Source organism: Pristiophorus japonicus, chromosome 3 (assembly GCF_044704955.1).
Source record: "Pristiophorus japonicus isolate sPriJap1 chromosome 3, sPriJap1.hap1, whole genome shotgun sequence".
Taxonomy (NCBI): Eukaryota; Metazoa; Chordata; class Chondrichthyes; family Pristiophoridae; genus Pristiophorus; species Pristiophorus japonicus.
This window is the reverse complement of record NC_091979.1, coordinates 146,587,316-146,659,404: the sequence shown is the minus strand read 5'-3', so window position 1 is coordinate 146,659,404 and position 72,089 is coordinate 146,587,316. Positions and strand designations below refer to the sequence as shown.

Genomic DNA, 72,089 nt, shown 5'->3' with positions numbered 1-72,089 from the left:
TGCTGCAGTTGTACAGGGCCTTGGTGAGGCCACACCTGGAGTACTGTGTACAATTTTGGTCTCCTAACTTGAGGAAGGACATTCTTGCTATTGAGGGAGTGCAGCGAAGATTCACCAGACTGATTCCGGGGATGGTGGGACTGACCTATCAAGAAAGACTGGATCAACTGGGCTTGTATTCACTGGAGTTCAGAAGAATGAGAGGGGACCTCATAGAAACGTTTAAAATTCTGACGGGGTTAGACAGGTTAGATGCAGGAAGAATGTTCCCAATGTTGGGGAAGTCCAGAACCAGAGGTCACTGTCTAAGGATAAGGGGTAAGCCATTTAGGACCGAGATGAGGAGAGACTTTTTCACCCAGAGAGTGGTGAACCTGTGGAATTCTCTGCCACAGAAAGTGGTTGGGGCCAATTCACTAAATATATTCAAAAGGGAGTTAGATGAAGTCCTTACTACTCGGGGGATCAAGGGGTATGGCGAGAAAGCAGGAATGGGGTACTGAAGTTTCATGTTCAGCCATGAACTCATTGAATGGCGGTGCAGGCTAGAAGGGCTGAATGGCCTGCTCCTGCACCTATTTTCTATGTTTCTATGTTTCTATAATGCCTCTTCAGTGAAAGGTTTCACTGGCCAGAATAAGGTGAGCCTTTTGCTCACAAGAGGTTTCTTCACTGTTAAATCGCATATGTAATCTGTTGTCCACAGGGGAGGCACTGCAATCTACGAGACTCGACATTTGAAAGCTAAAGTTATTTTTGTGATCATTTGTTTCTCAGCTTGCAGGCAGAAGAGATCTGGTCCTGGAAATATTTTGAAACAGCCCGGAGAGATTTTCAGTCGGAAAAGGTAAAAAGAGCACTATTCGATCAATGGTTCTTATGTGATAAGATTAAGAAAATGGTTCTTATATGATAAGATTAGGAAAACGGTTCTTATATGATAAGAGTTAAGGTGATAAGTTTTATTAGAATAAGTTAAGGACTCGGTCTGTAGTGGCGTACAATGCAGGCTGAGAATTGATTATTTGTTTAGATAGAGTTTAAGGTTTTGATTTGTATACTCACGTGGATGTTGTTTGTCCTAGTTGTCCTTGTTATACTGTTGTGTTCAATACCTTTGTGCGACATTGCAATTAGAGAAACGGGAAGAGTCACTAGGGAAAATTGTGATTCGGGAAAACAAGGATTGATTGAGAAAAGAAACAGTAACTGTTTGATCAACTGCGGTTGGTTCGTGCCAACATCTCTCACACACCCAGACTGAGCCTGAATTAAGAGCCTTTTCAGGCCACGTAAAGGCCAGGAGAAGTGGGCATGGAGAACTCGGTTGGCCGAAGGATTGTGAGATCAGAAACTATGAAAAATCTTTAATCATCCAGAATGGGTGCCGGAGCAAGTAAAACACCACAAAAGGGCACACCAGCCTATTTTATGCTCCAGAATTGTGGTCTGTCTTCAATTGACCACCCAAAAAAAAAATGGGTAAAGTGGACTAAGGGTGAAAACAGGCCATTTCCACCCGATGGTTCATTTAATTTAAAGAGAACAACATGTCTAGAGGAATGTCTTATAAACAGAGACCCAGGTAGAAGAGGTAAGGAAAACAAAAAGAAAAGTAATAGAAAAGGCCTGGGTTCCGATTCTTCAAGCCCACATAAAATTAACAGAGGAAGTAAATCAATATGTAAAAAAAAAGAGAACCTGATAGTGACTTATGGATCCAAAAATAGAGCTGGCCAAACAATAAGCTTTTTTGAATGAAGAGAGACTTTTGTGAATGTCTGTCTTTGAATGAGAGTGCTTGTGTGTTTTTTTTTTGACTGTGGAATTTTTCATGTGTCTGAAAGCCTGTTTGGAAAGGTGGTGAAACTGCCTGTTTGTTTTAGCTCCACCCACTTTTTCAAACAGAGTGAAGGTTTTTTAACCCTTTGTAGTGTTGTCCTGTATGTGGGAAGTTAACGACATTTTAAGATAGAAATGCAGGTGTGGATTTATTCGGATGAGAAGTTACGGAGCTAGGAAACGCACAAAGGATAGGTTTGTTGAGACATGGTAGCGGTGGTTAAAAAAAAGAGAATGTATTTGACACGCTCACTTACTTGTCGAAAGAAGACACACAATCATTGATTACATTGGGTTGAAAGACATAAATTTAGTCTAGGAGTGAGATAATGAACGGGGAAGGGAAGTTGTAATGCCTATTTTAAAAAAAGCCTTTGTAGGTCTCACGAGGCTGCAGGCTGGGGGAGTACACTCCCATTGTCCTTTGTGTAAAACCTTGACGCGAAAGCTTCCAGCTCAGTAAGAAGATTTTTTTTAAATAAAGATTGGCAGTACAATATTTGAATTGGGATTTTGAGATATTTCAGGTGATTCTCCTTGATCAACATTTTGGGTGTATTGGAAAAATCTCGGGTTTGGAAGCCTTTTAATAAAATTAGAAAACAAGTACTTTGCATTCTGTGATCTGTGAATCACTGTAAGCATAAATGACAAGTCCGTGTAACACACTGATTCTTCCGGTTCAGAAGCCCAACAATGATAAATGGAGGTTTATCCAAGATCTACGAGCTGTGAATGAATCTACTATATTCTCACAATGCTTAACGAAGGATTTGGAATGAAGTATCCCGAAATGCTTTCCAGAATCTGAAGTAGTCCCTCACTTCAGCACCAGCCTTGGGATTACCAGATTACACTGAGCCATTCAACTTATTTGTTCATCACAAGTTGGGTTTTGCACAATCTGTTTTGACTCAGTTACATGGGGACAGGCAGTGACCGGTAGCGTATTTCAGTGCTCAACTAGACCCAGTGGCACGCGGACTACCAGGATGTCTTCCTTCGTTGGCAGCAGCTTATTACGCTATACAACAGGCTCAGATAATAACTCTAAATCATCAGACCATTCTATACATCCCACACTCTGTCGAGATTTTACTTACTAAATGTGCCACCCAACACCTAACTTCTGCAAGAACCACTAAATATGAAGTTGAACTGTTACCAAATCCGAACCTTATCATTAAATGATGTACTACCTTAAATCCAGCCACTCTAATCCCCACGGAAGAAGACGGCGAACCCTTTCATGTGAAATGGTAACCGAATTAGTGACTAAACCACGTATCAATTTAACAGATGTACCAATGTGTAACCCTGATCTAGTGTACTATGTTGACGGATCAGCCTTACAAAATGATAGGGGCCAACCTAGAGTGGCTTATGCAATTGTAACCCAGTTTAATGTTGTCGAAACAGCCTCTCTTCCAGACTCCCAACAAGCCGAATTGTTTGCGTTAACTCGAGCCTGTATTCTGGCTGAAGGACAAACAGTTAATATCTACACCGACTCCAGGTATGCTTTTGGGGTATCACATGACTATGGACAAATTTGGAAAATTCACGGGTACCTGACTTCTTCAGGAACCACTATCAAAAATGCAGAACAAGTGGAAAATCTCCTGCGAGCTATTCAATGCCCCTTGAAACTTGCCATTATCAAATGCCAAGCACATACAGGTCAGTCGAATGAGGTGGCACTTGGGAACGCCAGAGCTGATAATGCAGTTAAGTCAGCAGCTCTGTCAAAAGGGGGGATGCAGGTGTCATTGTTCCCACTAAGGAAAAATAATTGCTCAGACCCGCCACCCACTATTAATGATGTGCTGGCCTTCCAGACACAGGCCAGTATGGAGGAGGTGTTGACCTGAATGAAGGATCAATGTTATAAAAAATCCAGAAGTAATATGGGTTCACCATGACGGCCGCGTGGTGGCGCCCAAATCCTTACTTCCATGGATTGCCCGGTGTGTTCATACATTCACACATGCGGGCAAAGGGGGGCTGACAGATTATATTTTGGCAACTTGGCATGCACCAGGTATTTCGGCAATTGCAAAACAAATCTGTGAAAATTATGTTACGTGTCATACAATGAATCTGGGTAAGACAGAAAAGGTAGAATCTGCCTCCCACCCAAATCCAATGGGGTCTTTTGTACATTTACAAATGGATTTTTTTGAATTACCTATACGTATGGGATTCAAGTATGTATTAGTTATTGCAGATGTGTTCTCTAGATGGATTGAAGCCTTTCCATGAAAAGAGGCCGATGCCACTACTGTTGCTAAATGTTTGTTAAAAGAAATCGTACCGCGCTTCGGAATCCCTGCTAAGCTTTTTAGTGATAACAGGTCACATTTCATGGGAACTGTTATAAGAGAAATGTGTAAAGCTTTACAGATTAACCAACGTTTTCATTGCAGTTATCATCCACAATCTGCTGGACTTGTTGAAAGATATAATGGAATGCTTAAAAATAAGCTGGCAAAATTATGTAATGACACTGGACTGAAATGGATAGAACTGCTGCCCTTAGCCTTGATGGTGATGCGATCTACAACCAACAGAACAACAGGCCTGTCACCGCATGAGATCGTTATGGGACATCCCCAACGACTACCTTTTACAGCACCATTTACTGCAAAACAAATGGACATCCACAAAATGGAGGAAAATATGTTGAATTATTGTATTGCATTAACCAAATGTATTTCCAGCTTTCATTCACAGGTAAAAGAAACTCAAGTCAAGCCAGCAGAAGGAAAGTGTCATAACCTGGAGCCCGGGGAATTCGGTTACATCAAACTTTTTAAAAGAAAAATCAGTCTACAGCCAAGATTTGAAGGACCATACCAGGTCTTGCTGGTGACTAATACTGCAATCAAGGTAAAGGAAAGACCAACATGGATCCATGTGTCCCATTGCAAAAGGGCACCCGACCAGGAAGAAGGAAAGAAGGAACCAGAGGAACAGAAAAAGGAAGACTGAATAAAGAACTGTACAGACTATGGGGACTGATGGTGCTGGGCTTGACAGGGTTTAGCTTTGCATTATTGATTATACCAGGGGTACAGACAAGCAAACGAAGGGAACTGCAGGTAAATGTATTTATGGCGCTGAGTTATAAGTATGCTCAAGAAAGAAACTTGTCTAGTTGTTGGATATGTTCCCATGTACCTGTCCACTCCGAAGAGGGTATTCCCCTAAGATCCGTCCCCTTTAACGAATCAGAAATGGTAGAATGGTTGATAGTGCAAAATAGGACAAACCTAACCAAGGTGTCAGAAACAAAGGATCTAACAGAATGGAGGTCAGCAAGGTATAAACTTACAGCCTTCCAGGGATGGTACCAGCCAAATTATAATAATAACCGTCAGCCACCCTTCCTAAGTATTACTCCCGGAATAGGAATTCCTGAAGATATAATATGCCTAGTGAGTAATGAGACTAAAGGACCAGAAATGGGATGCAGCAAGTGTTCCCAAAGGACTAAATGGCAAGCCACAACAAATCCCACTGATGGGAGAAAGATAGCAACTGTTAGCTGGACAATGGTCCATAACAAAGCCTCAGGTGAGACCACTCGAGTATGGATGGCATGAAAGGACCAGGAGCTGACGTCCTATAATTGCACCTACTTTATTTGTGGCCATAAAGCCTACCCATGGTTACCAGCCAACTGGACAAGATCCTGTTACTTAGGATATGTGGTACCCTTTATGAGATCAACAAAGACTCTAAGGGATGCTTATGGAAGTCATAGGTTTAAACGGGATTTGCCATGGCTAAATGGAATATTCAAGGTAATGATGCCACCCTATGGAATAGCATCAAACAAATGGCAGTTACGGGAACTGGCTAATTTAGTTGAACCAGTAGCCAACGCAACTTCCCAAGCCTTCGAAGGGGTGAATGATGAAATGGTAGCCATTCGAAAAGTGGCTCTCCAAAATCGTATGGCCTTAGATTATCTCCTAGCCAAAGAAGGAGGGACATGCACATTAATAGGTGGAGAATGCTGTACATATATCCCGGTTAAGTCAGAAGAAATTGGCAGTCTAGCTGAATACATTAGGAAAAAGGTAATAGAGTATAAACAGACAGTTGGCCAGGACGGTACCAACTTGTGGGATTGGGCATCGGGATGGTTGGGATCCCGAGGGAGATCTGTGGTACAGGATTTGATCATATTCCTGCTGATAGTCTTTGCCCTATATCTTTTATTTGTCTTGGTTAAGTGTTGCTGTGCCAGGTTGGGAAAAACCGTGTTACCTACCGAGACCATGGCTAGAGTTATGGTAGCGACAACTACTGAAGGCTCTTGTGTGGAAATGGAAATAGAGAGACTGTGAAAGATCAGAATGGATTAAGTTGTCCTTGTGAAGGACAAAATGTGGAAATGTATTTTTATCTAAGCTGTATCACACTGTATTTTTGAGCCCTTTTTGATATAAAACAAAATGGAGTCCTGGTCCTTCCAGAAATTTCTGCATAAACAGCTAAAGCTGGCTTGAAACAGCTGATAACGAATCAATGGCCACCAGACAACTAGGAAACAAGTCCTGCTGAGACAAGTACCACCCATGGTGCTTTCCTATTGTCCATACAACACCAGTTCCACTCCGCCCCACCCTTTTCGAGATACTCAAACCACCAGCCATTATCTCTTGTACAGACCTCATCCATTTCATGCAAAAAGATAACTGACCAGGAAACTGGACAATCCTGACACAATGCAATAGCTCATTACTACACTCTCATCGAGTAATGGCTGACTGGCCAACTAATAACCCTGACAAAAGGAAATATTTGGAAACCATGTCAGGACAAGGATGTAGTAATTAACTCTTTATCTGTATTCACTGACTGCAAGACAGAGCCAATAGACAGGAAGAGGCCATAACTTGGGTTTTTACTGTATAAATATCTCGTGAAATTGTACCATTTCGGAGGTGTTCACTTAGCCGTTGACTGAGTGAGAGTTTTCCCTTGTTAGCAAGTAATAATTAAAGAAACTTCTGCCGGAGCTGAAGGGACTGAGTCGTATATCGTGAGTTGAGATTTCGACAGGTGTGTCTCTATAGGAAGATAATGAGCACTCCATGTTACACTAAAAGAAACTCAAATGATGTGGATTTCTCAATAGCTGGGATGGGAGACTTTTAAACATAATGATGTATTTCTGAATATGTCTGAGCGCTGTCTAACTAAAAAAGAGTTTGAAACTTGAAAAAGATATAAAGGATGATTTTTCCTGGCCTTTGAACCAGGAACTGAGCATTCAGTGGGGGCAAAGACCAGGCAAAATGGGCAAAGACCCAGATTGTCAGGGCTAGGCCCCAAGATTCCAAATGCTTTCCTTTGGAGGTGGAGCATGGCATCCACATGCAGAAGGTGTAGACCAGACAGATTGACTATCAATGGCCAGCCTCCATTTTCAACACTAGCGAGTGCACAAACACAAGGGTGTCCATAAAATGCTGGCACTGTGGTCTGCCCCCACACTCCTGCTAACCACATGGCCTTGGGGGGCTTGTGGGGGAAGGCCAAAGTTATCAAAGCAATAGGTCCCACTTCTGAATCTCTTCTCCCCCTCCCAGAAGCTTGCACTTTAATCGGGACTTTGACTGGTCAGCATTATCGGTAACTATTCGGATCTGAGAGGCACTTTCAGTCTGATCATGCCTGTAGCTGCCTCTGAATTTCTTGACCCACAGCTTGCGCCAGGACTGCTGCCCTCTCCCTCACCCCGAGCCACTTGTGTGGCACAGGAGAGGAAGTTCGAGCAATTCCAGAACTGGACAGCTGCGGTCCACTTTGCGTGCATGCTTCTGTTTCGTGCCTTGTCAGAGATATTAAACAGGAAAATCAGCCATATTATCCCCATGGAAACGAATAGTCTACAAATTGGGAAGTCTTTGATTTAGAATGTACTACTTTATCACTGGAACTTTGTGACTGGTGCGCTACACCATAAATGAACAAAGTAAAAAAAGTTCCAGGGACAGCATATCCAATAATGAACATTAAAGCATAGTCCACCAGCAATAGTACAAAACAGTCCAAGCATGTAACTCAGATTAAGTTATAAGATATTGCAACTATCCCTTTAGAAACATAGAAACATAGAAAATAGGTGCAGGAGTAGGCCATTCGGCCCTTCGAGCCTGCACCACCATTTAATAAGGTCATGGCTGAGCATTCCCTCAGTAGCCCTTTCCTGCTTTCTCTCCATACCCCTTGATCTCTTTTGCCATAAGGGCCATATCTAATTCCCTCTTGAATATAACCAATGAACTGTCATCAACAACTATCTGCGGCAGGGAATTCCACAGGTTAACAACTCTCTAAGTGAAGAAATTTCTCCTCATCTTAGTATTAAATGGCCTACCCCTTATCCAAAGACTGTGTCCCCTGGTTCTGGACTTTCCCAACATGGGGAACATTCTTCCCGCATCTAACCTGTCCAGTCCCATCAGAATTTTATACATTTCTATGAGATCCCCTCTCATCCTTCTGAGCTCCAGTGTATAAAGGTCCAGTTGATCCAGTTTCTCCTCATTTGTCAGTCCAGCCATCCTGGGAATCAGTTTGGTAAACCTTCGCTGAACTCCCTCAATAGCAAGAACGTCCTTCCTCAGATTAGGAGAACAAAACTGAACACAATATTCCAGGTGAGGTCTCACCAAGGCCTTGTACAACTGCAGTAAGACCTCCCTGTTCCGATACTCAAATCCCCTAGCTATGAAGGCCAACATACCATTTGCCTTCTTCACTGCCTGCTATACCTGCATGCAAACTTTCAATGACTGATGTACCATGACACCCAAGTCTCGTTGCACCTCGCCTTTTCCTAATCTATCACCATTCAGAAAATAATCTGCCTTTGTGTTTTTGCCCCCAAAGTGGATAACCTCACATTTATCCACATTATACTGCATCTGCCATGCATTTGTCCACTCACCTAACCTGTCCAATTCATCCTGCAGCCTCTTAGCATCCTCCTCACTACTCACACTGCCACCCAGTTTAGTGTCATCTGCAAACTTGGAGATATTACACTCAATTCCTTCATCTAAATCATTAATGTATATTGTACAGAGCTGGGGTCCTAGCACTGAGCCCTGCTGCACTCCACTAGTCACTGCTTGCCATTCTGAAAAGGATCCGTTTATCCTGACTCTCTGCTTCCTGTCTGCCAGCCAGTTCTCTATCCACATTACCCCCAATACCATGTGCTTTGATTTTGCACACCAATCTCTTGTGTGAGACCTTGTCAAAAGCCTTTTGAAAGTCCAAATACACCACATCCATTGTTTCTTCCTTGTCCACTCTGCTAGTTACATCCTCAAAAAATTCCAGAAGATTTGTCAAGCATGATTTCCCTTTCATAAATCCATGCTGACTTGGACCGATCCTGTCACTGCTTTCCAAATGCATTGCTATTTCATCCTTAATGATTGATTCCAACATTTTCCCCACTACTGATGTCAGGCTAACCGGTCTATAATTACCCATTTTCTCTCTCCCTCCTTTTTTTAAAAAGTGGTGTTACATTAGCTACCTTCAGAGTCGATAGACTGTTGGAAAATTATCACCAGTGCATCCACTATTTCTAGGGCCATTTCCTTAAGTACTCTGGGATGCAGACTATCAGGCCCCAGGGATTTATCGGCCTTCAATCCCATCAATTTCCCTAACACAATTTCCCGCCTAATAAGGATATCCTTCAGTTTCTCCTTCTCACTAGACCCACTGTCCCCTAGTATATCCGGAAAGTTATTTGTGTCTTCCTTCGTGAAGACAGAACCAAAGTATTTGTTCATTTGGTTAGCCATTTATTTGTTCCGCATTATAAATTCACTTGAATCTGACTGCAAGGGACCTACGTTTGTCTTCACTAATCTTTTTCTCTTCACATATCTATAGTAACTTTTGCAGTCAGTTTTTATGTTCCCGGCAAGCTTCCTCTCGTACTCTATTTTCCACCTTTAAATTAAACCCTTCGTCCTCCTCTGCTGAATTCTAAATGTCTCCCAGTCTTCAGGTTTGCTGCTTTTTCTGGCTAATTTAAATGCCTCTTCCTTGGATTTAACACTATCCTTAATTTCCCTTGTTAGCCAAGGTTGAGCCACCTTCCCCATTTTATTTCTACTCCAGACAGGGATATACAATTGTTGAAGTTCTTTAAATGTTTGCCATTGCCTACCCACCGTCAACCCTTTAAGTATCATTTGCCAGTCTACTCTAGCTAATTCGTGCCTCATACCATCAAAGTTAACTTTCCTTAAGTTCAGGACCCTAGTTTCTGAATTAACTGTGTCACTTTCCATCTTAGTAAAGAATTCTACCATATTATGGTCACTCTTCCCCAAGGGGCCTCGCACAAGAAGATTGCTCATTAGTCCCTTCTCATTTCACATCACTCAGTCTAGGATGGCCAGCACCCTAGTTGGTTCCTCGACATATTGGTCAAGAAAACCATCCCTAATACACGCCAGGAAATCCTCCTCCACCAGTTTGGTTAGCCCAATCTATATGTAAATGAAAGTCGCCCATGATAACTGCTGTACCTTTATTGCACACATCCCTTATTTCTTGTTTGATGCTGTCCCCAACCTCACTACTACTGTTTGGTGGTCTGTACACAACTCCCACTAGCGTTTTCTGCCCTTTGGTATTCCGTAGCTCCACCCATACCGATTCCATATCATCCAAGCTAATGTCCTTCCTTACAATTTCATTAATTTCCTCTTTAACCAGCAACGCCACCCCGCCTCCTTTTCCTTTCTGTCCATCCTTCCTAAATGCTGAATACCCCTGGATGTTGAGTTCTCAGCCTTGATCACCCTGGAGCCATGTCTCCGTGATGCCAATCACATCGTATCCGTTAACTGCTATCTGTGCAGTTAATTCTCCACCTTATTGCAAATACTCCTCGCATTGAGGCACAGAGCCTTCAGGCTTGTCTTTTTAACACACTTTGACCCTTTAGAATTTTGCTGTAAAGTGGCCCTTTTTGTTTTTTGCCTTGGGTTTCTCTTCCCTCCACTTTTACTTTTCTCCTTTCTATCTTTTGCTTCTGTCTCCATTTTGTCTCCCTCTGTCTCCCTTTATAGGTTCCCATCCCCCTGCCATATTAGTTTAACTCCTCCCAAACAGCACTAGCAAACACTCCCCCTAGGACATTGGTTCCGGTCCTGCCCAGGTGCAGTCGTCCGGTTTGTACTGGTCCCACCTCCCCCAGAACCGGTTCCAATGCCCCAGGAATTTGAATCCCTCCCTGCTGCACCACTGCTCAAGCCACATTTTCAACTGAGCTATCCTGCGATTCCTACTCTGACTAGCACGTGGTACTGGTAGCAATCCTGAGATTACTACTTTTGAGGTCCTACTTTTTAATTTAACTCCTAGCTCCCTAAATTCGTCTCGTAGGACCTCATCCCGTTTTTTGCCTATGTCGTTGGTACCTATATGTATCACGACAGCTGGCTGTTCTCCCTCCCTTTTTATAATGTCCTGCACCCGCTCCGAGACATCCTTGATCTTTGCACCAGGGAGGCAACATACCATCCTGGAGACTCTGTTGCGGCCGCAGAAATGTCTATCTATTCCCCTTACAATTGAATCCCCTATTACTATCGCTCTCTCACTCTTTTTCCTGCCCTTCTGTGCAGCAGAGCCACCCATGGTGCCATGGACTTGGCTGCTGCTGCTCTCCCTGATGAGTTATCCTCCTCAACAGTACCCAAAGTGGTGTATCTGTTTTGCAGGGGGATGACCGCAGGGGACCCCTGCACTACCTTCCTTGCACTGCTCTTCCTGTTGGTCTTCCATTCCCTATCTGGCTGTGTACCCTTTTCCTGCGGTAAGACCAACTCGCTAAATGTGCTATTCACGTCATTCTCAGCATCGTGGATACTCCAGAGTGAATCCACCCGCAGCTCCAGTGCCGCAATGCGGTCTGTTAGGATCTGCAGGTGAATACACTTCCCGCACATGTAGTCATCAGGGACACCGGAAGCGTCCCTGACTTCCCACATAGTACAGGAGGAGCATGGCAAATGTCCGAGCTGTCCTGCCATTGACTTAACCCTTAGATAAACTTAATTTGGCAACAGTGCTAAAGGTTACTTACTGATAAAAGAAAAAGAAAAACTACTTACCAATCACCAGCCAATCACTTACCCCCTTGGCTGTGACATCACCTTTCAATTTCTTTCTACTTCTTTTTTGCCTCCCTGCTGCAGCTGCACCGGCTGGGCCTTTATAGGCCTCTCAATCTGCTACCGGAACTCGCGCCTCTCCGACTCCCTGAGCTCCTGGTCTCACTGGCCTTTATAGGCCTCTCGATCTGCCGCCGGAACTTCCGCCTCTCCGAAGCAGAGCAGAGTAGCCACTGCCCTAGCCTTAAACTCGCATCTTTCTCTAATTTCTTACCTATCTCCCCTCATGTCCTCTCTGAGTTCATTTTGTCCGTGCGACCCACCTTCTGCTCCCTCGACCCTAGTCCCATCAAACTGCTGACCCCCATATTAGCTGATATTGTTAACAGTTCCCTCTCCTCAGATACTGCCCATTCCCCTTCAAATCTTCCGTCATCATCCCCCCCTCAAAAAAAACACCCTTGACCCCTCTGCCCTTAGTGCAAATTACTGCCCCATCTCCAACCTCCCTTTCCTTTCTAAAGTCCGGGAATGTTTTGTCACCTCCCAAATCCATGCCCTCTTTCCTGCAACTCCATGTTTGAACCCCTTCAATCAGGTTTCTGTCCCGCCACAGCACTGAAACAGTGCCTATCAAATTCACAAATGAAATCCTATGTAACCATTATAAACTATCTCTCCTCATCTTTCTCAATCTGTCTGCATACTTTGACACAATTGAACACATCATCCTCCTCCAACGCCTCTCCTCCGTCGTCCAGCTGCGTGAGACTGCCCTCACCTACTTCCATTCTTATCTATCCAGTTGAAGCATCAGGTTCCACATGTATACTGACAACACCCAGCTTTACCTCACCAGCACCTCTCTTGATCCATCCACTGTCTCTGATTTGTCTCGCTGCTTGTCCAATATCCAGTCCTGGATGAGCAAAAATTTCCTCCAACTAAATATTGGGAAGACCGAAGCCATTATCATTGGCCACAAAATCCATTCCCTAGCCCCTGACTCCATCCCTCTCCTTGGTCACTGTCTGAGGCTGAACCAGGCTGTTTGCAGCCTTGGTGTCCTATTTTACCCCGAGATGAACTTCCGACCACCACCAACACCAAGACTGCCGACTTCCACCTCTGTAACATTGCCTGTCTCTGCCCCGTCTCAGCCCATCTGAAACCTCCATGCATGCCTTTGTTATGTCGAGACTTGACTATTCCAATGCTCTCCTTTGCCAACCTCCCATCTTCCACCAGCCATTAACTTGAACCCATCCAAAACTCTGCAACCTGTATCCTAATTTGGCCCAAACCCTGTTCATCCATCACCCCTGTGCTCACTGACCTACATTGGCTCCCGGTTAAGCATCGCCTCAATTTTAAAATTATCATCCTTGTTTTCAAAATCCTACAGCCCGCCGAGATCTTTGTGTTCCTTCAATTCTGGCCTTTTGCACATTCTTGATTTTAATCACAGTGCCTTCAGCTTCCTAGGCCTTAAGCTCTGGAATTCCCTTCCTGAGCCTCTCCACCTCTCACTTCTCCTTTGACATTCCTTAAAACCTACCTTTTTGAACAAATATTTGGTCACCTGTTCCAATATCTCCTTATGTAGCTCAGTGTCAAATTTTGTTTGATAACGGATGGAATTTTCTTGCGTCCATGCATGTAGGGTTGGAGGCAGGTCGGGAGTGAAAGTTGAAATAACTTGTAGGAGGTTTGAAACCCACCGTCATCCCACCTCCATGCGCCTTTCTCTCGGGCGTGTTTGCCAGCTCGGCAGCAACCCCATCGGCAGAGGTGACCGAGCTAATTTACATCATTATTTGGTACTTGGCAGACCCTTGTGTCTTTTTAACGCTACCTTTTAAATTCCACTGCATGACCATGAGAATCACTAAGCTCGGGAACCACGTCTGTGAACCAAAGGTAGAAGTTCAGTGTCCAGTGATCCAGTTCGTTAGTGCACAGCATGAAAAGCACAATACATACTCCCACCTGACACCTGGTTACTTTGCGAAGGCAGATGCTGTTGCTGAGTGCATTCGCAGCACAGATTTAGCACTCTAGAGGTTGCAAGTATTTTCAGCAAAATTAGGATTCACTGTCACCTCATAGGTTGTACCTATCACACCATTGACAGATTGCTTCTTTCAGCTCTACTTTAACTGCCATCTATTACATCAGCATGGGTGCCATTTATACTGTCTTACCTTGGTCCTCAGAATCGGACTACGATGAACCCCAACACCAGCAGCATCAGGTACACCAGCAGCACCAACACCAACACCACAAGCTTCTTCTCAACCACCTGATGTGCCACAGGACAGAGGGCACCGGCACGGGGCTGCAACACCCCAACACAGCGTATACAGGCAGCGAACATAAGAACATAAGAAATATGAGCAGGATAAGGCCATTTGGTCCCTCGAGTCTGCTCCACCATTCAATAAGATCATGGCTGATGTGAGGATGAGCTTCCTCAACATGATTGAGGATCAGTGCTTGAGGAGCCTCAGGCTATCGTGCCGAGTCATCACAGACATTTGCACATTGCTGCAGCAAGATCTGCAGCACAGAGGAGTGGGTGGGCACGCGTTACTAGTGGCTGTCGACGTCACCAGTGCCCTCAACTTTTTCATCTCAGGCTCCTTCCAGGGATCTGGAGCAGACATCTGTGGCATCTCGCAGTTGCCCACAGATGCATCACACAGGTCACCGATACACTGTTTGATAAGTCAACCAATTATAACAACTTTGCCACAAATTAAGCCAGTTTTACTGGCTGGCTTCCCACAGGTGAAGGGCATCATCGACTGCAGACAGGTGACCATTAGGGCACACCATCATCACCCCGGAGTCTTTGTCAACCGCATGGGCCTCCAATCCCCCAGTGTCCAGCTCGCCTGCAGCCACAGGAAGATCATCATGCATGCGGGTGCCAAATTTCCTGATCGATGTCATGACTCCTTCATCCTGCACCAATCCACCCTTCGTCAGGTCTGTGAACCTCCAAACAATCTTTCCGGCTGGCTGCTTGGAGACATGGACTATCCACAGAAGATATGCCTCATGATACCCTTGAGGAGGCCAAATACTGAGGCCAAGAAGAGACATAATGAAAGGCACATTCCCAGCAGATGTGTCATATATCAGACCACCTCACAGTCAACAAGTGGAACTAAACTACAGAACCAGTGGGAACCTGTTCAACCTTCACCGTCTCCAGGCCAGGTCCAAGATCACCCCAACCTCTGTCGTCGAGCTACAGTACGCGGACGCCTGCGTCTGCGAACATACAAAGGCTGAACTCCAGGACATAGTCGACGTATTTACTGAGGTGTACGAAAGCATGGGTCTTACGCTAAACATCCGTAAAACGAAGGTCTTCCACGAGCTTGTCCTCGCTGCACAACACTGCTCCCAGTCATCAAGATCCATGGCGTGGCCCTAGACAGCGTGGACCATTTCCCATACCTCGGGAGCCTCTTATCAACAAGAGCAGACATTGACGACGAGATTCAACATCGCCTCCAGTGCGCCAGTGCAGCCTTCGGCCACCTGAGGAAAAGAGTGTTCGAAGACCTGGCCCTCAAATCTGCCACCAAGCTCATGGTCTACAGGGCTGTAGTAATACCTGCCCTCCTTTATGGCTCAGAGACAAGGACCATGTACAGTAAATACCTCAAATCGCTGGAGAAATACCACCAACGATCTCTCCGCAAAATCCTACAAATCTCCTGGGAGGACAGACGCACCAACATAGCATCCTCAACCAGGCCAACATCCCCAGCATTGAAGCACTGACCACACTTGATCAGCTCCACTGGGAAGGCCACATTGTCCGCATGTCAGACACGAGACTCCCAACGCAAGCGCTCTACTCGGAGCTCTTTCACAGTAAACAAGCCAAAGGTGGGCAGAGGAAATACTACAAGGACACCCTCAAAGCCTCCCTGATAAAATGCAACATCCCCACTGACACCTGGGAGTCCCTGGCCAAAGACCGCCCTAAGTGCATCTGGGAGGGCACTGAGCACCTCGAGTCTCATCGTCGAGAGCTTGCAGAAAACAAGCGCAGGCAGCAGAAAGTGCGTGCGGCAAACCTGCCACACTACCTTACCCTCAATGGCTATCTGTCCCACCTGTGACAGGGACTGTGGTTGTCGTATTGGACTGTTCAGCCGCCGAAGGACTCATTTTAAGAGTGGAAGCAAGTCTTCCTTGATTCAGAGGGACTGCCTATGATGATAGGCATGCTGAAAATGCGCTTCAGATGCCTTGACAGATCTGGAGGAGCCCTTCAGTACGCACCAGCCAGGGCCTCCTGAGTCATCTTGGTCTGCTGTGGTCTGTACAACATGCACAGCAACGAGGATTAGTGCTGCCTGATGAGCAAAGCTCTGAACGCACATCCTCTTCAGAGGAGGAGCAGGAGGAGGAGCATCAGTGGAAGATGAGGAAGAGAAGCAGGAGGAACCTGCGGTCCAGATCCCACCAGCACCAGAGCACATTGCTGCTCCGAAGGCCAGGGATGGCCTCATCATGGCCAGATTTACCACTTCAGGCATTACACCCATATGGCTGCCACATGCTGCACCACCCCACAGTAACACGATAAAGCATCCCTACAATGACCAATCCATTCATTTCACACTGACCACCATTGCTGCAGCTAACATTATGTCTCACCATTCATTCCAACTCACTAAGCCACTAAGTTACAGAGAAAATTGGCCATAACCAGCAAGTGTTGAAAATAAAGATTTTAATCTGTGGCATCAGTGTAATGGAAGCTTTGCACAAACAGTTATTAAAACACCCAAGTGCTTATTTTTGTGCATCTACTTTATTTCATCTTTCTCTTACACGTGTGTCTACGAAGTGCTACACCTGTGGCTTCAGCAAAGGTAGAAGCAGCCTGCTCACTTCCCTGCTGCAACTGCATAGATACTTTTGAAAGGTGTCCTCTGGGTTTTGGAACCTGTGAGGGCCCCACCAAAGTCTGCTCCTCCTGCGACTGTGCAGGGGCAGTCTCAGCCATTGCAATCCCAGGAGGCATGTGGGGCTCTGACTGAGGGGGAAGCAATGGGGGAGAAGTGTGAATGCTTTGAGAGGAGCTCCCACTCTCACTGTCATCCCTCTCATGTGCCACCCACACTTCCCTGCTAGCAATGAGCTGGAGAAAACTTTGATGCACAGCGGTGGGGCCATGAGGACCCAAATCTACATTAACATCCCTCCCAGAGAGGAGGTCTATGAGCATCTGCCATCTACTCTCCATAGATAGCATGTACTCATGTGAGTGGCATATTAGCTATTCCATGCAGGTGGCCATCCTTTTCATGGAAGAGCATACAGTCGCCATCATCTACGACATGATGCTGCTCATGTTAGAGATGGACTGCTCCATTCTCTGGCCATTTTCAGACATTGCGGTCGCGAAACCTGTCAAACCCTCTTGCACTTCTTGCAGCACCTCCAGGATCGCCTTCTTTCTGCATTGTCCCCCAGGCTCAGCGGCTGCATGCAGCTGAGCAGAACTGGAAGCATCCTGTGCCCTCTGGTGAGGAGTTTCCACTACTGTCTCTGTTTCCACCATCTGCTCTTGCTCACTTGTTACTTGTGACACACCAGATGACGATACTACTCTATCTCGAGTGGGACCCACCAAGGTGTACGTATCTGCACTGGTGCAGGGTGCACTTATGTCTGTTGACAATGCACCCACAGAGGCTGGAGGCTCCTCTGAGGAGTTGTCTTTCTCTTCCTCCTGGACAGTGGGAGGGTGGTGGGAGGAGGATCTAGATAGACATGTGGGAGAGTAAAGAGATGAGTTGTAAATGTCATGTCAAGAATGGGTAACAATACCATTATGCACATGATGACCATTCAGTGACTGATGACATTAGTCTCCATATGAGTGACTGCTGTACATCATATGACTGTATGATATGCAATTCCGTCACCAGGTTGCTGAGATGTCTCCCTCTCTCCGTCTCCCACCACCAGCTGCTCTGTGACTCCTGATACATCCAGGGCTACTTCCTCTGCTGCAGTTAAGTTGGCCAATGATGGAGGTTCACCTGCAGTTCTCTCCTCCTCCCTCTTAATGTGGGCTCTCTTCTCCTGCAAGGAGCAAAAGAAGATAAGGTTGAGTGACATTGATGGACGAATGTAAAGAATGGATGGGTTAGATCTTTAGAGAGTGACTATGAAGGAGTGGGGTACCAATGCCAAATTAGTTGGTATGATTGCTTAAGGATGAGAATGAGTTTGAGGGGTGGTTATTCAGATGGGGATGTGACAATGTAGAAAGAGAGAGGGATGGGTGGGTGTGCAAGGTATGTTGGTATGAATAATGACATGCAGGAGTAGGGTAGGGAAGTCAGAGTGATGGGGGTGTGCTGAGAGGCACAGCAGGATAAACTTGAGTGTGGCTTTGCACTCAGCTTTCCTCATCTAATGAGATCATTAAAGCCTTTCCGGCACTGCACCCAAGTCCTCCTGACAACATCGCTCCTCTGCTATCCCCAGCCAGGCTAGTTGGTCTCCTCTGGTGGTCTCTTCTGCCCATCCGAAGAAAAGAGGACCTCCATGCTTGCCCTCACTCCTTCCACAATCATTTAATAGGCCGGGTAATGCACAGAGCTGCATTATTAGGCGCCATTAAAGGAAAACCGATCTCAGGAGTGGAATGGAATGCGAAATGGGGTCTGGCCCGCCATGGCGACCGCTTGCACCCACCCGCCTAGGTACAGAAAATTCCAGCCAACGTTTCTATGAAGCACCTTAGGATGTTTTACTATGTTAAAGGAGCTATATAAATGCAACTTATTGTTCTGTTGTTTTTGCTGTGTGTTCAAAATTGTGTTCCACAAATGACAATGACCTGGATGATATATGAAATGGAATCCTATTGATATTTATGCTTCAAGTTGTTGTGTATCTGTAAAGCATGCACTCCCATGTTCCGCCACCAGGGAGTGCATCACCTGAATTCCTAAGGGATCCCTGCATCACTTGGGAGCACTATATATAAGCCGACCAAAAGGCCTGTTCCTCACTCTGGAGTGTCTTAATAAAGACGAGGTCACTGTTACTTTAACCTCCCTGTGTGCAGCCACATCTGTGTTAGGAACACAATAACTGGCGACGATTATACGAATCCAATGCAAAGATGCAGCAAACTGTGGGCATCATAAAAACATAGAAACATAGAAAATAGGTGCAGGTGTATGCCATTCGGTCTTCCAGCCTGCACCGCCATTCAATGAGTTCATGGCTGAACATGAAACTTCAGTACCCCATTCCTGCTTTCTCACCATACCCATTGATCCCCTTAGTAGTAAGGACTACATCTAACTCCTTTTTTGAATATATTTAGTTAATTGGCCTCAACAACTTTCTGTGGTAGAGAATTCCACAGGTTCACCACTCTCTGGGTGAAGAAGTTTCTCCTCATCTCAGTCCTAAATGGCTTACTCCTTATCCTTAGACTGTGATCCCTGGTTCTGGACTTCCCCAACATTGGGAACATTCTTCCTGCATCTAACCTGTCTAAACCCATCAGAATTTTAAACATTTCTATGAGATCCCCTCTCATTCTTCTGAACTCCAGTGAATACAAGCCTAGTTGATATGTCAGTCCCGCCATCCCGGGAATCAGTCTGCACTCCCTCAATAGCAAGAATGTCCTTCCTCAAGATAGAAGACAAAAACTGTACACAATACTCCAGGTGTGGCCTCACCAAGGCCCTGTACAACTGTAGTAACACCTCCTTGCCCCTGTACTCAAATCCCCTCGCTATGAAGGCCAACATGCTTTTTGCTTTCTTAACCGCCTGCTGTACCTGCATGCCAACCTTCAATGACTGATTTACCATGACACCCAAGTCTCGTTACACCTCCCCTTTTCCTAATATGTCACTGTTCAGATAATAGTCTGTCTCTCTGTTTTTACCATCAAAGTGGATAACCTCACATTTATCCGCATTATACTTCATCTGCCATGCATTTGACCATTCACCTAACCTATCCAAGTCACTCTACAGCCTCATAGCATCCTCCTCGCAGCTCACACTGCCATGCAACTTAGCGTCATCTGCAAATTTGGAGATACTACATTTAATCCCCTCATCTAAAGCATTAATGTACAATGTAAAAGCTGGGGCCCCAGCACAGAACCTTGCGGTACCCCACTAGTCACTGCCTGCCATTCTGAAAAGTACCCATTTACTCCTACTCTTTGCTTCCTGTCTGACAACCAGTTCTCAGCACACTACCCCCAATCCCATGTGCTTTAACTTTTGCACATTAATCTCTTGTGTGGGACCTTGTCGAAAGCCTTTGAAAATCCAAATACACTACATCAACTGGTTCTCCCTTGTCCACTCTACTGGAAACATCCTCAAAAAATTCCAGAAGATTTGTCAAGCATGATTTCCCTTTCACAAATCCATGCTGACTTGCACCTATCATGTCACCTCTTTCCAAATGCGCTGCTATGACATCCTTAATAATTGATTCCATCATTTTACCCACTACCGATGTCAGGCTGACCGGTCTGTTTTCTCTCTCCCTCCTTTTTTAAAAAGTGGGGTTACATTGGCTACCCTCCACTCCATAGGAACTGATCCAGAGTCTATGGAATGTTGGAAAATGATTGTCAATGCATCCGCTATTTCCAAGGCCACCTCCTTAAGTACTCTGGGATGCAGACCATCAGGCCCTGCGGATTTATCGGCCTTCAATCCCATCAATTTCAACACAATTTCCTGACTAATAAGGATTTCCCTCAGTTCCTCCTTCTTACTAGACCCTCTGACTCCTTTTATATCCGGAAGGTTGTTTGTGTCCTCCTTAGTGAATACCGAACCAAAGTACTTGTTCAATTGGCCTGCCATTTCTTTGTTACCCGTTATGACTTCCCCTGATTCTGACTGCAGGGGACCTGGAGAAGTTCTCGGAGGGTGAGGACTGGGAAGCCTATGTCGAATGGCTAGACCAGTACTTTGTAGCCAACGAGCTGGACGGAGAAAGAAGCACCGCAAAAAGGAGCGCGATCCTCCTCACGGTCTGCGGGGCACCGACCTACAACCTCATGAAGATTCTTCTGGCTCCGGTGAAACCCATAGATAAGTCGTATGAGGAGCTGGGTACACTTGTTCGAGGGCATCCTAACCCAAGGGAGAGTGTGCTGATGGTGAGGTATCGGTTCTACATGTGCCAGCGATCTGAAGGTCAAGAAGTGGCGATCTATGTTGCCGAGCTAAGGCGACTTGCAGGGCAATGTGAGTTTGATGGCTACCTGGAACAAATGCTCAGAGACTTTTTTGTACTGGGCATTGGTCACGAGACCATCCTACAAAAATTTTTGACTGTAGAGACGCCAACTCTCAGTAAGGCCATTGTGATTGCACTGCCGTTTATGTCCACCAGTGATAACACCAAACAAATCTCTCAGCACACAAGTGCTAGCAATGTTCATGAATTAACTGGAACTGTGTTGACGAGCAGAAATGTACAGGACAGAAGCCACGAGTCTGCAACTGCCAGCAGGCCTCATGTGACCTAGGTGACTCAGAGTCCATAACAAAGGATGAATGCAAGGCAATTCACACCTTGTTGGCGTTGTGGAGACTTCCATTCAGCGTATTCATGCCACTTCAAAGGGTATGTTTGCAAGAGCTGTGGAACAATGGGGCACCTCCAACGAGCTTGCAGACGACCTGCAAGCTCTGCAATGCCTGCTAACCACCACGTGGCAGAGGAAAATTGATCCATGGTGGATCAAAGCAATTTCGAGCCTCAGAGAGAGGAGGCAGATGCTGAAGTACACAGGATGCATACATTTTCGACGAAATGTCCACCTATAATGCTAAATGTAAAATTTAATGGCTTAACCGTAGCCATGCAACTGGACATTGGTGCTAGCTAATCCATCATGAGTAAAAAGATATTTGAGAGACTGTGGTGCAACAAGGCACTCAGACCAGCCCTGAGTCCCATCCACACGAAACTGAGAACAAACACCAAAGAGCTTATCATTGTCGTGGGCAGCGCCATGATCAAGGTCACCTACGAGGCCATATTACATTTGCATCAAAAATGGCTTTTCTTCATTATGTTGCACATATTAACAGATATGTAAGGTTTCAACAGCATGACCACCACTACCGCAATTAAGTGATTCTATGCAGAAAATGCACCTTTGTATCATTTGAATGTGATTGGGAGAATTTGGAGAACCTTTTGTTCACTAGGCTTTGGGCTGACATATATGCTGAGTTTCTGCTATAATTGTTCTGTATTTGCTGATTGACACTTCGACTCTGTGGTGGACTGGAACATGAGCTCACCAACATGCAAACATTGTATCAGGAAGTCTATGCAGGATTGTGACCTGTGAAAGCCTTGCAAATGATTGGATTGTGTAATAACACATTTCTCATATTCTAAAGGGCATTCAAAGAGGCTCATTGTCTCAGACACACACCAGGCACTGAATTAACTCCCAGTACAGGATTACAGAAAGGGTCTCACTGTCTCACACGGAAGGGGGAGGGGGTTGTGCCCACGCAATGGGGCCTCATCCAAGTCACTGTGTGTACGCAACAACCAGAGGGGGGGAGGGAGAAGGGAGTCAGTCAGTGGATATACAAGGAGACCTGAAGGGGAGGGGGAGAAGAGAGTCAGTCACTGGGTGTAATAAGAAAATAAGAAATATTAACAGGAGTAGGCCATACGGCCCCTCGAACCTGCTCCGCAATTCAATAAGATCATGGCTGATCTGATCATGGACTCAGCTCCACTTCCATGCCCGCTGCCCATAACCCCTTATCCCTGGTAAGTCTTAAATAAAGAGTCAGACCAGATACAGCAAGCTCAAAGTAAGGTGTGACCGTAGTCCTTTATTACAGATCTCAGAATGTCTCGCCAGCAGGTGAGGCCTCCTTATATACAGGTGCTCCCAAGGGATTGTGGGATCCCTTGGGACTCCAAGGGATAAGCCATCTGGTGGTTAGACATGGTATTTACAGGTTTACATCCAGGGAATTTTGGTAAATTACAATCAGTGCATCCACAATCCCTGCTGCTACTTCTCTTAAGACCCTATGATGCAAGCCATCAGGTCCAGGGGATTTATCTAACTTTAGTCCCATTATCTTACTGAGTACCACCTCCTTAGTGATTGTGATTGTGATTCCTCCCACTCTATAGCCCCTAGACTATCCACGGTTGGAATATTGTTTGTGTCCTCTACTATAAAGACTGATACAAAAGAGTTTCTGCCATCTCCATGTTCCCCATTACTTGTTCCCCGCACTTGTCCTCTAAGGGACCAACATTTACATCGCCATTCTTTTCCTTTTTATATACCGATAGAAACTCTTGCTACCTGGTTTTATATTTTGTGCTAGTTTACTTTCATAGTCTATCTTCCCTTTCTTAATCATTTTTTAATCGTTTTTTGCTGGTTTTTAAAAGCTTCCCAGTCTTCTGTCCTCCCAGTAGTTTTGGCCACTTTGTATGCCCTTGTACAAGGAGACCTGAGGGGGTCAGGGGGAGAAGGAAGTCACTCACTGGGTGCACAAGGAGACCTGAGGGCGGGGGGTGGGGCCGGAGAAAGGAGTCATTCACATGGCTTAACAGTGTGGTTGTGGAGCTATTCAACTGTACAGGCATCACAATTGTAATGTATGCACCTGTGAGGATGCTCACAGGTTGGTAGAACTGTTGCATTGTAAGTGGCCTACCCAGTAACGTGATGTTCACAAGACTCAAAAAAAAACCCAGTCAGTTGTATCTAGGTCATCGAAGATAAGGTATGAGTTTAGAAGTGACACCGCCAGTCATACATTTAAAGTTGACTTTCCTCAAAGTTGTCAAATGGGAGACATTTTCCCCTTCCCAGAAGTGAGTGAGGCACAGTAAATTATAGTTTACTTGAATAAAATATGATATAAAAGTAGTAATTTTTTAAAACGTTAACAATGTAATAAAACAACATTTTTTATGAATAAAACTGTTCACAACAACAAACATTATAAGGAACAAACAGCAACAACACAACAACATCAACAACAGTATAAACAGCACTGAAAAGACCCTGCACCCTCCCACAATCTACCTGCGGCCACCTTTCCCAAAGCCTTTACTCCTCAATCCCCCTCTGACCCTTGGCCCTGACCCTTTGCTCCTCCTCCCGCTAACAAGACCCCTGGCCCTGCCCACGTCGGTACCAGAACGTTCTGCACCAGCCACAGCACATCGAGCGTGACTGCTGAGGGGGGGGAGGCGGGCGCGGGGGAGAGAATGGCAGCGCAATGCTTGGGGGTTCTGGAGAAGATGGAGGTGCTGAGGACCCATCTTCAAAGTTGGAAGAAACTTAGTTCCACCTAACGATCAGGTGCTGTAACCATTGGTGGTATGGCACCTTGGGGTGCAGTGCCATATCCCACAACCATCGATTGCCGCATTGCATTGGCATTGGCGGTCTGGGTGTTCTCCCTCACCACAGCAATCAGCTCCGCCATGGCGGGTTGTTAAATCTGTGATATTTTCAGACAACCCAGCAAAGGACTGGAGGAGCAATTGATTGGAGCAAAGGGGTAAGTGATTGGCTGGTGACTGGTGAGTAGTTTTTCTTTTTCTTTTTTATATCAGTAAGTAACCTGTTAACATTGTTGTCACCAAATTAAGTGTATCTAAGGGCAGGAGAGCTCGGTCACGTGATATGCTCCTTGTGTACCATGTGGGAACTCAAGGACACTTCCGGTGTCCTGACGACGACATGTGCGGGAATTGTATCCGCCTCCAGCTCCTGACGGACCGCTTTGCGGAATTGGAGCTGAGGGTGGATTCACTCTGGAGCATCCACGATGCTGAGAATGACGTGAGTAGCACGTGTAGCGAGTTGGTCTTACCGCAGGTGAAGGGTCCACAGCCAGCGAGGGAATGGAAGACCAGCAGGAAGAGCAGTGCAAGGAAGGTAGTGCAGGCGTCCCCTCCGGTCATCCCTCTGCAAAACAGATACACTGCTTTGAGTACTGTTGAGGAGGATGACTCATTAGGGGAGGGCAGCAGCAGCCAAGTTCATGGCACCATGGCTGGCTCTGTTGCACAGGAGGGCAGGAAAAAGAGTGGGAGAGCGACAGTGATAGGAGATTCAATTGTAAGGGGAATAGATAGGCGTTTCTGCGGCCGCAACCAAAACTCCAGGATGGTATGTTGCCTCCCTGGTGCAAGGGTCAAGGATGTCTCGGAGCGTGTGCAGGACATTCTGAAATGGGAGGGAGAACAGCCAGTTGTCGTGGTGCACATTGGTACCAACGACATAGGTAAAAAAAGGGATGAGGTCCGACGAGACGAATTTCAGGAGCTAGGAGCTAAATTAAAAAGTAGGACCTCAAAAGTAGTAATCTCGGGATTGCTACCAGTGCCACATGCAAGTCAGAGTAGGAATCGCAGGATAGCGCAGATGAATACGTGGCTTGAGCAGTGGTGCAGCAGGGAGGGATTCAAATTCCTGGGGCATTGGAACCGGTTCTGGGGGAGGTGGGACCAGTATAAACCGGACGGTCTGCACCTGGGCAGGACCGGAACCAATGTCCTAGGGGGAGTGTTTGTTAGTGCTGTTGGGAGGAGTTAAACTAATATGGCAGGGGAATGAGAATCAATGCAGGGAGACAGAGGGAAACAAAAAGGAGACAGAAGCAAAAGACAGAAAGGAGATGAGTAAAAGTGGAGGGCAGAGAAACCCAAGGCAAAAACAAAAAGGGCCACTGTACAGCAAAATTCTAAAGGGTCAAAGTGTAATAAAAAGGCAAGCCTGAAAGCTTGGTGCCTCAATGCGACGAGTATTCGGAACCCAGGAGAGGGCTCTGAGCTAGTTAGAGTGGGTGAGAGCGCAGATGAACAGGACCCCAAGAAAGAATGCAAAAGGCAGGAGGCAACAGAGCAGAGTAGCACTGGGGTAAGTGTAAACCACAAGGTGATAGGAAGGGACAATACGTATGAATATAAAGGGGCTGCAGGAGGGGTCAAAACTAAAAATCATGGTTTAAAAACTAGTATTAAAACACTCTACCGAAACGCACGCAGCATTCGAAATAAAGTAAATGAGTTAACGGCACAAATCATTACAAATGGGTATGATTTGGTGGCCATTACAAAAACGTGGTTGCAGGGTGGCCAAGACTGGGAATTAAATATACAGGGGTATCTGAGAATTCGGAAGGATAGACAAGAAGGGAAAGGAGGTGGGGTAGCTCTGTTAATAAAGGATGATATCAGGGCAGTTGTGAGAGATGATATTGGCTTGAATGAACAAAATGTTGAATCATTGTGAGTGGAGATTAGAGATAGTAAGGGGAAAAAGTCACTGGTGGGCGTAGTTTATAGGCCCTCAAATAATAACTTCACGGTGGGGCGGACAATAATCAAGGGAATAATGGAGGCATGTGAAAAAGGAACGGCAGTAATCATGGGGGATTTTAACCTACATATCGATTGGTCAAATCAAATCGAACGGGGTAGTCTGGAGGAGGAATTCATAGAATGTATACGGGATTGTTTCTTGGAACAGTATGTTACAGAACCTACAAGGGAGCAAGCTATCTTAGATCTGGTCCTGTGTAATGAGACAGGAATAATAAACGATCTCCAAGTAAAAGATCCTCTCGGAATGAGTGGTCACAGTATGGTTGAATTTGTAAGACAGATTGAGGGTGAGGAAGTAGTGTCTCAAACGAGCGTACTATGCTTAAACAAAGGGGACTACAGTGGGATGAGGGCAGAGTTAGCAAAAGTAGACTGGGAACCCAGACTCAATGGTGGCACAATTGAGGAATAGTGGAGAACTTTTAAGGAGCTCTTTCATAGTGCTCAACAAAAATATACTCCAGTGAAAAAGAAGGGCGGTAAGAGAAGGGATAACCAGCTGTGGATAACCAAGGAAATAAAGTAGAGTATCAAATTAAAAACCAATGCGTATAAGGTGGCCAAGATTAGTGGGAAACTAGAAGATTGGGAAAATTTTAAACGACAGCAAAGAATGACTAAGAAAGCAATAAAGAAAGGAAAGATAGATTACGAAAGTAAACTTGCGCAAAACATAAAAACAGATAGTAAAAACTTTTATCGATATATAAAACGGGAGAGTGACTAAAGTAAATGTTGGTCCCTTAGAAGATGAGAAGGGGGATTTAATAATGGGAAATGTGGAAATGGCTGAGACCTTAAACAATTATTTTGCTTCGGTCTTCACAGTGGAAGACACAAAAACCATGCCAAAAATTGCTGGTCATGGGAATGTGAGAAGGGAGGACCTTGAGACAATCATTATCACTGGGGAGGTAGTGCTGGACAGGCTAATGGGACTCAAGGTAGACAAGTCCCCTCGTCCTGATGAAATGCATCCCAGGGTATTAAAAGAGATGGCGGAAGTTATAGCAGATGCATTCGTTATAATCTACCAAAAGTCTCTGGACTCTGGGGAGGTACCAGCGTATTGGAAAGCAGCTAATGTAACGCCGCTGTTTAAAAAAGGGGGCAGAAAAAAGGCAGGTAACTATAGGCCGGTTAGTTTAACACCTGTAGTGGGGAAAATGCTTGAAGCTATCATTAAGGAAGAAATAGCGGGACATCTAGATAGGAATAGTGCAATCAAGCAGACGCAACATGGATTCATGAAGGGGAAATCATGTTCAACTAATTTACTGGAATTTTTTGAGGATATAACAAGCATGGTGGATAAAGGTGTACCGATGGATGTGGTGTATTTAGATTTCCAAAAGGCATTCGATAAGGTGCCACACAAAAGGTTACTGCAGAAGATAGAGGTACGCGGAGTCAGAGGAAACGTATTAGCATGGATCGAGAATTGGCTGGCTAACAGAAAGCAGAGAGTTGGGATAAATGGGTCCTTTTCGGGTTGGAAATCGGTGGTTAGTGGTGTGCCACAGGGATCGGTGCTGGGACCACAACTATTTACAATATACATACATGACCTGGAAGAGGGGACAGAGTGTAGTGTAACAAAATTTGCAGATGACACAAAGATTAGTGGGAAAGCGGGTTGTGTAGAGGACACAGAGCGGTTGCAAAGAGATTTAGATAGGTTAAGCGAATGGGCTAAGGTTTGGCAGATGGAATACAATGTCGGAAAATGTGAGGTCATCCACCTTGGAAAAAAAAACAGTAAAAGGGAATATTATTTGAATGGGGAGAAATTACAACATGCTGCGGTGCAGAGGGACCTGGGAGTCCTTGTACATGAATCCCAAAAAGTTAGTTTGCAGGTGCAGCAGGTAATCAGGAAGGCAAATGGAATGTTTGCCTTCATTGCGGGAGGGATGGATTACAAAAGCAGGAATGTCCTGCTGCAACTGTACAGGGTATTGGTGAGGCCGCACCTGGAGTACTGCGTGCAATTTTAGTCACCTTACTTAAAGAAGGATATACTAGCCTTGGAGCGGGTGCAGAGATGATTCACTAGGCTGATTCCGGAGATGAGGGGGTTACCTTATGATGATAGATTGAGTAGACTGGGTCTTTACTCGTTGGAGTTCAGAAGGATGAGGGGTGATCTTATAGAAACATTTAAAATAATGAAAGGGATAGACAAGATAGAGGCAGAGAGGTTGTTTCCACTGGTCGGGGAGACTAGAACTAGGGGGCACAGCCTCAAAATACGGGGGAGCCAATTTAAAACCGAGTTGAGAAGGAATTTCTTCTCCCAGAGGGTTGTGAATCTGTGGAATTCTCTGCCCAAGGAAGCAGTTGAGGCTAGCTCATTGAATGTATTCAAATCACAGATAGCTAGTGATACGTCCTTACTATACAGTATAAATGCACATGAGGCCCATGCTTGAGAGAAGGTCAGTCTGTGACCTGTCCTTTATTCCATAGCACTCAAGGGATGGAAGTGGGTGGAGCTTGCTCTTTTATATCTGAAGGTCCACGTTAGGAGTGTCTCCCACACGTTCACCACCTAGTCGTCATTGTTCTCACAGTATACAACTTAGGTCAGATTATACATGGGTACAATGCTGGTTGAATACATGACATCACCTCCCCCCCCAAAGTCTTATTGGGATCACAGGTTGAGTCTCTCTGGTGGTTTACGCTCTCTCGTACTGCGCCTGATTTGGGCCTCCGGTTGTTGGGTGCTGGCTTGTGTGTGTGCTGTTTGCGGTGCCTCAGGCCTCCTCCCTTTGGTTCCTGTGTTCGGTCACCTATGGAGGAGTGAACTCTATATCGTGTTCTTCCTCTGCTTCTTCTATGGGGTCGCTGAACCTCCTTTTTGTTTGATCCACATTTTTGCGGCAGATTTTTCCATTGGTAAGTTTAACTACCAGAATCCTATTTCCCTCTTTGGCAACCACAGTGCCTGCGAGCCATTTGGGCCCTGCAGCATAGCTGAGGACAAAAACAGGGTCATTTACATCAATACATCGCGCCCTCGCATTCTTGTCATGGTAGTCATATTGTGACTGGCGCCTGCTCTCGACAATTTCTTTCATGTTGGGGTGTATTAGGGATAACCGGGTTTTGAGCGTCCTTTTCATTAGCAGCTCTGCGGGTGGAACCCCTGTGAGCGAGTGTGGTCGGGATCGGTAGGCCAACAGGAGGCGTGGTAAGCGGCGTTGTAGGGAACCCCCTTGGATTCTGAGCATCCCCTGTTTGATTATCTGCACTGCTCGTTCTGCCTGGCCGTTTGAGGCCGGCTTGAACGGTGCCGTTCTGACATGGTTAATTCCACTGCCTGCCATGAAGTCCTGGAATTCAGTGCTTGTGAAGCACGGGCCATTGTCGCTGACCAAGACATCCTGTAGACCGTGGGCGACGAACATTGCCCGTCGACTTTCTACCGTGGCAGAGGATGTGCTTGAATTTAAAATGTCATACTCGATCCAATTTGAGTAGGCGTCTACTACAACCAAAAACATTTTCCCCATGAAAGGACCTGCATAGTCCACATGGATGCGTGACATGGCCAGGGGCTAAGGGGGGCTTCCCTGGGCGCAATACCCAGCTGAACACACGTGTTGCACCTGCGAACACAAAGTTCCCGATCTGCGTCTATACCTGGCCACCAAACATGTGACCTGGCAATTGCCTTCATCGTGACAATGCCCGGGTGCTCTTTGTGGAGTTCTCTGATGAACACCTCTCTGCCCATCTGAGGCATGACTACGAGGTTTCCCCACAGTAGGCTATCGGCCTGAATCGAGAGTTCATCCCTGCGCCTGTGAAATGGTTTAAATTTCTCAGGGTATGCCCTGTACGTGGCTGCCAGTCCCCATTCAGGACACATTTCGTGACAAGAGACAATAGCGGGTCTCTATTTGTCCAGACTTTAATCTGACGGGCTGTCACGGGTGAGCCTTCGCTTCCGAAAGCTTCAACAGCCATGACCATCTCAGCACCATGCTCAGTAGCCCCCTCAGTGGTGGCTAGTGGGAGCCTGCTGAGTGCATCGGCGCAGTTTTCGGTGCCCGGTCTATGCCGAATTGTGTAGTCATAGGCGGCTAGCATGAGTGCCCACCTCTGTATGCGGGCCGATGCGTTTGCAGTTATGGCCTTGTTGAAGGCCAAAAGGGACGTTAGGGGTTTGTGATCTGTCTCCAGCTCAAATTTCCTGCCAAACAGATACTGGTGCATTTTCTTTACCGCATATACACATGCGAGCGTCTCCTTTTCTACCATCTCGTAGCCCCTTTCTGCCTGGGACAGACTTCTGGAGGCATAAGCTACCGGCTGTAACTGACCCTTGGCATTAACATGCTGCAATACACACCTGACACCATAGGACGACGCATCGCACGTTAACACAAGTTTCTTACATGGGTCATAGAGCGTTAACAGATTGTTGGAACATAACAAATTGCGTGCTCTATTAAAAGCCCTTTCCTGGCTGTCCCCCCAGACCCATTCGCGACCTTTGCGTAGGAGCACTTGTAGCGGCTCAAGCAGCATGCTCAATTTGGGAAGAAATTAAGCAAAATAGTTCAGGAGCCCCAGGAATGAATGCAGCTCCGTCGTGTTACGGGGTCTGGGTGCTCTCTGGATCGCTTCCGTCTTGAACGCAGTAGGGCTGATCCCATCTGCTGCTACCCTCATCCCCAGGAATTCTACCTCTGGAGCTAGGAAGACGCACTTCGCCTTTTTCAGTCGCAGCCCTACCCGGTCCAGTCTGCGTAGCACCTCCTCCAGGTTGTGGAGGTGTTCTTCAGTATTGTAACCCGTGATGAGGATGTCGTCCTGAAAAACCACCGTCCCTAGAATCGACTTGAGGAGGCTTTCCATATTTCATTGGAAGATCACGGTGGCCGAGCGAATCCCGAACGGACATCTGTTGTACTCAAACAACCCCTTGTGTGTCGTGATGGTGGTCAGCTTCTTCGACTCACTCGCCAGCTCCTGGGTCACGTAAGCTGAGGTCAGGTCCAATTTTGAAAAAGGTTTTCCACCGGATAGCGTCGCAAAGAGGTCCTCTGCTCTCGGTAGCGGGCACTGGTCTTGGAGTGACACCCGATTGATGGTGGCCTTGTAATCACCACATATCCTGACCGACCCATCCACCTTGAGCACCTTCACACTCGGGCTCGCCCAGTCACTGAATTCGACTGGCGAGATGATGCCTTCCTTCAGCAGGCGGTCCAATTCACCTTCTATCTTTTCCCGCATCACGTACGGCACCGCTCTGGCCTTGTGTTGTACTGGCCTGGCATCCGGGTTTCTGTGAATCACTACCTTGGCCCCCATGAAAGTGCCAATGCCGGGTTGAAATAATGAGTCAAATTTGTCCAGGAACTGTGAGCATGATACTCGCTCCACAGAAGAAATTGCATTGACATCGCCCCATTTCCAGTTCATGACAGCAAGCCAACTCCTCCCCAGTAGTGCGCGACCGTCCCCCGGTACAACCCAGAGTGGCAACCTGTTCTCCGAATCTTTGTGGGTCACGACTACCGTGGCGCTGCCTCGCACCGGAATGATCTCCTTTGTGTATGTCCGTAGCTGTGCGTCAATCGCCGATAATTTTGGCCTCCTGGCCTTGGACGCCCACAACTTTTCGAACTGATTGATACCCATCAGGGACTGGCTGGCCCCCGTGTCTAGATCCATTGATACTGGGATGCCATTGAGGAGCACTTTCATCATTATCGGTGGCATCCTGGTGTATGAACTGTATACGTGCTCCACATGAACTCGCTGAACTTCAGCTTCCAGCGATTTCCCCCAGCGTTCATTTCTGCAATTTCTGCAGGTATTTTGCTCATCTCTGCAAACTCTGGCTGAGTTTGTGCCTCCACGCCTCCCACATGAGCTGCTGTTTGAAACAAAAGGTCCCTTGCCAGTTGATCGTCCCTGACTGCCCGTTATTGTCCTTGAGTGTACCATTAACAGGTGTTGATGGCCCCATTACTGGCCGCATTGTCCCTTCATTAACAGGTGTTGATGACCCCATTACTGGCCGCATTGTCGCTTGCAATGGCGTGAATCGCCGTTCAGCTTGCCATTGTCTCTGTCGAACGCCGCCTCTGGGTTCGACTACATGTTGGGGCATGCCCGACTGCCCTTGTTTGCCTGGAGACCTGTGTGCTGCTTTAACAATGTTGAATCTCTGTCCCAACCATTCCTTAACACAGTACCTCTCGTCTGTTCTGCACGTGGCCATGCTCGCGTGGATTAAATCCCAGTTTCTCGTCGCCATTGATACGTCCTTACTATGCAGTATAAATGCACACGAGGCCCATGCTTGAGAGAAGGTCAGTCTGTGACCTGTCCTTTATTTCATAGCACTCAAGTGATGGAAGTGGGTGAAGCTTGCTCTTTTATATCTGAAGGTCCAGATTAGGAGTGTCTCCCACAAGTTCACCACCTAGTGGTCATTGTTCTCACAGTGTACAACTTAGGTCAGATTATACATGGGTTACAATGCTGGTTGAATACACAACAGATAGATTTTTAACCAATAAGGGAATTAAGGGTTATGGGGAGCGGGTGTGTAAGTGGAGCTGCATCCACGGCCAGATCAGCCAAGTTCTTTTGAATGGCAGAGCAGGCTCGAGGGGCTAGATGGCCTACTCCTGTTCCTAATTCTTATGTTCTTATGTTCTTATGTTCTTATGTTCGTATGTTCGAATCAATTGGATGCTCATCCTGGAAAGTGCCACCATGTCCAAGCTAGCATCTGCCTGTCGCGCCATGTTCCCACCTTGGTTGATCAGTCGTCGCGGATTCATCAAGAGGTCGGTGTGCGCGGTTGCAGTTCGCTTATCCCGTTTCCTCGGACCGGAATCCAAGAAAGTTGGATTCCGACGAAGAACCAGTAGCCGTAGGTAGAAACAACCCTTCAAGTCCCGCCACCCCTCCCTCCTCAGGCAACAGCAACATTACAATGCTTTGAGGAATGTTCTCCTCTAGCTCCTCCAGCACCATCTCCTCTGTCCCCTCCACTACCATCTCTTCATTTTGTCTCCTCTCTGGGAGCGGTAGCCGGCTCCATCTGTGGAACTGTAAAAACATAACATTAATAGTTGGCGACAGGAGAGGGGAGGTGTCAGAGGTAACATCAGAGCAATTCACGTTGTGCAGGCTTATGTGGAGAACAAAATTTTTTGACTGAGAATCATTACATCAAAGTATCATTCGTAAAGGATAGAGAAAATACATGACATAACAAAACTTGAGTCCCAAACAGTTTGGTTTCCAAGTGGCACAGTGTGATCAAACAAAAAATCATGTCAGAACTAACAACATTTCTTGGTCCCACCATTACATTACATTCTACATTATATTGCCATAACATTGAATCACATGACCACAGTACAGTCCAGGGATTATGCAGATTTACCCTCCGGGACAACCGGTTTGGTACCAACACACGTGGCGCTGCGATTATATGGCCCCGTCAGGGCTACAGCGCGTTCCTCCAGGTCCATGAGAGGAATAGTGTTGTGCGGAACACCGTCTGTTTTGCGGAGCTCCGCCCTATTGCCGGCTAGTTTTTTCTGCAAAGGTGACAAAAAATACGTGTGAACTAATTTGACAGCAATAATACCAAGCACACACACACATATATATATACACAATATATTGGTACTCATCCCCAATTAACCGTCCCCCAGTCTTTTTGTCAACGACTGCGCGATTTAAGTTTTGTTAACACGCAAATGTTGCATGATGAACACATTAAAATACAGAGCACTAACACAATGAGATCGATGATGGGAAATAAAAATGACACCAAGCTTGACAGCATCATAAAACGTGTCACTATTCAAGAGTAAATTGTCAATGCATGACAAAAGTTAATACTTACTCTCACAGATCCAACAATGTCATTCCACCGTTTGCGGCACTGGTTCAGCCCCCGTATCATGGCCTCAGCGATCTCTCGCCATAACCCCCGATACACGAACGGTGACTGTTTCCCTCGCCCACCCGCTGTGAGCTCATTCAAACGGGCCTCCATTTCGCCCACCAATGCCTCCTGGGCTTCCTCCGAGAAACAAATAGCCCTTTTCCTCCCACCTAACTCCCTCTCCACTTGCATGGCTTGATTCTCCAATCTTTGCATATTGATTTATAACGATGTCTCCGCAAGTTCCTACAAATCCCCTGAGAGGACAGGTGCAACAATATTAGCGTCCTCGTCCAGGCCAACATACCCAGTATTGAAGCACTGACCACAGCGCCGCTGGGCAGGCCACATTGTTTGCATGCCTGACAAGAGACTCGCAAAGCATGCGCTCTACTCGGAACTCCTTCACGTCAAACGAGCCAATGGTGGGCAGCGGAAATGTTACAAGGATACCCTCAAAGCCTCCCTGATAAAGTGTGACATCCCCACTGATACCTGGGAGTCCCTGGTCAAAGACTGCTCTAAGTGGAGTAAATGCGTCCAGGAGGGCGCTGATCACCTCGAGTCTCGTAACGGAGAGCGTAGAAATCAAGCGCAGGCAGTGGAAAGAGCGTGCGGCAAACCAATCCCATCCATCCCTTCCCTAACGACTATTTGCCCCACCTGTGACAGATTCTGTGGCTCTCGTATTGGACTGTTCCACCACCAAAGAACTCACTTTAAGAGCGGAAGTAAGTCTTCCCCGACCCCGAGGGACTGCCTATGATCATGATGATGATGATATATATTAATTTAAATATGTATTTATTTATTTATTATTATTATTTTTCACATTTATTATTATTATAATAATTATTACTTATATTATTAATTATATTCTTTTATAATATTATATAATTGTGAAAATAGTAAAGAATCCTCAAAAAACCAAACAAATGCTCAAAGCTCCTCTCCCACTGACATGAACGAACCTCTGCAGCTTCAATATGTTGAGTGCTGTCCTTCTCTTCTCTACGCATGTGCGGGGTTACCTTTGACCCTGAAATCGCGGGAGAATGGCCACACATGCGCAGAGAAGTGTTTCAGGCCCTTTTGGACAGTGGTTCAGCTTTCCTTTATACAGGTGAGTTGATCGCCGACTTTGGTCCCGCTTTGACCGCCCGCTGCACTCCATCCTGCATCGCTTCGTCACCGCCGACATGGACCACCCTAAAACCTCGGGAGCGCGCACCAATGTTAATCCGGCAGTTGAAAAGCCGCTAAGGATCGGGCGGGGGCGATCTGCATGTAAATTCTGGCCCAATTGAACTTTAACCATTTATAAACAATCAAAATAGAAAAATTACAGAATTCTTATTAATTAATATCCTCGACAAATGGGCCACAATACAAGGTAAAAACAAAATTAAATTATAAATAATTAAATTATCATGTAATAAGAACAAAAAGGTTATAAATCAGCAACTTCTAATATTCCAATTTTATTCTGTTGTAAAAGTTAATTTCTTAATCCAAACAGGTTTCATTAGCGGCTTTAAAAAACAAAACTATATCCATCTCTACAGCCCAGAATCATAGAATCGCCATGCCTGGAAATAATGCGAACTGATAACAAATAACAAGAATATATCTTTGAAACTGTAACAAACTTACGATTATAAGGTGTCAAAAGCATGAATATTCAAGACATTAGAGTTTCTGGGCCGGAAATTCAGTACCGCTGGAAAGCTGCTGCTCCCCCCACCTTTTTGTGGCCATTAACACCAACATTTTTTCCTGGCTGCGCCATCCCATATTTAGCTCCAAAAGTGAACAAATGGGTTCCGGCGATAATGAACCCTTCCAAAGTGGATTTTTCAGCAGTGTGGCTGTCTTAATTTGAGCGTTATCACCACTGAGAAATTCAGCATGCAGGTAAGGGTTTCTAACCAGCCAGTTGCACCAGAGTTTGCAGCTCGGCCCTGGGGGGGAAGGAGTTTGGAAGGAGTCTGGAAGGATGGTTGGAAGGATGGCTGGTGTCAGAGGTGCAAGGAGAGCCAACAGGTTCACTTATATGGAGTTGGAGACACTGATGGATGGTGTGGAGGACAGAAGAAGAATACTGTTTCCTGACATGGGGAGACCTGACAGACCGTCAGTAGATAATGCCTGGAGGGAGATTGCAGGGGAGGTGTCAGGCACCTCCATATATGTGAGGACGCACCCTCGGGTGCTGACCAGTTTGCATCAGGCCCTTCCAGGCCCGCCAATTAGTCGACGCCTCCTAGCTCTGGGGTGACGGGAATCCTCCTCCTCCTCCTGCGCACTCTCCTCCTCCTCCTGCGCACCTTCCTCCTCCTCCTCCTCAGGTGGTACTGCTGGCTTGACCTCCAGCGGCTGTAGCATGCAGCAGACAACGATGATGATGGAGACCCATTGAAGAGAGTACTGCAAGGTGCTACCAGAGCAATCCAGGCACCGGAACCTTTGCTTAAGGATGCCTATGCACTCCTCGATGATACATCTGGTGGCACAATGATAGTCATTGTATACATGCTCTGGCACTGTACCAGGTGTTGCCCTCCCAACACTCCTCCCATCCTCAGGGTGAACCCTGCCATGCAGGTCTCTGCAGCCCACAGGACTCCACTAAAGAATCAGACCTGAACGTTGTACAAAAGTATGTAAAAACCTCTGAGCAGTACTCAGCAGGTTTAATGGAACCAAAACAATTAATAAAACTATTTAAAAAGCTAAATACTGTGGATGATTGAATCTGGCAAAAAAACACTAATAATTAATAAAACTTTATGAAAATATAAATACTGTGCAAGCTTTCCAGCGGTACTGAATTTCGGGCTCCTAGACGCCACAGCTCTCTGGGGCAGAGAATTCCACAGATTTACAACCCTCTGAGAGAAGATATTCCTCCTCATCTCAGTTTTAAATGTGCAACCCTTTATTCTGAAACAATGCACCCTAGCTCTAGATTCCCCCGTGAGGAGAACCATCCTCTCTGCATCTACCTTGTCAAGCCCCCTCAGTATCTTATATGTTTCAATAAGATCACCTCTCATTCTTCTAAACTCCTATGAGTATCTGCCCAACCTACTCAACCTTCCTAATAAGTCAACCCCTTCATCTCAGGAATCAACCTTGTGAACCTTCTCTGAACTGCCTCCAATGCAAGTATATCCTTCCTTAAATAAGGAGCCCAAAACTGTACACAATACTCTAGGTGTGGCCTCACCAATACCCTGTACATTTGTAGCAGGACTTCTCTGCTTTTATATTCCATCCACTTTGCAATAAAGGCCAACATTCCATTTGCCTTCCTGATTACCTGCTGTATCTGCTTACTAACGTTTTGTGTTTCATGCACATGGGCCCCCAGCTCCCTCTGTAATGCAGCATTTTTTAAATTTCTCTGCATTTAAATAATAATTTGCTTTTGTATTTTTCCTGCCAAAGTGGATAACCTCACATTTTTCCGCTTTATACTCCAGCTGCTAAATGATTGCTCACTCACTTAGCCTGTCTATATCCTTTTGAAGATTTGGTGTGTCCTCCTTACGACTTGTTTTCCCACCCATCTTTTTATCAGTAGCAAACTTGGCTACATTACACTCGGTCCCTTCATCCAAGTCATTAATATAAATTGTAAATAGTTGAGGCCCCTGCACCGATCCCTGTGGCACCTGCAGGATCCGTTCCTCCCTCCCAACGTAAAAATTGGATGATTAAAGATAAAAACTCAGAACTGCATTACAGCCCATAAAAAGAGCTGGGCAGGAAAGGGTTGATTCAAACATTGCAGCCAGATCATCAGAGCACCAGAAGAGAGACATCCACACCTTCAATGGTTTTCTGTCTGGCCAGGGAGTGGTGGCCAGATACAATCAACACAGACAATGCCATTCACACATCCGATGGTCCCGAACATTGCAGCGAAACTATGACTCATTGAGAGGTTGGACATCACCAGAGCACCAGAAGAGAGACATTCACACCTTTAATGGTTTCTGTCTGAAACGATACAAGAACCTTCACATATTCATTTACCTTAAGGGGTTACATTGTTAAAGCATAGCTTGGACCATAGCTCCAGAAAGACTGATACCAGTGTAGGCCTAGACAATGAACTGGACCCTGAGCCATTTGAATATGAATGCTACTAGAAACCAGCAATTAAGTCACCTTGGGAAGGTTACAGTGTAAAGGACCTCACCCGACAGACAGGCGGTGGCCAAAGTAATCATGGACAATGACCCTAAATGAGGGACAATTAGCCATCAAGTGTTCACATTTGATGCTGCCATTGTGTTAAATCTGTTTCAAGATTACAAGTTGGTTTTTGGTATAAAGAAGATCCATTTTTGAAGGCAAGGAAGCAGTACAGGAACAGAATCGAAACAGCAACAGAAGCCAGTGGTGTGTCTTCGGGGCACAAGCTACAACCAAGAAAAGGGCCTAAAATCAACCTCAGAAGTTAGCCGAGGAATTGGAAATTATATGTTTGTTCCAGCCAAATCATAGAAGGGTTTTGTGATTGGGCCTGGGTAACTTTATGTGTAGCAGTCAAATCGCGGACAGGTTTAACTGTGTCATATTGGGCAATGCAAATGACACTTTCGTAGGGGTTTGTATTCTGGGGTTTGTTAGTTCCACATAGATCGTAATGATTTATACAGGGGAGGTCACTGCGATGCAAATGACCCTTTCATCGGGGTTTGTATTCTGGGGTTTGTTCATCCCATATAAATCCTGAAATATTTATACAGGGGAGGTAATTGAGTGTAAGTTCAATAAGCAAACAAATCTTGGTTGAGCCAAAACCCTATGCCATGTGTATTTTGTTCTTATAAATCCTGACGTCAAAGAACTGTGTGTAACGGGGACTAGGTAATTAGAAACCCTTACACATCCCACTAGTTACCGTTTGTCAACCAGAAAATGACATTTATCCCGACATTCTGTTTTCTGTTAGTTAGCTAATCCGTTATCCATGCTAATATATTACATCCAACCCCATGAGCTTTTATCTTGTGCAGTAACCTTTTATGTGGTACCTTATTGAATGCCTTCTGGAAATCCAACAACACCACATCCACCGGTTCCCCTTTATTCACCCTGCTTGGTTATATCCTCAAAAAACTCCAGCAATTAGTGAGGCTTCATCAGACATGCATGAATTTCAAAATGCTGTATCCTTTTAATTGAAGATTTACATGCACGGGTGTCACCTCAGATCATTTAGTGCATAGACTGATACTTTCCAGGCTGCAAATCTGTAACTTTCTTCTCCCAAAAAATTGTTGAGGCTAGGTCAATTGAAACTTTCAAAACTGAGTTTGATAGAGTTTTCTATTAGGCTTACGAAACCAAGGTGGGAAGATGCGGGGAGTTAAGATACAGATCAGCCATGATCAAATTGAATGATGGAACAGGCTCGAGGGGCTGAATGACCTACTCCTATTCTTATGTTTTCAGATTTATCAATGCAATTTTAGGGTAAGAATAGGTCTACTCTCTGAAATGTACAAAATACACATTAACATCAGCTCACACATTTCCTGTGGTGACCGGTGAGGTCATCAATCCTCTGGGGTTGGGAAGTTGACACTCACTACCTGTGTCTCTTCCTTCCACATGGTCCAGATTGCTGTATTGAGGGTTTTTTCCTCCCAATTCCTGCTATTCTGCCCCTGTGCCCATGCCTAATATCATTCAGAATCATATTTCTGACATTCTTTTGAGAAGTTTCAAACTTTCTTCCTGGTTCCTTTTGCTACATGGTGGCATTTGTCTAACAGCAGCCGAGATTTAAGTGCAGCATTTCTGCGTTCACAACTGCTTCCTCAACGCCTGCCCCACCACTTCTGTGAGTTTTCCAGGTTTTCCGAAACAAGCACTTTTCTCCTGCCCGGCAATATATGCGTGTTGACCCTAAAATTTAGGACTGGGTCACCATGGGCCAATTGGGGAGGCTGGAGCCTGAACCCCGGCACTTATAGTGGCTGATTGCAGCGCTCTGAGGCCATACTGTTTTCCACCAAAGATCATAAAATTGCACTGTAAAATTAGCCCACGTTCATTCCAGTTAAGCCTTTTACCCTCCTTCTTATTCCCTCATGTTTTGTTTTTACTTGGCTGCCACATTTCATGATATCAGGAGCTGATTAATTGAACTATACATGCAGTACAAGACAGATGTTAAAAAAGGCAAAGCTGCTTCAGCGTTTACACAGCAAAACCTGTTATTCCCAGATGTTGCAGAGACATGCAAATTAGAAGAATGACTGTGATGTAGCAAATAAAAGAGTTAGTTAAATAAGAATATGGTAATGTGTAACACGCGTAAAGGCCACCACGTTCAATTTTTCCAGGTCATGATCAACTTGCCCTTTCGCAGGCAATACCCACCCTATTTCTTTCCAGAGTGAGATGGATAGCCATAAGTAAATCTTCCAAAATGAAAAAGCTTTGTGAAATTTCTCAATGACCGCAAAGATAATCAATTTCTCTCCAGGATATTAATCTAACATTACAATCTACATTATTCAACCTTAGCCACATGCACATCCAGCCTTTTAAAAGAAGATACTTTCAGTGAATGGTCGATAATTATACCCAATTCCTTTTCCACTTTGTCAATGGATACTGATTCTCTTTGCACTCATTTTGTTGTTGTTTTGAACCTTGACACAGTACCTTTTCATTATTCACATGAAAATCAATCTGCTATTCCTTAGCCAATTGACCTACTGTCAGCAGATCTTATTCAATGCCATCCACCTCACCCAAGAAGCAAATGGATACTTATCATTGTGTCATCATCAAATTTATAATATTTCTTTTAGTGACCTCCTATACATTGTTTGTAAATAATGCAGCATGAAACCTAGCTCAGACCCCTGTGGAATAATACTTGGTGCTGCCCCAGACAGAGTCTATTCCTTTCATCATTACCTTTTGCCTGCTATTGCCAATTTTCAATCTAACTAGTTAATTTACAATAACATCCTTTTCATGTCAAGACATGTTTTCCAAATTGAATTACTATTTTTGGTGCAATAACTGTTGTTATGTTGGCAAACTTTCCATTAATCCCCTGCAAATTTATTTTCTGTAATTTTGTTACTGACCGAACCTTAATGTTTACTGAAAAATCAAGTAAATTATATCCAGTTGGCCCTTGTCCATTAAATTAGTTGGCCATTCGATTGATTTCAGCAGCTTCCTCAAGCACAGCTTTTCTTGTCTCTGAAGCCATGTTTTGACGCTCTTTGATCTCTTCAGTGAACAATGGCAGCATTCTGGGAAATTGCTCAAGATTTCTCCTCTATCGACTATGTTATGGGCCCAAGTTTCCGCCCTCTGTAAAAATGGCTCATCTCCATAAGGTGCGCCGACTTTCTGGAATAAAAAGAGCGCCGAAAACTTACCTTGTGATTCTCCGAGCTCCTCAGGGTGTCTTCGGCCTCGGCGTGGCACAGCACAAGGGGTCGGGGGCGGAGCCAGGTCCCGGTGCTGAAAACAGTGCCGGGACCTCTGCACATGCGCGCTAGAGTGTGCGCGCATGTGCAGTAGCTCCTCACAGCCCGAATCTCTGCGATGTTGCATGGGAGGGGCCCAAAGCACGCCGCTCCTAGCCCTGACCGAATGGGCTCACCGGGCATTGAAGATTGGGACTCAGGCTTCCCTCCCATTCAGCTCCCCGCCACCACCCTCCCATTCAGCCTTCCCCCTCCCTCCCTCCCATTCAGCCTCACCCTGCCCCTCCCATTCAGTCTCCATCTGTCCCGTTCAGCCTTCCCCCCCACTCCCTCATATTCAGCCTCCCTCCCTCCCATTCAACCTCTTCCCCCCTCACTCCCATTCAGCCTCACTCCCTCCCATTCAGCCTCCCCCACTCCCTCCCGTTCAGCCTCCCTCCCTCCCGTTTAGCCTCCCCCCCTCCTGTTCAGCCTCTCCCTCCCATTCAGCCTCCCCCCTTCTCTCCCTTTCCTTCCTTACTTAAGGAAGGATATACTAGCTTTGGAAGGGGTACAGAGACGATTCACTAGGGTGATTCGAGAAATGAGGGGGTTACCTTATGATGATAGATTGTGTAGACTGGGTCTTTACTCCTTGGAGTTCAGAAGGATGAGGGGTGATCTTATAGAAACATTTAAAATCATGAAAGGGATAGACAAGATAGAGGCAGAGAGGTTGTTTCCATTGGTGGGGGAGACTAGAACTCGGGGGCACAGCCTCAAAATACGGAGGAGCCAATTTAAAACCGAGTTGAGAAAGAATTTCTTCTCCCAGAGGGTTGTGAATCTGTGGAATTCTCTGCCCAAGGAAGCAGTTGAGGCTGGCTCATTGAATGGTTTCAAGTCAAAGATAGATAGATTTTTAAGCAATAAGGGAATTAAGGGTTACGGGGAGAGGGCGGGTAAGTGGAGCTGAGTCCACGACCAGATCAGCCATGATCTTATTGAATGGCGGAGCAGGCTCGAGGGGCTAGATGGCCTACTCCTGTTCCTAATTCTTATGTTCTTATGTTCTCCCATTCAGCCTCCCTCCCTCCCATTCAGCCTCCCCCTTCTCTCCCTCCCATTCAGCCTCCCTCCCTCCCATTCAGCCCCCCTCCCATTCAGCCCTTCCCCCTCCTCCCCCACCTCTCCCCCCCACCCTCCTCTCCCACCTCCCCCTCCCTCCTCCTCTTCCCCCTCCCTCCTCCCTTCTTCCCTCCCCGTCCTTTCCCCCCTTCCTCCCCCCTTTCTTCCCCCACCCCTCGCTATCAGAAACACAGAGAGAGACAGAGAGAGAGTGGGAGACACTGGGCGGGCGAGGCCCATCCCAGGGCCCATCCCAGCACACTGTTGGAGGGCTCCCGGTGCTGCAGTAGGTGAGTAGAAACTTAATTTTTTATTTATTGATTGATTTTTAATTATTTTTTTTATTTTAATTTTTTTTTGGTTGACTTATTGGTTGATTTATTGATTCATTTATCATTTATTATTGATGATGGCTCTTTATTTGTAAAAGTGAAGTGTTTAATGTTTGTAAACTTCCCTCCCCGCTATCTCTAGTTCCCTATGCCTGATTTAAAAGTATAGGCAAGGTTTTTCTGAGCGTACAAAAATCTACACTTACTCCATTCTAAGTTAGTTTGGAGTAATTTTTTGCTGCCTAAACTTGCAAAGCAGGCGTAAGTGGCTGGTAACGCCCCCTTTTGAAAAAAAAAACTGTTCTAAAACAAAACTATTCTAACTCACTAGAATTGGAGCAAACTAAGTGGTGAGAATTGCAATGTCTAAGATACTCCATTCTAAACTAGTTGCTCCATAAAAATAGGAGCAACTCAGGCTGAAACTTGAGCCCTAAGTTTCTGAAACAATCAGAAACAAAGAAGTTACAGGAACTCATGAAAAATAGCATAAGAAAATAAAATGACAATTTTGAAATGATTAATATCTATGATACAGTACAGCAAAACCCAAATCAGTTATTTTTTCACACATGAATATGCTCTTTCCAGATTTAGCACCTGTGTCAGCTGACTATCGCATGTTGCATTTAGGAGATATCCAATTTACTTAACACTTATCTTTAGAGTTAGAGCATTAGGATTTTGAATAGTCTCAAAAAGTGTCCAAGGTAACTGTGATATTTTTAAAACTCATTTTTATTTCATACATGCTTCCAGTTTTGCAAAATTAGCTTTAGTTTGCCACACTGAAATGATTGAAAAGTGAAATTAACAGCAAGAACTCTGTAATTACTCCTTTGATTTGTATTGAACAACAATAGTTTATGATTACATTCTCTAAAGAATAGCTCAAGAAATATGTTGCAATGTTTGAAGTATAGGAATCACGGGTAATGTTAAAGAAGGGTATAATTATATCATCCTGAGTCAGATGAATGTGTGTTGCCAATAATCACCCTTGATGATACCGGGAGAGCAGGCGCTGTTTACTGATGCCTATTTCAGATTTCCTGATTACATCCTGTGACATAATTTCCTAACATTCAAGCCGCGTCCAATGATTTAAGTCAGGCTGCACATCTGGAGCGATACCTGTTGCCATTTCTTTATACATGCAGATGTCTCTGATAATTCAGCTCATTGGCATAACAGAGACCTCCATTAAGAAAGGTGGATAGTTCCATTAATGGTTTGACAAAGACCGCAAGCAGAGCTCCCATTCCACTTTATTTGGAAGGCTTTCACCTTGAAAGTAGTATTTTCTTCTGGTGTCTCTGGGTTCACTATTGCATTACTGATCTCCGACAAACAGCTGGAACCTCTCATATCATCAGAGTCCTCTTGTTTAGGGAGAGCTGATATTTTATAATATTTTCTTGTCCAGAAACACAATTGATTTCCACCCCTAAAGAAGGATGTGAAGGTGCTATACCTGCAACATGTTGCAAAAGCAATGATACATTTTGAGGTTTTTACCCTAGATAAACTGCTTGGGTTCAGAGTCAACAGACCTCATGTCCCACACAAACCAGAGTGTTAAGAAAGCAGTTAAAAAAGCTTATGGGATTCTGGGCTTCATAAATAGAGGTATAGAGTACAAAAGTACGGAAATCATGATGAACCGGTATAAAACACTGGTTCAGCCCCAGCTGGAGTTTTGTGTCCAATTCTGGGCACTGCACTTTCGGAAAGATGCGAAGGCCTTAGACAAGGTGCAGAAAAGATTTACGAGAATTATTCCAGGAATGAGGGACTTCAGTTATGTTGATAGACTGTAGAAGCTGGGGTTGTTCTCCTTGGAGCAGAGAAGATTGAGAGGAGATTTGATAGAGGAGTTCAAAGTCATGATAGGATAGATAGAGAGAAACTGTTCCCATTGGCAGAAGGGTTGAGAGCCAGAGGACACAGATTTAAGGTGATTGGCAAAAGAACCAAAGGCGAAGTAAGAAAAAACTTTTTTACGCAGCGAATGGTTAAGATCTGGAATGCACAACCTGAAAGGGTGATGGAGGCAGTCTCAATTTAATCTTTCAAAAGGGAATGGGATAGGTATCTGAAGGAAAAAGATTTGCAGTGTTACAGGGAAAGGATAGGGGAGTGGAACTAGCTGAAGTCGCCATGGGCTCAACGGGCCGAATGACCTTCTGTGCTGTAACCATTCTATGATTCTGATTCTACCCTTAACTGTTCAATATCCAGGTAAATGTAGCAAGATGCAGGATCAAACAAACAATATTACCATTTTATTCTGGGCTGCTGAAAAATAACACAGGCTGCCAGGTGAGCCTCTTACCTTCGTAGGTGGATAAATATAAACTATTAGACAAGCTCAGGCTAGAAATCCACAGACAAATTTATTGAATATTAAATAGATAAATCTACACTATTCAGTACAGAGAGTATATTTACAGTAGCTATGCTATTCTCCTCAAAATGTCAAACAATTGAAGACACTTCTATGCTATCTCTGAACAAAGCATTGATCTTTTAAACCAGGCCATTCACTTCTTGTGTGGCAAAATGCTATTGCAGAGCCTGATTTCACTGATTCTTTCTGCTGGCTTGAGACTGACACCCAACTTGCATAAAATCAGATGAAGATTATCATTCAAAATCCTTTTGAAATATACTGAAATAAAAAAAACATTAGACAACTGCATATATCATAATTACAGTAGGTTATTAGCCATTCGCAGGTTATCTAGGGTTACCCACGATGTTTGTTTGCACAAATATACCTGCCATTTACAGTAAAGGATAAGACATCGGGCAGAATTTTAATGTGGAAGAGCGTAGAGGTTTGGGTGCATGTAAGTGTGTTAAAGCCAGCAAAATTGACAACATGCCAGAAACCGACTTCAACCTTCTGCACTTGACTGGAGCGTGTTAGGCTGCCTGCATGCAACACCCTCGGGAGAGGCGGGCTGTCAATTTCCGTATGCTAATCGCTCAATTGACACACTGTTATTACTTTAACCTTGGATCCATGGATTTCCCGGGGTTCCTGAAACTCATCAGTGAAACCAAGGCAATTGATAGGGCTGAAGTAATCTTAGGCAAAGATGCCAATAAATACTTTGCACACAGGTGTTTTCTTATCTGCTTGTGGGGAATGGTTTGTTCACAGTACATTTGCTGAGAGGTTGGTATCCAGCGTCTGTATGGTGGTGTTGAAGGCGTGCATGGACTAGTTTGATTGGAACATTTGGCAGTCCATGGCACTGGCCACTCTGTCCATGGCCTGTGACATCACCCCCATCATGCTTGAGGTGGATTCCTACAATCCCTCTGCCATCGTGGTGATTCCACTTTGAAGGCCTGGCAGTGCATCGCACATTGTCTGCTGCTCAATGATTCTCCTCTTCATCGACATCCTCCGAAGTAATGCATCTGCATCCAGCTGAGCAGAGCTTAGAGAGGACTGCGCCCTCCGATGTGGACTCTCCATTGCTGTCTCTGTCACCTCCATCTGCTCTTGCTCACTTGAGATGTGTGAGTCACCAGGTAAAAACCCAACTACCTGTCTTACTGGTCCCACCAAAGTGTGAGTATCTGATCTTGTGCATGGTCTGAATGAGTGCCGTGACGATGCATCCTCAGAAGGACTCAGCTCCTCTGAGGACTCGTCGTTCGGCATGTCCACCAACTCCTGCTTCATATGTGAAGGCACTGTGGGCGACAAAAGACGTTGGACTAGATTCTCACTGACTTTGTGACCGGGCCGCGATTTGACCCTCTGTGGCGAAAACCCGGTCGGCGGGATCGTCGGGCATCTTTTTGCGGTGGCGCTTCCACGTACCGCCAGGGAGAGGTGCGCGACGTGAAACAACGTGCAATGCCACGGATTGCGTTACTGTCATGCTTTCGGCACTCTTTGCCTCGCCCAGAATACCAACAGGCAAACCTGTCAGTGCAGCCCTGCCAGCAGCGGTAAGTATAACGACCTGCAAAAAAGGTAAGTTTAAAGTTTTTATTTTGTAATTTTTTGTCAGCGATTTAGTAGGTAAAGGTTTTGTGAATGTTTTGTGAAATTTGTTGAATGTTCTTTGCTATTTTTTTGTTTTTGTTTCTCCCCCCTCCCAAGGCCTCTCTCGTAGCGCTACCAGCCTCGGACTAAAATTGCTGAAACTTGCGGTTTACGCTGTCAACCCTCATGCAACGTCAACTTTACCGCAAACGTAAAGGCCAAAATGTATGCCTAAAAATAGTAGCGCAGACAACTGAAAATCTAGCCCCACTGAATTAATTCTGGCAAGGTAAGAATATGCTGCAAGTTATTATTATGAAGCTGATCATATTTTACTCACTGTTCAGCTCAAGTCAACATGACTGAGTGCAGTATGATATGTGGGTGCTTTTATTTATTTGGGTCACCAGATAGCTGTGAGCACCCCATCTCCAATGGCCAAGCACACCAAAACTCCACAGATCTCCAGTGCCTCCTCCTCTGCTTGTCAGCTGCAAGATGTTTGGAGGGGCCTATCTGGTTTGGTCTCTCTCCCTGGTGTTCTGTGCATTCTTCTCTTGCAAGGAGGGAAAGAAGAGTGTAATGGTATGTGTTCATCCAAATAATGGAGTGCATTTGGTGAGGGAGAGGCATGCCATTGCATAAGGATGAGGATGAGTGGGAGTGGTGGATGGATAGATGAAAATGTGAGGAAGTGCATAAAAAGAGAAGAATGGTGAACCGCCAAGGTAAGAGGGTACAAGGATTGACATGTTGGAGTAGGCTTGACAAGGCAGAGTGAGGGGGTGGGGTGATTATGCACAGCAGGATGTAGGGGAATGTGCCACTGTACTCCCCTTTCCTGACCTGCTTAGGTCATTAAACTGCTTTCTGCATTGAATCCAGGAGCCTGGCACCACACTCCTGCTGTTGACCTCCTCTGCTACCTCCAATTGCACCTTCTTGGTCTCAGCGCCAGGCTTCTTCCCCCATTGCTATCCCCCATTCCCCCACAGCACATCCAGGGAGGCGTCACTAAAACAAATCGCAGCCTTTGCCCAACTGGACGCCATATTGGCACTTACTTCTCTTTGGTTTCCAACTCCAAACTTCTTCAAATTGCATGTTTGGAGTTTGCCTTTAAATACTGAAGTTAATGATCTCATCCTGCGGGTCCACATCACACCCGTTGCCGCTGATTGGATGGGAAATCCAGAAATGATAATGAGGCGATTGAGTTAAAAAGCCACTGACAGACGCGCTCTGCAGACCTTCAGATTTCTTGCACGCTATCAGACCCCTCTCGCTCTCCCAGCGCATTGTGAAATTAAAATCGGAGCATTCCCTCTGCCTCTATGCCTGTATCTGATCAAGAAATCAAACTGGCTGAATTTAATAGACTTGATTTATTGATCTGTGATAAATGCTTCGAATGACTTGTGAGGTGGGTTCCTATGTAAGTACAATAACAACAATGAAACCATCAAATCAAGGCCTTCCTGAACTAGTCACATTCCTGTCTTTTTCTGAGGTGTGAAAGTTAGTCAGCCTGTAATTTATATTCCATATGACTAACCTGAACCTTGTGCGTGCCATCAAAATGGAATCCAAAAAAGTTATCTGCCATACAAAACTTCTTAATTTCTATCAGCAAGAACAGCTCAAGATTATTCACCAGACTTGGGTCATATAACAATTAGGCTCCTTTCATGGAATATAGCTGTTTTGTAGGAGACTGGTCTGATGTTTTGTAACCAGTTATTTTTTATCTTATAACACTCCATGGGATATTTTATTACATTAAAGATGCTATATAAATACAAGTTGTTGTTGTTATTGATTGATTGCTGTCTCGGTTTGCTCAGCATCTCCAAAGAAATGCCACTAGTCATGCTAGGTTGGTTGGATCTTCTACTTTATAATAGCAGTTAGCAGATGGCACCAACTGGATTGTTTTTGAGCTGGCACAGACCTGCAGGTTTTGGCAATGTCTCAGTTGCAGCGAAACCATCTTTTCTGACTGAAGGTCTTGAATGTGTGATAACATTCTTTTTAAAAATTCTGAACAGACAGTTGGATTTTGATTCCATTCAAACGGAACCTCTGAAGATGACCAATCTAATATAAATGCAGCCTGAGGCCCAATATTGAGTGTGCCTTGGGCCTACCTGGTCCTGAGCATGAACCTTTCCCTGTGCCCACTTCATGCCACCGGACTGCACCATCCTATTTCACCCCTAATACATCCACACTGCAGCCTTGCGTATCTGCAAGTTTGCATTACAATTTCTCCTTGCATACAGTCACCCAGTATGGTAATAGCTGTGATGTATGTAGGCACCTTTAGCAATGACTCCATGAGGCAGGGTATGATACTTAAACTGTGTAGACTGTAGTCCTTTATTTGCAGCTCCTTGAGTGAGGACATCAAGTTGTGAGCTCCCTTTTATCCTGGGTTACCTGCAGTGTGTAGGTAACCCTTCGGTCTCACAGGTAAGGTATGTACAGTGTAAGGGTACATTCAGTGTTACATAACAGTGTTACAGACTTCACACAACAAACAAGCATGCATATATAACAACACTCCCCGCTAAGCATTTTTAATATCCTTATTGTCATGACTTGGGGAGGAGATCAGTAGTGAGCAATGGGAGGTTGTGGTGAGGGTTGTGTGGATGCCAGGTGTGATCCCTGTGCTTGAGGCTGGCCTCATACCATTCCCCTCCCTCACACACAGACCATGTGGGTGTCACTGTTGTGGGATCCCTCAGTGGGGTAGCCACAGCAGCAGTAGGTAGGGTGCATACTCTGTGATATGGATAGTTGTGTGTTGGTGGGCAGGGCCACAGGACTGGGTGGGCCCCTTGTCCACCAATTGGGATGAGGGTCAGGTCATCCCAGGGTTTGCCAGGGAAGCTGGAGAGTATTGGTCTCTCACTCCTGGTGTTGGCCCTGGTGGCCAGGGGTTGTAGGGCTGATCTGGTGCAGGTTGCCATTGGTGGTGGCTGTGCTGCCCATTGACCACTGTCCCTGTAGTGGGTCTGCTCCAACTGGGTGTGTGTGTATGTCCTGCAAGGGGCATCACATTTGTTTCAAAGGTACAGACTACATGGTCAGGTAGCCTGCTGGACCTGGGTGTCTCCCACAAGGGGATTCCTCCAGCATCAGCATGGTCCCTGTGGGACCCAATGTCCTTGAGCAGTGTCCTACCAGTATACATGACACCTTGGATCTGAACACACAGAGTCGAGCCTGCATTATACATTACAAAATTTGCATCACTTTTGGGTGTCATGGTCTCACCAGACATGATTATATTAGGCATTTCAAACTCTCTGTCATAATTATCAAACATAACAAGCTCGTTCTTAACCTTACTCACACAAGCATTCATCTCATTAGTCACATTTGTTACACCAGCATCACAATTCATGGTTACATTGCATACATTTTCATACTTGCACCCTTTTATTGCATCTTTAGCTTTAAAGTCCTTGGCCTCATTTAGTTGAAACTGTCCTTTTTAATTTATTTGGTTACCAGCCTCCTTTAAGGGGGCTTTCCAATCCAATTGGCCGCTCGGTGCCACGTGTCGCTCCTCCAACGCTGCCCCTCGTGGTATTGCCGTGGCCATTTTGCTTGCAGGTTCATCTCCTCGTCGTGTGACTGCCATCTTCTGGCTCTCCTTCAGGTAGACTGTGGTGGTCTTTTCTTCCACAGGTTCGGCCCTGGATGTCGGGACTCCATTTCTTTTGACGATGTTCACCTCTTGGAGTCCTGCCCCAGCCTGGAAGGTGGAGTTTGGATTTTCGGTCCTGGAGATTTCGCCGTGGTGTTGTGGAGTCGTCGCCACGGAGTTGAGCTGGACAGTGGGATCTCTGGATGCAGCGATGGATCCATGTTCGATGTCGATTGCTGAAGCCCAGAGGCCGTTGCCACTTAGACTGATTTGGACTGGGTTCATCCAATTCCTTTCCAGCAGCGTGGGACCATCGCCGGCAACGATCCACAGAGGGAGTTTGTTCAACATGCCACCCTGGGAGACCTGGCTGTCCACGCTGCCAACGATTTGGATTTTACCTTTGTTGTAGGTGAGTAGCTGTGCTTGGACCGAAGACAGTTTTGGTCGAGTGCCAGGATTTATCCAAAGTTTCTCAAAGGTCGTTTGGCTCATTACAGATTGGCTCGCCCCTGTGTCGATCTCCATGGAAACTAGGACCCCGTCGATGTCTACTTCCATCGGCCACGGAGAACTTTCAGTGGAGCAGGTATAAATTCCATACTCTTCTTCCAGGATTTGAGCAGCTTCACCTTCATCTGTGTCGGAGCCCCGGTGATCAGCCAACTCATCAGAGACGCGGTGAGTACAGCCTTTTCTGCGCATTCTCTGAAGGTGCCCTTTCTCTTTGCAGCCTTTGCATGCATAGTCTTTGTAGCGGCACTGGTGGGCCCTGTGGTTTCCTCCACAGCGCCAGCACGGGACCATCCGGTTTGCCACATGTGGCGAACTCAGGGTTGCTGTAGTTGGGGCAGCATTCCTGCCTTTCGAAGTATCCATGCGGTGCACTGCGCTCACTGGTTTAAAGTCCTGGGTCAGTATTCGCCTGGAGTCGCCGGCCGAAACCATGTAGGCCTGGCTCACTTGAGTTGCTTTCTGCAGGATAACTGTGATGTTGGCAGAGAGCAATTTGTGCAGGAGGTCCTCGTGGCCGATTCCAATGACGAATATGTCCTTTAGTGCTTTGTTAAGGTGGTCTCCAAAATTACACGGTATATCTAGTCTTCTTAAGTGTGCAGCATATTTAATAATTTCTTGGCCCTCAGGTCGCCGGTAAGTGTAGAACCGGTGCCTCGCTGTGAGGATGCTTTCTTTCAGTTTTAGTTGTTCCTATATGAGTGTTACCAGTTCTTCATAGCTTTTGGTGGTTGTCTTCGCTGGGGCTAGCAAGTCCCTGACGAGACAATGGATGGTGGGCCCACAACAGCTAAGCAGGATGGCCCTGCGCTTGTTCGGTCATGTCACTGGTGTGTCCCCATCCAGGTCATTGGCTATAAAGAAATGTTCCAATCTTTCTACAAAAGCATCTCAATCTACCCTCTCAGTAAATTGCTGAAAGTTGCTGTGATTAGACATGCTAAGCATGTAGTTCGTGACCTTGTATCCTCGTCGCCAGTTGTGATGTATGTAGGCACTTTTAGCAATGACTCCACGAGGCAGGGTATGACACTTAAACTGTGTAGACTGTAGTCCTTCATTTGCAATCCTCGAGTGAGCTCCCTTTTATACTGGGTTACCTGCAATGTGCAGATAACCCTTAGGTCTCCAGCAGTAGCACCCTCTGGTGTATAGGTAAGGTATGTACAGTGTAAGGGTACATTCAGTGTTACATAACAGTTTTACAGACTTCACACAACAAACAAGCATGCATAAAAATCAGTAGCAATGAATAGTTGGTAAAGCTCTTTGTCAATATATCGCTTAAGTCGCATGCCAGGAACAGTCTTTAAAGTCTCTGCCATAAATTCAAGAAGTTTGTTATAAAATAGTCTGTAGTTGTACTTTCTACATTTCTTACAAAATGTTATAAGTAGTTGTTTCTCCCCCTGAGTACTCAGAAGTAATTTTCACGCTGTCCTGCTTAACTCCTTGGAGTTGGTGTCTTTTTCTAGCCTCATTCCATGCCTGAAGAGTCCATTTTAAGACACTGAAATGGCATCGAAGAATGAGAGTCCTCTGGTGAGCAGGAATCATCTGCTAACGGTAAATAGTATCCAACCAAGAAGAGGTAGACATATTTAGAGGTTGCAGATGATGATTCATTCTGAAGCTGATTGGTGAAAACATAACATCAGTCACCACGTCCTCCACAGAAACTGCATGAGATTACCTCGAACTTTCAAGAGATTATTCACTGGCAGATATAGTGACTGATTCAGCCACAAAAGCTGTGATTATTCCCCACCCCGCCACTACCACCACCATCATATCCCAGAGCTTCGTGCAGCAAGCCACAGATTATACCTACACTGGCATACATACTGGCAACATGCAGATACAGACTGACATGGTCACCTTTATAATATTAAGCAGTTAGACAAGGTACAGTTGGTGTTCCTGCCAATCTGCCCATAACAACACGATATACCTAGAAACCTTCTTCCATGTTTCTCCAGGACATGGCTCAATCCTAGTTCAAATTTACATTATAGTTTTTTCTCGCATGATAGTTTTTGATAATCCAACATGTTTGCAATAAACTGCTATCTGAAGGGAAGTCTTTTGACTTTACATGTGGGGCCTTAATTATTGTCTATAGATTTGGACATTTGGTAAAGCAAAATTCGGTCAGGCAGATTGGATTTATGAAGCGGAAGTCATGTTTGACAAATTTGCTGGAATTCTTTGAGGATGTAATGAACATCGTGGATGAAGGGGAACCAGTGGATGTGGTGTATTTGGACTTCCAGAAGGCATTTGACAAGGTGCCACATATAAGGTTACTGCACAAGATAAAAGTTCACTGGGTTGGGGTAATATATTAGCATGGATAGAGGATTGGCTAACTACCAGAAAACAGAGAGTAGGAATAAATGGTTCATTCTTGGGTTGGCAATCAGTAACCAGTGGGGTGCCGCAGGGATCAGTGCTGGGACCCCAACTATTTACAATCTATATTAATAACTTGGAGGAAGGGACCGAGTGTAACGTAGCCAAGTTTGCTGACGATACAAAGATGGGAGGAAAAGTAATGTGTGAGGAGGACACAAAAATCTGTAAAAGGACACAGACAGGCTAAATGAGTGGGCAAAAATTTGGCAGATGGAGTATAATGTTGGGAAGTGTGAGGTCATGCACTTTGGTAGAAAAAAAATCAAAGAGCAAGTTATTATTTAAATGGAGAAAGATTGCAAAGTGCTGCAGTACAGCAAGTCCTGGAGGTACTTGTGCATAAAAAACAAAAGGTTAGTATGCAGGTACAGCAAGTGATCAGGAAGGCCAATGGAATCTTGGCCTTTATTGCAAAGGGGATGGAGTACAAAAGCAGGGAAGTCTTGCCACAGTTATATAAGGTATTGGTGAGGCCACACCTGGAATACTGCGTGCAGTTTTGGTTTCCATATTTTCGAAAGGATATACTTGCTTTGGAGGCATTTCAGAGAAGGTTCACAAAGTTGATTCCGGAGATGAGGGGGTTGACTTATGAGAAAAGTTTGAGTAAGTTATGCCTCTATGTATTGGAATTCAGAAGAATGAGAGGTGATCTTATCAAAACGTATAAGATTATGAGAGGGCTTGACAAGGTGGATGCAGAGAGGATGTTTCCACTGATAGGGGAGACTCGAACTAGAGGGCATAATCTTAGAATAAGGGACCACCCATTTAAAACTGAGATGAAGGGAAATTTCTTCTCTCAGAGGGTTGTGAATCTGTGGAATTGTTCTTATTGAATGGCGGAGCAGGCTCGAGGGGCCATATGAGGAGAAATTTCTTCTCTCAGCGGGTTGTGGATCTGTGGAATTTGCTGCCTCAGAGAGCTGTGGAAGCTGGGACATTGAATAAATGTAAGGCAGAAATAGACAGTTTCTTAAATGATAAGGGAATAAGAGGTTATGGAGATGATCGTATCAGCCATGATCGTATTAAATGGCGGAGCGGACTTGAGGGGCTGTATGGCCTACTCCTTCTCCTATTTCTTATGTTCTTATGTTCTTATTAAATGCAAGTCTTTCTTTCTTTGAGATATATGAACATTTCTTTGGGGACTTTGTAGTCAGCCACACTCCCAGAAGGAAGTTAATTAGATGTTAATTACATCAGGGATTCTTTTCTGGCTTTGAAATATTGGATGCTGGTTGCCCTTCTTTTATTGCCCTCAGGATGCAATTTCTGGGCCTGAATTTGTTGTCGGAGGCTTCCTGCGGGCAAACGCCTCCGAACCGCAAGAAAAGTATGACCCTACCTGATGGTCACAGCAGTTCGGAGACTCACGCTCCTGGGCCTGCAGGCATATGCATGCATAAAGGCCCACATATCCCAGGTGCGCACGTGGTTCGCAAGCGTTCCTGGGATCACGTTGGTCAGCCCAACCAATCAAAAAAGGGATCGACATTCATCATCATCATCATCATCATAGGCAGTCCCTCGGAATTGAGGAAGACTTGCTTCCATTCCCAAAGTGAGTTCTTTGATGGCTGAACAGTCCGATACAAGAGCCACAGACACTGTTACAGGTGGGACAGACATTCGTCAGGGGAAGGGGTCGGTAGAATTTGTTTGCCGCGCGCTCCTTCCGCTGCCTGCGCCTGGCCTCTTCATGCTCCTCGCGTCGAGATTCAAAGAGCTCAACGCCCTTCCGGATGGACTTTCTCCACCTCGGGGGGGGGGTCTGCGGCCAGGGTCTCCCAGGTGTCAGTGGTGATGTCGCACTTTACCAGGGAGGCTTTTAGGGTATCCTTATAACGTTTCCACTGTCCTCCTTTGGCTTGTTTACCATGAAGGAGCTCCGCGTAAAGCATTTGCTTAGGGAGTCTCGTATCTGGCATGCATACTATGTAGCCTGCCCAGCGAAGCTGATCGAGTGTGGTCAGTGCTTCAATACTGGGGATGTTAGCCTGGTCGAGGACACTGATGTTGGTGCATCTGTCTTCCCAGGAGATTTGCAGGATCTGGCAGAGACATGTTTATGCTTATGGGAATACCATTTACATACAGAATCCCCATAAGCATGAATAGGAATCCCCTAAAAAAACACAATTATGCACCAGTTAAAAAATAATAATTTATTATATGTTCAAAATTAATTAAAATACAATTAAATTAAACACTTAAAACAAAAAAGTCAATTTTTGAAAAATAAATTTAAACATTTTAAAGGGGTTAAAATAACCTGTAACTAATTTAAAAGTTTTACTATGTTTAAATAATGTTTTTAAAATTATTTTAATATTTATTTAAACTCGTACGTTGATAAAAGAAGGCCTGCTTTTACCAGGCGTAAGAGATTCACGGGCATTCGTTGCGCAAAAAACCCAAATCTCCGACAGCGAAAGTCCACTTCCCGGGGATGTGGATGATCTGCCAAGCTGAAACTTGAGAGATCGCAAGTTCTGGGTCTTCGCACATGCGCAGCGCATGCGGAAACTCAAAGCTTGCAGGGCATTTACAGCCACATACACACGGCGTAGATGGACATAGGTCCCGGAAAGTCCAAGCGTATTTTCTTTGACCTAAAATGGAAAGTGGATTTTGAACAAGCACCTGCCGAGGAGGAAGATCTTATTTGATCGTAAGTGTTGTGTTTTGTCTTGGGGACCAAGAGGAATTGTACATTAGGTTATTCTCAGGACCAAATTATTTGGTGTCAAAAGCAAACACAAAACCAATCAAGGTTGAAAGGCTGCAATTCTTCAAGTGGAAGCTTCCTCTGTTTCTTCCTCTGTTCCAGCACCGTGGCACTGAACCTTTCTGAGACAGAGATGAAGACAAATTACAACAACCAGCGCTATCTATACAACACCTCTCTTCACTCCTCTACTGTCTCTGTGTTATCAGACTTATTTTCCGACATCTAATCTTTTGTGAGATGTAATTTCCTCCAATTAAACATTGGGACGATCAAAACTATCTTCTTTGACCCTCGTCCTAAACTCTATGGGCCCAAGTTTCGAGCCGTGCCTAGAACGGCGCTGTCCCGACCTGGACACCCGTTTTTCGCGCCACAAAGTGCGCCTAAAAAAACCCTCCAGATTCTCCACCTCCCTGCAGGTCCTCTGGCCCTCAGCACAGCGCAGCAGGAGCTGTAGGGGGCGGAGCCAGGTCCCTGCGCCGAAAACAGTGCCAGGACCTCTGCACATGCACGCTACAGTGGGCGCGCAAGTGTAGTAGCTCCAGGCGCCCGAAACTGTGTGGGAGGGGCCCGAAGCACGCAGCCCCTAGCCCTGGCCGAATGGCCTCATTGGGGCTGCGTGAATAAGTCTCCTCCCACGGCCAGCTCCTGCTTCCTCCCGACCCGACTCGACTCCCGCTTCCCGCCTCCGGACCGGACCCGACACCCGCTCCCCCTGCCCCCGCCCCCGGACCGGACCCGGGACCCGACACCCGCTCCCCCCCCACCCACCCCCGGACTGGATCCGACCTGACCTCCCTCCCCCCGACCTGACCTCCCTCTCCCTTCCTCCCCCCGACCCGAACCGAACCGACCTCCCTCCCACCACCCCCCCGACCCGACCCAACGCCACCTACCTATAAATCTGGTGCTGGGAACAGGCCCTGCCCGAAGTCTCGGGCCCGGCCCGTTCAGCCTCCCTCCCCCTTCTCCTTCCCCCCCCCAATCTCCTTCCCCCCCCCCCAATCTCCTTCCCCCCCCCCCAATCTCCTTCCCCCCCATCTCCTTCCCCCCCAATCTCCTTTCCCCCATCTCTTTATCCCCTTCTCCCCCCCTTCTCCCCCATCCCCCCTTCTCCCCCCTCCTCCCTTCTCCCCCCTCCTCCCTTCTCCCCCATCCCTCCCCCTTCTCCCCATCCCTCCCCCTTCTCCCCCTTCCCTCCCTCTGCTTCCCCTCTCTCTCCCTCTACCCCACTCCTCACCCTCCCCTCGCTGTCAGAAACACAGACACTGACAGACAGAGAATGAGAGACACACAGACAGACAGAGAGATAGAGACACTGACAGAGACACACTGAGAGGGGCATGCCAGCATGCTGTTGGAGGGCTCCCGGTGCTGCAGTCGATAAGTAGAAAATGTTTTATTTATTGATTTTTTAAAAATTATTTCATATTAATTTTTTTTGATTGATTTATTGGTTGATTTATTGATGTATTTATCATTTATTATTGATGATGGCTCTTTATTTGTAAAACTGAAGTGTTTAATGTTTGTAAACTTCCCTTTAAACACCCCCCCCACCATTCCCTACGCTTGATTTGTAACCTACGCCTGATTTTCTAAAGTGTAGACAAGGTATTTTCGAGCGTACAAAAATCTTCACTTACTCCATTCTAAGTTAGTTTGAAGTAAGTTTTCACTCACGAAACTTTGAAATCAGGCGTAAGTGGCCGGACACGCCCCCTTTTGAAAAGAAAATTCTGTTCCAAAGTGAAACTGTTCTAACTGACTAGAACTGGAGCAAACTAAATGACGAGAATTCCAATTTCTAAGATAGTCCGTTCTACACCAGTTGCTCCCAAAAATCAGGAGCAAATCATGTGGAAACTTGGAGCCCATATCCTTGCACAAAGACCACCTACATCCACCTTTGTAACTTTGCCCATCCATGCCTCAGTCCATCTGCTGTTGAAACATTTATCCATGTCTTTGTCACCTCTAGATTGAACTATTCCAATCCTCTCCTAACCAATCTCCCAAACTCTACCCTCCATAAACTTTAAGTCATCCAAAACCCTGCTGTCTGTATTCTATTCTGTACCAAGTTCTGCTCTCTCTCATCACCCCAGTCTTCACTGACCTACATTGGTTCCCAATCCACCAATGCCTCAGCTTTAAAACTCTCATCCTCTTGTTTATATCCCTTCATGGCCTTGCCCCACCCAATCTCTGTAACCTCCACCATGCCTGAACACTCCTTTGCGCCAGCATTGGTCGTCATGTCTTTGCGCCATGCTCCAGAACTCTCTACTTAAGCCCCCAACATCTCTATCTCCCTCTCATCTCTTAAGCATATCTTTGATGACGTTTTTGATCACCCCATCTAATATCTCCTGCTTTGGCTCGAACTCTTATTTTATTTGATTAGTCTCTGTGACGCACCTTGGGACAATTTTCTGTGTTAAAGTCACTTTATAAATGCAAGTTGTTGCCGTTCAAATACTCATGATTCTGAAAAAAAAACGCTTAAAAGTTCAGTCACCTTTTTTATTATTGTGCAAGTTTTTTTTATTTGTTTTCGGATTTGGGTGACACTGGCAGGGCCACATGTGCTGTTCACCCTTATTTGCTCAGACTCATAGCAAACATTTGTACAACTGAGTGGCTTACTGAGTCATTTCAGAGGGCATTAAAGCTTCAAGCACTAACTGTGGAGACACAAGTAAGACAGATCACAGGTAGGGGCACCAGGCTCCCTTCTCTGAAAGATATTAATGAACCATTAGTTGAGTTTTAATAACAGTCTGGTAGGTTTGATGGTCACTTTTCTGATGCTATCCCACAAATTAGCAGATTAATTGAATTCAGTTTTAAAACTTGCCATAGTAAAAATTAAATTCCTCTAACTGGTAATTTCCTGGATTCTGGTCCGCCATCATACAGTTGCCAGAAGTGGCAGAAACACTACTTCAGTGTTTTCACTGAACTTCCGGTAAAGTTATGGTGGCGATGCGGGAGCAGCTCCGAGGAAATGCCTGCCCATGATCTCTGAGTTGCTTGTCCAGTACCGTGAGCACTACACTACTGTAACCATTAAGCATTTGCATTACAGAGGTGCCGTAATCATGACCATCTTTAAAAAAGGGAACAAGTCCAACTGCAGCAACTACAGAGTAATTTCCCTGCTGTTGGCCACTGGGAAAGTCATCACAAGAATCCTCCTCAACTGACTTCTCCCAGTGGCTGAAGAGCTCCTCCCAGAGTTATAATGCGAATTTCGTCCACTAAGGGGTACGAAGGACATGATCTTCACTGCATGACAACTATAACAGAAATGCAGGGAACAGCACCAATCCTTGTACATGGCCTTCTTTGACCTCACAAAGGCCTTTGACACTGTCAACCACCGTGAAGGACTATGGAGCGTCCTCCTCCGTTTCGGATGCCCCAAAAAGTACGTCACCATACTCCGCCTGCTCCACGACGACATGCAAGCCATGATCCTGACCAACGGATCCATCACAGACCCAACTCGTGTCCGGACCGGGGTCAAGCAGGGCTGCGTCATCGCCCCAACCCTCTTCTCAATTTTCTCGCTGCCATGCTCCACCTCACAGTTGATAAGCTCCCTGCTGGAGTAGAGCTAAACTACAGAACCAGTGGCAAGCTGTTCAACCTTCGCCGTCTCCAGGCCAGGTCCAAGACCACTCCAACCTCTGTCGTCGAGCTACAGTATGCGGATGATGCCTGCGTCTGTGCATACACAGAGGCCGAACTCCAGGACATAGTCGACATATTTACCGAGACGTATGAAAGCATGGGCCTTACGCTAAACATTAGAAAGACAAAGGTCCGACACCAGCCTGTCTTCGCTGCACTGCACTGTGCCCCAAACATCAAGATCCATGACGTGGCCCTGGGCAACGTGGACCACTTCCCCTATCTCAGGAGCCTCCTATCAACAAGAGCAGGCATTGATGATGAGATCCAACATTGCCTCCAGCGCGCCAGTGCAGCCTTTGGCCGCCTGAGGAAAAGAGTGTTTGAAGACCAGGCCCTCAAAACAGTCACCAAGCTCATGGGCTACAGGGCCGTGGTAATACCCGCCCTCCTGTATGGCTCAGAGACGTGGACATGTACAGTAGACACCTCAAATCGCTGGAGAAATATCACCAGCGATGTCTCCGCGAGATCCTGCAAATCCCCTGGGACGACAGACGCACAAACATTAGTGTCCTCGTCCAGGCCAACATCGCCAACACTGAAGCACTGACCACACTTGATCAGCTCCGCTGGGCAGGCCACATAGTTCTCATGCCAAACACGAGACTCCCAAAGCAAGCGCTCTAATTGGAACTCACCCACGGCAGGCCAAAGGCGGGCAGAGAAATGTTACAAGGACACCCTCAAAGCCTCCCTGATAAAGTGCGACATCCCCACTGACACCTGGGAGTCCTTAGCCATAGACCACCCTAAATGGAGGAAGTGCATCTGGGAGGGCGCTGAGTTCCTCGAGTATTGTTGCTGAGAGCATGCAGAAATCAAGTGCAGGCAGCGGAAGGAGCGTGAGGCAAACCAGGCTCCCTGCCCACCCTTTCCGTCAACGACTGTCTGTCCCACCTGTGACAGAAACTGTGGTTCTCATATTGGAATGTACAGCCATCTAAGAACTCCTGCTAAGAGTGGAAGCAAGTCTTCCTCGATCCCGAGGGACTGCCTATGATCACAGGTAAGGTATGAAGAGATCGCAAAGTTGCTGTTTAAAGAATGGACTCAGTCGAGAATATTTCATGGACTTTATGGGTGTTTCTGTGGGTATTTTCCCTGTGATGGGATCACCCTGTGCAGAGAAGTGAAAAAAACTGTTTTGTTAAAACTCCAGAGGCCACATGGCAGTTAGCTGTGACAAAAGGACTGTCAGACATCCAGAACGGGTTTGCCCATCAGTCACAGCTAAAGAAAGGAGCCACGAATATTGACAAAAGAGCTGTCGGCCAGGAAGGGGGACCATTGACAAAGCCACTCTAATATGCAAAAGCACTTCTCACCTCCATCTCAGAAGGAGAAACAGAACAATGAACCCAGTAGCCTGGCCAGCCATATAGGAGCCGAGTCTTTCCCAACACAAAGGCTCAGAGAGATGCCCAGATTAAGTGCTATCAGCCCAATGCATATGGGTTGGATGACCCATCACTGACTAAGTACCCGTGCTTAGAAACAAAGGGGTTTTAAAGATTGGCGGGAAAGATAGAGATTGCAAAACTCCCATAAAGACAGGGTCTTTTCCACTTTATTTTTCGCCTGCAGTTTGTAGCTTGAAGGTGGGTGTGAAGCTTGGAGCTTGCAGCTTGTAACTGGAGAGAGCTCTCTCTCCCTCTCGCTCTCGCTCCAACAAGATCGATGTACCAGGAGGAAGCCGCAGTTCCGCAGAAGAAGCTGCCGAGACTGAAAACCAGGCAGTGACTTCCAATGGCTGAGCTGAGCGAGGAAACCAACTGTGTGTGTAGTGGTGAGCATGATCGCGAGTGTCCCAAGCTGGGTGAGACTAAGGGCTCAGAGTTTTCTCAGAAGTAAAGCTTTTCAGGGCTATTCTGGGGAGGGAGCTTCGACTGGGTAATTCATGGGTAGGGGTGAAGTTAGAATCCACCAGGGAATTACTGCGTGTTACTAGGTCTCAATTCTGTACTGTATGTATGCTGTTTGTAAACTGGATTTTATTCTCCACAGAGACAGTGATTGCGTTTAGTAGTGCATGTTTTAGCCAGTGTATGTTAGACCAAATAAATATAAGTACGATTTTTCACCGAAGCATTCCTGTGCGTGACTCATTTCATTTACACCCTGAGTAATAATTCCCGGGTCTAGAACTTTTGTAAGGTAGGGGCGATTTGAACCAATTGGGCTAGGATCAAAACCAGTTACATCTCTTGGTGACCGCAGCAGGAGCCGGGTAAATGGAGTGTAAATCAGTCATTGACAGCGCTTCTGGCGAAAGATCCCAAATGGAGGAAGGGATTTTTTCACATGTATTTAAGAAGGTTAACATCACTAAGTAGTAGGTGCGAGGCTTATTCGTGCTGAGCGTCCAGTGGACGCAGCGACAAAATGGACGGAGGGCAAGGAGCACAGGCGCAGCATTGAAAAGGCGATATGGCTCATCTGTCTACAAAGACAAGTCCAAATGCTAGATGAGCAGGTTGGTAAGTTAGAGGCAGAGCTCAGGGAGTCCGAGGCACAGTCAGACGCAAGGGCTGTAGTAGGAAGCAGGTTATGCACGCAGCGAAGGGATGAGAAGAGGGGAAGAATACGCCAGGAGGTAACCTTCCGTAACCATAAGGAGTTCCTGTAATGCCAGGTAACTGAGGCAGAGGGGAACGAGAGGGTGGTTAGGGAGGAGAAAGCTCATTTGTTGAGTGAGGTAAAGGCGCTGGAAGAGCAGTTGAAGGATATTCAGGTGGCATACAGAGTCACCAGCAGTTGAGGTTTTGATACGGGTGATCATGGTCCTTGCCAGGAGCAGATCCGGAATTTAACTGATGCTCTATCTAAGGCCAAAGGGATTATCTGCTTGGAAGCTCCGGGAATGGCCCGGGTAGATGAGGAAGAGCAAGGGAAAGATAAGAAGGACTGTGAGGCAGAGGAGGACGCTCGACCGCCGCCTGAAGTGCCGGGACCAGGACCCATGTGCCCTGTCCGGCAGCGGAAATACGGTGCTCGCGTAGGCGGCCAAGAGCAAGGACCACTGCAAAGTGACTTCGTGGTCCGGTATACAACCTCCCAGCTGTAGACAGTGGTCTCTAACCTGACCAAACTGACTAGCAAAGGGGACCCATCTGTCCATTTTACGGATGTGAAGCAGGTAGGGGGATCAATAATTGTAGCGAAGCTGAGTCAGCCAAATTACTTTTGTTTTCCCTGGATAGTAGGTTGTACCAGTTGCTCAGCGGGTAGCAAGAGGGGGCAGGGTACGTTAGAGAGGATAAAGGATGACATCCTAGAGGCTATGAGCCTCAATGATGGAAGTCCCTTCTCCCGAGTGGAAAGGACGCTGCAGTTAGCTGGGGAGGCACCGCAGGCTTTCGCGGACAGGCTTTGGCCCATCTACTGGAGTGCCTGTGTGGGGTTGTCCGACCGGGCGCAGCTGCAGGGGGAGCCTCGGGCTCATTGGCTGAGGACCTTGGTGGTGAACAGCCTGCCCAGGCTCAAGACCAAAGAAGAGGGGTGGTTCGATTCCAGGGATCCCCAGACCACTGAAGAGTGGGTGATCTGGCAGTTAGCTCTCTCTCTTAAGAATGGTAGTGGTGAGGATGACAAACCAAAGCGCAGAGTGCACGAGGTAAAGCCTAATGGAGGCAACGTTGGAAAAGAGTGGCGCCAGGTAGGGGGTAGCTCAGAGAAGAAACAGGGTTGTTATGGTTGTGAAGGTAAAGAGCATTGGAGAAAAGACTGCCCAGTCCCTGACAAAAGGAGCGGGAAAGGGGATCCTCCAGCACCAGCGCGGAAAGCCGCAGCTGTAGCGGGAAGGGGCACTGATCCCTTTGCGGTATTAGTGGCTGCTCTCCGCACAATCTTTCCGGCAGGGCAGGGTAGGGTGAATGTGGCAGCATACTCCCATCCGCCCCGAACAATCCCGACCCATGACTAGGGGCTTCTCAGCCCATTTACCTGTGCCCACTAAGTTATGATGCTTGGAAAAGACCGTGTGTGAAGATGGGGATGGAGAAGGTGCAAGATGCTGGACATTGGAGCTTCAAATACTATTGTCTATGTGAATAACCCGGCCACATTACCTCTATCGAACGAGGTCCCATATAACTTAGTAGGGTTCATCGGGAACGAACGAACGGGATCTTTCTCCATCCCGCTAGCCATCGATCTGGGGACACGCCATACAGAATGGTAATGTGTCCTGATGCAGTGGGAGCGGGAGGGAATAGGCATTTTGTGGGAAAACTTCATACTGGCCCACAAGATATTGGTGGATTTCCAGAATCGCTGTCTTTGGGGAGCAGTGTGCATGGGAAAGGAGAAGGAGGTGGTAGTTATACCAGGGAAGCAAGGCAAGGGAACCGCGTGTACGATGAAGCCCAAGGGTAGTTATGACTTTGAACGTTTGGTCACTTCTACCCCGGCGGATTACAGGGCGGATGTGCGAGACAACCTCGCAGTATTCACTACACACAAGCACGACTGCAGGAGGGTAGCAGGGGTGGAGATCAGAGTAGAAGCAGACCCCACGGCCCGACCACAGAAACAGTACAACTTCCCCAGAGAGACAGAGGCGGATTTAGAGACGGCATTGGTATCACTGGTTGAGCAGGGTGTGTTCAGACCCATAGCGACCCATGTGAACTCTCCGATTTGGCTGGTTAAGAAACCGGACAATTCATGGCAAGCCACTGGGGACTATTGGGTTCTTAACAAGAACATCCCAGCCTGTGCCCCCACCGTCGCAGCTGTAGCCAACCTGATTGGGAGTATCCCAGCATCCGCGAAAACATTCACAGTGCTGGACATTTCGAACGGATTCTGGTCTATCCCTCTCAGAAGGGAGGACCAGTATAAATTGGCATTCACTTTCAAGGGTCAGCAGCACACTTGGACGTCTTCCCTAAGGGTTTCATAACAGTCCTTCTATTTTCCACCAATGTATGGTCAACTGTTTTAAAAAGGTTCAGCAGACCGCAGTAGCTTGTGCAGTACGTGGACGACCTGCTTATGCTCTCCAACAAGGGGGAGGAGTATGGCTCACGGCTGGCTGAGCTGCTGAGTCTGTTAAAGGAAGCTGGGTTCAAGGTCAATCCCAGGAAAGCACAGATCGGCCAGCAGGAAGTAAAATTCCTCGGGCTGACCGTGCGGGCTGGGGAGAGGGCCATCGATGAGGCGAGGAGGAAGGCGGTACAGAAGTTACCTATCCCGACCACGGTAACGGGGGTAAGATCCTACCTGGGACTCACAGGGTACTGCAGGGATTTCAGAGAGGACTAGGCCGCTATGGCAGCCCCTCTACTCCGGCTCCTCCACAAGGGAGTGGGCTGGGAGTGGGATGAGGACTGCATGGCAGCTTTTAGTCATCTGAAGAGAGATTTGCAGACCGCACCGGCTTTAAGAGCAATTGATGGGGGAGAGGAGCTCTTTTTGGAGGTAGCTGCCACAGAGGACAGTTTGAGCTCAGTGCTGCTCCAGGAGCGGTGTGGCAAGCTGAGGCCTGTGGTCTACTCATCAAGAATCCTCACAGATGTAGAGAGGGGGTACTCCAATTGTGAGAGGCACCTGCTGAGCCGTGAAGAGATCACAAATCTTCACGGGGGCATCCCCGATAACTCTCCTAACCCATCATACGCCCACTCAGATGCTTCAGGATGGGAGGATAAAGGACGGCACGGTAAGCAGTGCACTCATTGCTCGCTGGACTTTATTGCTCTCGCAGATGAATTTGAGTGTGAAAGGCCTCTGTGAGCCCAAGTTCGCCACAAATTTAATCTACCCAGGGGTGGCTCACAAATGTTCTGTTGAAGGAGTATGGGTCGTAGACACAGGGTTTCGGGCTGGGATCCATCCCACGGGCCACGAGATCTATGTAGATGGGTCTAGTACAGTGGTGGCAGGGGAGTGACTCACTGGATGCTGGATTTTTGACCCAAAGACGGGCATTGCCACGGCCATTAAACTCCCGAGCACCATGAACGCCCAGCACGCTGAACTGTCGGCGGTGGTGTATGTGGTTACCAACCCCGAAGAGTTCCCGACACCCTACACGATTTGCTCGGACAGCATGTTCACTTGCAATTCATATACAGAATATTTAGCCATTTGGTCTCGTCGCGGGTTCACATCTGCAGACAGGAAACCCCTAGCAACCAAGCCATTGTTGTAACAGATCATAACATCGATAGGAACCCAGGGGGATTTCTAGATCCACAAAGTCAAGGCTCATTCTAAGACAGAACCTCATGCGGAAGGCAATCAGCAGGCCGATGTACTGGCCAAGGAAGGTGCTCGAACGGGCACGTTTTGGGATCCTTATGGGTCAAGTCTGGTAGCCGCGATCAGGGACAGAGGTGGGACACAAGGGAGTGCAGGGGTAGCATTGGCCCCAGACCTAAAGATGGTCCAGACACAGGATCCCATCCTAAAGACTGTTCTGGAGATGCTGGCTAAGGGAATTAAGGTAGAGGGTCCATACGGAGTGGCAGGTATTACAGTAAAGGAAGGGATAGTTTTCAGAGGGGAACAGTGGGTAGTTCCGCAGCAGCACCGGAGAGAATTCCTTCAGTTGGCCCACGAGGGTCCAGGAGCGGGGCACCCCGGCCGGAGACCACCTGGCAACAGGTGGAACAGGCAGGGTGGTAGCCGCAACTGAGGGAGGACGTCCGTGACTTCTGCGCGGATTGCTTGGTGTGTGCTGCAAGCAACCCTGACACCCCCAGAAAAGGAAGGTATCCATGGGACACACTAGGAGAGTGGAGGGACCATGGCAGTCCATACAGGTTGATATATCGGACCATTGCCCACTGCGCAGGGTGGGTTACAAGTACTGCCTGATCCTGGTAATGTGTTCTCTAAATGGGTAGAAGCCTTCCCTTGCCGAACAGCCACAGCTTTGGGGACTGCAAGGATTCTAGTGAGAGACGTGTTCTCTAGGTGGAGGCTACCACAGTATGTGGAATCTGATCAGGGGAGTCACTTCACAGGGGCAGTCATGCAGGCGACTCTGAAGATGCTAGGTGTAGAGGGTAAATGGCACGTCGCCCACAACCCGCAGTCATCAGGGATTGTGGAGCGAATGAATAGGACCATCAAGGAAACGTTATGAAAGGAAATGGGAGACTCACTTAGAAAATGGGTGGAGGTCTTGCCGTTAGTTCTGATGGGGGTCTGAGCCAGCCCGTCTAAAAGCACAGGGTATTTCCCGCATGAGCTCGTGACTGGCAGGGTCATGAGAACAGCCAGCCATGTACTGGCACCGGTTCTCACGGAAGGTCAGTTGAGCGAGGTGAACCGGGAAAGGTTTGTTAAGAATCTGTTTGAGCATCTCAAACAGATCCATTGGCAGGCTGCCAGTAACATGGGGAAGCAACATCGCAGAAATCGTTTATTGCTTGAGCCTCAGAAGCATCACGAGTGGAAGGTCGGAGATCAAGTAATGGTCAGAAACTTCGCCAGGGTAGAGACTTTTGAACCGCTATACATGAGACTGTACAGTATTGTGAATAAGGCAAGCCTGATGGTATATGTGGTCAAAATGCCCCGACGTACTAAGTGGTTCTATATCAATCAGTGCAAGCTTTTCAACCCTGGGGAAAGAGCTGACAAGAGGAAACAGCATGGAGTGGTGAGCTGCGCTACAGGTGTGGGTCTCCAGCCATAATCTGGGGCTGTGAGGGGCCCACAGAGGGACCAATCGTTTGCATATGGGGAAGGAGTGCCAGGATCCCACGGCCCAGGGCACTGTGGACGCCTCCTTACACACCGGTGAACGAAGGAAGCCGAGGTCATAAGAGGCCCAGGGTCAAGGAGACCTAGTGTGGCCACTCGGAGACGGGTGGCGCTGTACATAACGTCTTTCTCTCCTATCTGTTGCCTTAGCTTGTCTGTACAATTTGTGTTTTACTTATTCTGATTACCAAAGGAAATCGTGTGTAGCTGCGTCTGGAAAGGTGGTTCATCACCCCTTGGACAACGTTGCATTCTGTGTGTTTTTCAGGGAACACCTAAGAATAAGATGAAGTCAGCCATAGTAATCCTGATCGCCATGATTGAAGCCAGCACAAGTCACAGGGGCGACACCGAGGAATCGGTTGTTTTCGGCTGCACTGGCGGAGACGGACCGACCGTGACACTGGAGGTGGCTCGAAGGATGGGGCAAGCGTCTATCTCCACAAGAGAAGATGGCCTGAATGGCTGGGGTTGAATTCCACCCAGTATTCCAGCCATGACAAGTTCACCTATGGTGAAGTTCACAAATTCCATGCCCGAGAATAGGGGTTACCACCTCCCAGATTAGGGTAACGGAGAGTAAGCGGGTGTTCCTTAGCTGTAGGGGACACATTCCACTGGGAAGGTGGTGGTGGCTCAGGAAACTAAGCGTGGACACAGGGGACCAGACAGCTGATTGGGAAAGACTAAGTAATGACACGTACCAGACGATCACAGGTTCTCAGGGAGGAGTGAATGTGTGTTGGGATAAATGGTGGGACTCCGAGGAAGGGATTTATGTGTGTATGTGGGGGTCGGAAAAGATCTGCCCAACTGGTGTGTCGATTGTGTTTAGCAGGCCATGGCAAGACGCCGGGGATGGGATCCGTTGGGATCGGAGTGTGGACTCCTGTGTGATCCCAAATCCCCCGAACACCATCAACGTCACAGAGCTCATCTCATACACCAGGAAGCCCCCGCCCAGAGTCCCGATGGTACAGACGGCTGTAGCTAGGTGCCCCACCACCACCATGGATCTAGGGAATGGGTTGCTGTTAATCCCTACTGATAAAGTTTTGTTTCAGAACGTGCACTACTCCGTGGCATCCGTGATCCTGAACCTAACTGAAGTCCACCTGCCTGTGTGGTGCCCAAAGAAGACGGAGAAGCTTTATGAAGCTCTGTTAAAAGTGATGTTTCAGGAATTTTATGACCTGGACTATGGAAATGTAGAAATGTAAATGTATTGGGAATAGTGTGGGGTCCGGGAGGCAAAGAAGAGGAACCTGGAACGATGTAGCCACAGTGTTCAATACAGCAGCGGGTATTGTTAATAGCATGGATGATGTACAACTCCAGATGCAGATCACTGGGTTAAAAAACCAATTGCATAAGATTCTAGGGGAAGAGAACACAGTGGTGGGTTCAGAGCTTCATGAGGACCAGGCAATGACCGTTCATTTAAAGGAGGTCATTGCAGAACTGGAGAGGCACGCTAAAACTGTTAATGATTGATACGGGAGGACAGGAACGCCTCAGAGCAGGCTGCACGGAATGAGGTGTGTGTGTTGTATGCAGTAACCTGGAGGACCTGAGGCAAGGTCGCGTCCCTTCATGGATAAGCAACAAGCATCTCACCGCGCTGCACCCGTATAGCAATTCGTTGAGCCCGTGCCAGCTTCGTTTAGCCCCTGAAGCCTACTCTGTCCCTGTAGATTGCGCTCCAACCGTACAGTGATGGGAATTGTAGTAAGGATGCCGGTAATGGGCGGGTCACCCCAGTATACAGGGTTGAGAATATCGGGGTAATTCGTGGAGGAGTGCATGTTCATTTTAAAGCGGTCCCGCCATATGTCATAAAGTGGGAGCATGCTATGACAGGCACTGACCTCTCCGGATACCAGAGCCGGGGTGCACACGTAATACTGTGTCCCCAGCATTTGACTGCTTTTGCCCGATCAGAATGTGGGTTTGCTTCTGCAGGCGTGGAACCTATCAATTGCACCATGGAAGTGATGGCACCAGAGCACGTATCTTCACAGGTAGCATACGTGGGGAGTGGGACATACTGTGTCATCACAAGTGCGCTCCACTAACGGTACAGCCAGGACATGTGGTGTCCGGTGAGCGACAGCAGTTTTTGTTTCAAAACCAAGGCTGAGGTTCAAGTGGCACAAGAGCGAATTACTCCCATCCCCGAACCATGACCATTCACCTCACTGTGAATAACGCCTTCACGCATCTCCAGGACTATGTGGAGCATTTCGGGTACCCAATCCCTTTTCTGCTGGTGCATCTCACTGAGTTAATGAAGGCTGTCGAGCTCTCCCAGAAACATTTTTACACTTTAGAGCAAAAGACAACAGAACTGGGGGAGGAGATCAAGGGGATTGTCTCGCCACCGTGGTGGGACATCGGTCTAAGTGTAAAGATTCCTCCCTGGATCCACGTCTGTTCCCATGCATAGTTAGAACATAAGAACATAAGAACTGCGTAAGATTCTAGGGGAAGAGAACACAATTCAGAGCTTCATGAGGACCAGGCAATGACCGGTCATTTAAAGGAGGTCATTGCAGAGTTGGAGAGGCACGCTAAAACTGTTAATGATTGATACGGGAGGACAGGAACGCCTCAGAGCAGGCTGCACAGAATGAGGTGTGTGTGTTGTATGGAGCGTGGTTGCTGGGCGAGGGTCGCAGTAACCTGGAGGACCTGAGGCAAAGTCACATCCCTTCATGGATAAGCAACAAGCGTCATACAATTGTTGCTTGTAGGCTACTTGTTTTACACCAGCTGCAGGCGACGCAGCCAGATGCTCCGAGCGCGGTGGCAAGGGGTGTTAGATCAACCCGGAGAGGTGTAATTGATTTATGTTGATGATGGTTTCTCCCTGCTAAAAATTGTAATGTACCAAAGCTCTGTAAGCAAGTGTATTGTATATTCTGGTTAGAGTTTCACACTCTGTATTGCGCATTATGCGTTGTTATTTTGTAAAGTGTTACCACCTGTCAATGCTGTACGGTGTGATGTGCCCAGTGTTTTTTTGTAACGTCTCGTGGAGTGGAACCCAACCATGTGTTAAGAAGCCGTTTTACTGATGTCTTGACTCTGTAGAAGGGAACTGTGACACGCAATTCTGGGGTTTTTAAAATGTAAAATCAGGGGTAAAGCTTCACGTGGAAGATTTGGCCTTTTCTCACTTGTCGAGTGATACTTTATGGAAAGAAAAAGCTTCAAATGGGGGACTGAAGAGATTGCAAAGTTGCTGTTTAAAGAATGGACTCAGTCGAGAATATTTCATGGACTTTATGGGTGTTTCTGAGGGTATTTTCCCTGTGGTGGGATCACCCTGTGCAGAGAAGTGAAAAAAAAAACTTTTGTTAAAACTCCAGAGGCCACATGGCAGTTAGCTGTGACAAAAGGACTGTCAGACATCCAGAACGGGTTTGCCCACCAGTCACAGCTAAAGGAAGGAGCCACGAATATTGACAAAAGAGCTGTCGGCCAGGAAGGGGGGCCATTGACAAAGCCACTCTAATATGCAAAAGCACTTCTCACCTCCATCTCAGAAGGAGAAACAGAACAATGAACCCAGTAGCCTGGCCAGCCATATAGGAGCCGAGTCTTTCCCGACACAAAGGCTCAGAGAGATGCCCAGATTAAGTGCTATCAGCCCAATGCATATGGGTTGGATGACCCATCACTGACTAAGTACCCGTGCTTAGAAACAAAGGGGTTTTAAAGATTGGCGGGAAAGATAGGGATTGCAAAACTCCCATAAAGACAGGGTCTTTTCCACTTTATTTTTCGCTTGCAGTTTGTAGCTTGAAGGTGGGTGTGAAGCTTGGAGCTTGCAGCTTGCAGCTTGTAACTGGAGAGAGCTCTCTCTCCCTCTCGCTCTCGCTCCAACAAGATCGATGTACCAGGAGGAAGCCGCAGTTCCGCAGAAGAAGCCGCCAAGACTGAAAACCAGGCAGTGACTTCCCACAGCTGAGCTGAGCGAGGAAACCAACTGTGTGTGTAGTGGTGAGCATGATCGCGAGTGTCCCAAGCTGGGTGAGAC

The 72,089-nt window shown here is 46.5% G+C and overlaps 1 long non-coding RNA gene across 2 annotated transcripts; it reads left to right on the top strand.

Moving 5' to 3' along the window:
- The first annotated feature begins 43,150 nt into the window (after positions 1 to 43,150).
- On the top strand, positions 43,151 to 62,405 carry LOC139259933 (uncharacterized). Of its 2 annotated transcripts, XR_011592682.1 has the most exons (4): positions 43,151 to 43,252; positions 47,421 to 47,592; positions 51,462 to 51,642; positions 59,721 to 62,405. It is a non-coding gene; the product is annotated as an uncharacterized lncRNA (long non-coding RNA). The 2 variants fall into 2 exon arrangements; XR_011592683.1 differs by lacking the exon at positions 51,462 to 51,642.
- The last annotated feature ends 9,684 nt before the right edge of the window (positions 62,406 to 72,089 follow it).